Source organism: Aplidium turbinatum, chromosome 13, assembly GCF_918807975.1.
Source record: "Aplidium turbinatum chromosome 13, kaAplTurb1.1, whole genome shotgun sequence".
NCBI lineage: Eukaryota > Metazoa > Chordata > Ascidiacea > Aplousobranchia > Polyclinidae > Aplidium > Aplidium turbinatum.
The window spans coordinates 9,730,459-9,802,547 of NC_137484.1; the positions used below are offsets into that span (position 1 = coordinate 9,730,459).

The 72,089-nt window shown below is 37.2% G+C and overlaps 3 protein-coding genes across 4 annotated transcripts; 1 reads left to right on the forward strand and 2 right to left on the reverse strand.

Annotated features, from left to right (window-relative positions):
- Positions 1 to 1,770: 1,770 nt before the first annotated feature.
- On the reverse strand, positions 1,771 to 18,947 carry LOC145781969 (glucosidase 2 subunit beta-like). Its single transcript, XM_082593683.1, has 13 exons — positions 18,750 to 18,947; positions 17,457 to 17,618; positions 13,224 to 13,322; positions 12,720 to 12,847; positions 8,700 to 8,914; positions 8,178 to 8,259; positions 7,901 to 8,023; positions 6,245 to 6,427; positions 5,392 to 5,522; positions 5,086 to 5,175; positions 4,356 to 4,430; positions 3,746 to 3,845; positions 1,771 to 3,065 (listed from the first exon to the last, which is right to left on the reverse strand). The coding sequence occupies exons 1-13, from the start codon at positions 18,865 to 18,867 to the stop codon at positions 2,922 to 2,924; spliced, it is 1,650 nt and encodes a 549-aa protein (XP_082449809.1). The 5' UTR covers positions 18,868 to 18,947; the 3' UTR covers positions 1,771 to 2,921.
- A 4,980-nt stretch (positions 18,948 to 23,927) lies between these two features.
- Positions 23,928 to 50,035, reverse strand: LOC145782568 (NACHT, LRR and PYD domains-containing protein 3-like). Of its 2 annotated transcripts, none has more exons than XM_082594378.1 (8): positions 49,910 to 50,035; positions 47,570 to 47,708; positions 45,747 to 45,830; positions 37,202 to 37,243; positions 33,378 to 35,116; positions 30,888 to 31,049; positions 28,653 to 28,793; positions 23,928 to 25,664 (listed from the first exon to the last, which is right to left on the reverse strand). In XM_082594378.1, exons 1-8 carry the CDS (start codon positions 49,988 to 49,990, stop codon positions 25,629 to 25,631), a joined length of 2,424 nt encoding a protein of 807 aa, XP_082450504.1. In that variant the 5' UTR covers positions 49,991 to 50,035; the 3' UTR covers positions 23,928 to 25,628. The 2 variants fall into 2 exon arrangements, with proteins under 2 accessions (XP_082450504.1, XP_082450503.1); XM_082594377.1 differs by having other exon boundaries at positions 28,632 to 28,793.
- A 12,705-nt stretch (positions 50,036 to 62,740) lies between these two features.
- LOC145782540 (uncharacterized) lies at positions 62,741 to 64,541 on the forward strand. The gene is made up of 3 exons (XM_082594347.1): positions 62,741 to 62,752; positions 62,879 to 63,026; positions 63,336 to 64,541. The coding sequence occupies exons 2-3, from the start codon at positions 62,931 to 62,933 to the stop codon at positions 63,633 to 63,635; spliced, it is 396 nt and encodes a 131-aa protein (XP_082450473.1). The 5' UTR covers positions 62,741 to 62,752; positions 62,879 to 62,930; the 3' UTR covers positions 63,636 to 64,541.
- The last annotated feature ends 7,548 nt before the right edge of the window (positions 64,542 to 72,089 follow it).

Consider the following 72,089-nt stretch of genomic DNA (forward strand, 5'->3'; position numbering starts at 1 on the left):
TTCAAGCATTTTGCGTTTTTTGGAATTTTTTCAATTATTGCTGACTTTGCTGTAAACAGCCCGTAGAAAGCAAAATACAAAGTTTGGAATTTTTTATGGTATTTTCATTTGATTTAATTATTTTGCCTACTGCACGTAAGCGGCAGTGTGACTCAATTGATAAAAGCATCCAACTGGTATCTGAAGGTATAATTATAAGAACGGCGGTTACCTCAGTGGTTTGATTCCGGATCAAGAGGTTGAAGATTCGATACCTACTGGCGCTGTTGCGATTCTATTCATGCATAACTTACAAAAAGTTTTGTCCCTTTACAGTACATTATGTTCGATTTTTCGTCATGTTGATGAAAACAGTTCGTGCTGCATGGGATGGGGCAGCGCTAATCAAGAAAAAAAATTATCGTTATCGGACATTATCGGCGATAATTTGTCGCTTATCGTTATCGCTTAACTTTTTTTTGATTTATCGTTATCGCTTTAGGCATTTTTCGTTTATCGTTATCGCTTAACTGAAAAATGAGTTATCGCGCCCAACACTGTCTGTAGGTGGACACTTTCCTTTGTGAACCAGCAGGCTGCAGCATTGCGAGCCTTTTAGCACTTAGCCATGGAGGTGATTGCTACTTTGAGCTATGTTTAGACTTAGCCTACGGTACTGAAGGCTTAGTCTACTAAGTTTAATGAATTGACACTTACTAGAGTTTCAATGGTCAAATTCTCAAAAAGGTCGATTTTTGTAGCCTTCCAGATCGATCGTAACTCTGCATAAGCATATTGCAATATCATGCGACAATTTACGAAAAAATGTAATTTCTGCCTTTACGCAACCGCGCAGACATTGGCTTACAAGGATGGGATATTTGTTCACTCTGGTCATCGCGAGCTTTTTTTAAGCTCTGGAGAGATTCGCTTGACCAAGGTTCTGGCGCAAAATTTAGTTTGAGCTCAGGTCTTGGCATTTTGTGGGACTTTGGTGAAAAGGCAGTTTCAGTTTTCTGGAAAGATGGTAGGCTACTCTGTTTCAGTTAATAGCCTAGGTTAGTTGGTGTGTGTAGATAAAAATTAAAAGGTTAGGTTTAAAAAAGTCTTACATAAGCTTACTTAGCTGTTAGTTTGGTTAAGGTGGCACTTCACTAGGCTTTTGGTATGATTAAAGTTGGCCTTCCAGCTAGTATGGTGGTCCTACCTCTTAGACGGATTCAAACTATCTTTAGCTGTTGGTCAGGTAGCACTTCACCAGGCTTTTGGTTAAACTTGGGTTGGCCTACCTGCTAGTCTTGCATTGATTGCAGTGTTCAACTGTACAAGTTAAAGGATAGCTCTAGGTCTACAATACTATTCTAGATTATTTTCAGTTGACCTATTACACTGTGTCAGTACAGCGATGGATGCGTTTGATTGATAAGTATAAATCAATTGAAGGCGAATTTCCAGCCAGTTGACGTAACCAAGCAGAAAGTGAAGTTGTTAGCGCTTGAATGCACACGGTCGCAAGATCAAATTTGCCAGAGTACACAGTTTTTAGTCAGTCGAGGCTGGACAAGGCAGGCGTTTGCGCTTTTCGGACTTGTAGTGTAGACCAGGCTTTAAGTTTCTCTGCATGGCGTGTAAACTGGGCGTTCAACACGGAACGGTTTTCACCAACGAATTACGAGAACCCCAGTTTCCCTGGATCAAGCGTTGTTACAGGGCAGGCTATTTTTATTAGACTACGGCATGTCAGTGCACGAAGTGCCATCAATGCCCTACCGAAGTATTGAAAGCAGTTTTCATATTACAAAACAGACTAGTTTTTGTAAATTTGTACTTTCATTTGTTTCATGTTACAAGAAATATGTTACATCGCTCGTCTTTCTGGTGCAAAAAGTTCAAGAACATGAATGAATCTGTGATAAAATTAGAACAATCAGACCGTGCTGTTAAGACAAAGAATGAAATAGGCCACATGTGCTTGGTCTACTGTTGAATTGGAATAGAACAATGGTTTCTTGGAAAACAATTTTCAAAATGAAGTCAAAATTTCATTTATTCCGACATTTTAATAACCTTTACTGCGAATTACTTTTTGTGTTCTCTTCCAAATGCACAAACCTATCTAGTTATTGTAGTATCCAGCCAAAAATGTCGGTCGCGACAACAAAGGAAATTTAACAACAGAAGGCGACATGAAATTTTAAGCGGTTTACAAATCGTATTATAACAATGCGGTAGTAGAGTTCGTGCATTATTTATGCTCAACGCAATACATTCAAGTTCTGTAGGCCTATTCTTCAAGGAACAAAATTACAGTAATATCGTATTAGCGTTCAGCTCAATCTCTTTTTATAACCAAAAACATTTCACATTCTCTGCAATACATGACATGAAACAAGATTGTAGCGCTTTGTAAAAAAAACAAGACAGCTTACTACAGCGCTGTAGTGTATAAGCTTGTTGAAAGGTTCAATTTCTCCAAGCCGGCAGCAATAAATCAATGTGAAGTTTTTGCACATCTCCAATCGGGGCAATATGTTACATTGTGAAAGGACGCTTCAAATGTTTGTTACATTAATACAAACACTAATTTTGGTCATCGTGCTTTTCACATTAAGTACAAATACAGTATGACGATGTCTAGAGTAAGCAAAGTAGCCAATGGCCTGGGTTATGATACACAACTGGATGCAGCAAACGTCCTTTCTTGACAGACATTGCAAAAAAGTGCTTCATTAGTTAGAAACTGCAAAGCTTGGTAGTGAAACTACAGACTTTATAAATTGTCTGAACTAACTGGATACAGGGTTAAGCCTACGTTTTGTTTAACAAGCAAAACAACCTAAATTATCAAAAATAACGAGCAGCTTGAAATTGATCGCGTTTCTTCGACAACTCACAAAAAGCCGCTTCTCTACAACATTGAGGCTAATTTGAGCCCAATACAATCATAACTCGTCTTTAGGAGCCGAAGATAAATTTTCCTCCGATTGTATGCACGCACAGGGTGTAGCAAATTCAAACACATAAGTACATCGGGAAGGTTCATCTACAGATAGCAGCTTGTGTTCAACTCCACACCGTATCCTTACCTGAAACGATAGAAAACGTATAGCTAGGTGTAATATTATTCATTAAAATGTATTCTAAAATAATAGACTGAATAGTTGTATGTCAAACAAGTTTCTAATATGAAAGCATTGCCGAAATGTTGTAAAATAGAAAAAAACAAACACTGCAGTTTCATGGGTAAAACAACAAATAAGCGCTTTTGGGTTTTAATTTTTGTTTTTCATTTCTCCTTTTCTAACCACCCTCTGACGATCAAATTTTTCTTTGTTGTTAATTTGGTCAACGGGTGCAAATCGAAGCTAATGCTGGGTGAACTGAATCGATTTTCCAATTAGAAAAATCTTGTCGCAAAATTTGCAAATATGACTGAATAAAACTACTTTGCAAGTTTTCGGTTTATAAGATTTCGTGGAAAACTTCTAGTTCTCTAGAAGTTTCGGTTTATGAGGTTTCGTGTTTACTTCGGTTTATTGTTTTACTTCGGTTTCGTGTTTTACTTCGGTTTATTGTTTTACTTCGGTTTCGTGTTTTACTTCGGTTTATTGTTTTACTTCGGTTTCGTGTTTTACTTCGGTTTATTGTTTTACTTCGGTTTCGTGTTTTACTTCGGTTTCGTGTTTTACTTCGGTTTATAAGATTTCGTGGGAAACTTCTAGTAAACTATCAACTATTTGGGCAACATGTTTTAATGAAAGCAAACCTCGGTAGACCGGGCAGGTCCGTTCCAGCAAGTCAAACCATTCTCGTACTTCATCTTGGAATATTTAAATCCTTCTGGACCCGCCCACGAACCCCAACGTCTGAAACAGAATGAAATTCATAAGTGTTTGCATTTGTTTATTTATTAATTTATACAACAAAGATTACTAAAAAATTTTGTTCTTGGTTGGCTAACTTCAGAAATTTGATTTTCAGCTAATTGTTGTCAGAGTTTTCAACTTTTATGGCAAGCACAACCATGGGCAACTGATGATACGGCCTGATTTAACACATTTTGCAAATGCTTCCTAAAAGTCTGACAGAAAGTTTCAAAAATTATGAATTATATATTTTTCAATGCCCGAAAAGGTTAAGATACGTGATGTGACAGGAGGCAATTAGAGATGAAAACATGCGATTTAATCAAATTTTACTGCTAGCAACAGTTATTAAAACCTAAAGTCTACAAAACGTGACAAATCAGGCCATGTGTTCAAGTAGCCACGACCAAGCGTTCGTCGTTGAACCGCATTTCGATCGTTTTGACACAACTTTAATGCGACATTGCTGTTAAATAGCTGGATGCAGCGAGTTGAACGAAAGAATCTTACCCAAGATTGGTTTCTGAGCCACCATTTTTAGGACTTTGCGAGGTCTTGTCAAACGGACACAGCTTATACTTGTATCTAAAACAATTACAGTGTAACATTTGAGAAAGTTTTAAGTTCTAACTGACGACTGCAGTCACTCGCTGATTTAGCTTGAAATAAAGAACCCGGGTGAACTTCATTAATGTACACTTTCTTGCTACCAAAACAGGCATGGAGTTGTCTTAATCGGTTATAGATTTAATCATAACCGACTCCATGCAGAAAAACTCAATCCAATCATAATTGAATTGTCACAGTCACAGTAAGTAGCAGCTACTGTACTTAACAAATCATTTCCACCAGTTGTTTTCAACAAACAAGTTGCTTGCTTAATGCTTTTGCTTTAAGTGCAGAGATAGAATGATCACGAATACGATCATTCATGTACCGAAAAAGCCAGCAACCTGTTTGTTGGAAACACTGACGATAGATTGTTATCATCGACGCAGTAAGAAATCTCTTCTTAGTTGGTTTATCATCAGTTCTTAATCAAATAGAATTTCTATACAGCCTTTGATTGCGCAAGTGCAGCAACTTAACCTACACGGAAAATTGACCGGTAGTCATAAAACTTCCTTTTCAACTGATAAGCAATAACCACGCCCAGCAGTTAACAAAGCATGATGGCTTGCAATCTATATGTTCAAGTTATTTCTCGAGCCTTCGAGATCACTCATACGTTGGGACTTACTCCATTGTGATTAGTTCATAACATTGGAACTGCATTGCTTGGAAGGCCTCATCTGGTCCGAAGTCCAACTCAAGAACTTTATTCAGCTCTCTAGAAAAGTCATACACATGTTAGCTTACACAATCCTGGTATGATCTCATACAATCCTACTGTGATCTGCAGGTCAAATAAATATTTTATCGTGATTATTTGTTCACAGGCGACATTTTTTCTCGGCTAAACATAGAAACACATGAAAAGTCAAGCCATTCGCTAAAACAAATGCCAACTGTCAAAAAATGTACTTGCAGCTCAAAAAATTCTTACTGTATTTCTTGCTCGATTTTCTTCTTTTCCTTCTGATTTTCTTCAAGTTTTTTTCTTGCTTCGTTCGCTTCTTGTATCAAAGCTCGGGTGACGTCGTCGTAATAAAGTTCTTCTCCAGCAGGAGCCGCGTCCTAGCAACAACAGCAAGCTAAAGCTATGACTTACTGGGAAGCACAACACAAAAGAGGAGACATCATTAACCAAGGTAGAAATATGCTTGCTCTGACTTGGCAGAAGCCATCATCCTTAAGCATCGGTAGCTGGCTTCACCTTACGGGAAAAGCAGAATCAATCATCATCCGACCCGGAAGAATCTGTTAACATTTACATGTCTCGCCCTCCTGATAGACTACCACTCCCACTAAGTCCAGATGGCTCTTTACGAACTCCGCCGAGATCTATTCTCAGGCGCCTGTGCTGATGCACCAAAAACATCTGCAGTTTGGGTGAAAACTGAAAATGCTGTGGTTTCTCCAAGAGGTTGAGCAATGGAAAACTATGGCAGGATGCAAAACGAAGAGTTTTTCAAATCGCCACCTAAGTTTACATTACAAAGCTTACGTAGTCTTTTGAAAGCTTATCAACTACAGTAAGCAGTAGAAGTCGATGCAATGTTGGAGCACTTGTTGTAATGCTCTTTACGATACACATTAACTGTTTCAAACACATCATGTCATAAAGAAAACAGTAAAAAAGCAACAAACAACGTTGTAGCAGCTTCACTGCTAAATTTATCAAACGACAAGAAAAAGATGAAGTGAAAAAATTGCTGATTGTACTTTACGATGCATATCACTGCCATATTGTATCAGCAGGTATTGGCACCAAACAAGCAAAGTTTTACTCCAGCAACCTCTTTAATGTCATCTGTTTCTTCTTCTTCGTAAGTATCCCCAGCATCATCGTCATCTTCATAGTAGTCATCCTCATCTCCTTCATCATCGTCGTCGTCATCATCATCATGTTCCGCTGCTTGCTTCTCGATTTCTTCCTCTCTAAAAGCGGCCTCTTCCGAGTCGGGGATTTCCCCCACAATCTGAGCGAATACAACAAACTTGTTGTTCTGTCTGCTATCCTGTTTTGCATCGTAACTGAGACTGCAATAGTCTTAGAAACGGAAGATGAATGCACAAGCGGATTCACGATTGGCGGTCACGTGCTATCCAACTTAAGCTATGTAGACGACACGGTCATAATGAACAACTCGAAACAGAAAATACAAGAATTCCTTGATGATCTGTCAAAAACCGCTGCTAAATTCGGTCTTCAAATGAATGTGTCCAAAACCAAATGTTTGACAACTGATACAATTGACAACTCACTCAATCTCGATGTATACGGAAAGCAAATAGAACAAGTATCAAAATTGGCATATTTTGACCACAAACTATCCTCGACCAACGATAGAAAAACTGCAATACAGCACCGAATCGGTCTAGGCTGGGCAGCATTTCAAAAGAATAAAAAGATCTCAACCTCCAATAGATTCCCAATTAAACTAAAATAAAAAAATGTTTCAACATTTACGTTTTACCAGTCGTGCTATACAGTCTAGACTCTAGAATGTGTAAATTGGACCACCGCAAAAACGAAAAATCTCAACACTTTCCAAAAACACATCATGAGAAGCATGACTAACAAAAGGCTACTTGACCACATAAAAATGGTGTCCGACGTTTTCTTCGTAAACAGTTCTTCGTAAAGCAATTCTTCGTAAGCAATTTTTCGTAAAACAATTCTTCGTAAAGTTAATTCTTTGTAAAACAATTCTTCCCAAAGCATTTATTCGTGCATGCAATGGAGATTTGATGTATACGAAGAAATGCTTTACGAAAAATTCTTTTACGGATTTCATTTCACCAAGAACTGTTTACGAACAATTGTTTTACGAAGAATTGCTTACGAAGAATTGCTTTACGAAGAATTGTTTACGAAGAATTCGCCTATAACCCATAAAAATAGAAGACCTACTGACTATATAACGAATCAATAAAATCAAAAAGTTTAAAACTTTTCGGCCATACTAAAAGATCAAAATAAGGAGTTAACAAAATCTGCATGGAAGGTGAAGTTAACGAAAAGAGAAAAAGAGGTACAACACCAAGGCGATGGCATGACAACATCCAGGCAGGGACCGAACTCAATTTGACGACACTGGGTGAGCTAGCTAAGAACCGTGACTCATGAAACAGATAATAATTCATGTATTGTTGATGCGCAACCTGCTGCAAGCGGACATGGCTATTAAGTATATCAAATATGGACCATTTTGGAAACTGGACCCTTAATGTTTTGGCTAACTGCACTATCAGGAAACGTAAGTTTGGCTGAAATTAAAAAACATGTTCGGCAAACTTGTTGACGAATGACAGCACTTTTAGTCTGAATCAATGTCAAAATGACGGATTTTGTTGTCTGGGATGTCAGGTGCTCACATGCCTGTGCCTACAAGTCATAGACCCGCAACAGAAAACACAGGAAAATCATATTCAAGATGAATCGAGTTTACCTCAATTGGTTCTTCTGGGGTCTCAACAGGAGGGGGTACACTAGTTTGAAAAGTTCCATTTATTTGAGACCACACAGATTCCATGAACTGACTGAGATCAACTGCTGCAGTGGACAGTATGCCCTGTGAAAAAAGAAAATTTGTATATTTTATACCTAATTTATCTTAGGTAGCATGAGATAATGAGGTACAATGACAGTGACACCGTAGTTCATTTTGTGTCTTGGGATTTGGAGCTATTTGCAACAAAACGAACGTTACCAGAGAAAAAATCTACCTCAGCTTCGGTTTCAGTGAAATCTCCGTCTGCAGTGTCAGGATCGAGCTCGGTGTGGGTTTGAAGTTCATCGATGGTCACACTAAAACCAATCAAAAATTACTGGGTGTTCATTCTAATGCAAGGCAGCATGGGAGACGACATATTAAGGGGGGCGACAAAGACTTACACTAGAACAGGGTTGGCCGACAATTTCTATAAACAGAGCTTGCGGTTTGATGACATCGGAATGATTAGGAGAAAGGGCTGAAATATTTAATCGATCCCTTTAACCGGCAAGAATGAAAATACAGCAACCGTGTTTGGATTCCTTATAATTTCCACCAAAACAACAGCGAAGAGGAAATAGCTGTGGACAACGATCAGCAGAGAAACCAAAATTCAAACTTCATTATATTTACCTACTTGCATGCGAATTTTGTTCTATCCCACCGCATGTTTTTTCGTATACCCGAGCAAACATCAATAAACAAGAAAAATTTTGAACTAAAAAACAAATACAGCAATTAATCAGTAGCTTACCGAGAATCTCCATCAGCGTCCATCTCCGCAAAAGCTTTGTTTCCTTTTTCAATGTTCATTTCTTGAGCTTTCCTTGCAAGCTCTTCCTCCATAATTTTTCGTCGTGCTTCTTTTGCCTCATTTTCTTTGGCTTCTATTTCATCCTTCACTTGTTGCAAAAGAGCTTCAGCCTCTTGGGTTCTGGTCAGTTTTTCTTGCTCTTCAACAAGAGCTGCCTGAACACAAGTTTATAGTTAGCTTTTCTGAAACCATAACTACAGACAAAACAAGGTTAACATGTCAAAGTATCTCGCAATGCCGTGTTGTACAAATCTCGATATAGTTGTTCATAAGCTAGGCTACTCACAGCATCTCACTACTTTGGAAATAGCTTTGTAAGAAATGATTAAAATTTAAAAGATTGATCCATCGGTAATGAACATTTGATGCAGCTGTTGTTAATTTAAGAAAACCTTTTGACTATAACGAAGCTACGCCCAATTGCAGCAACAATAAACTCCAAAATTCTAAAACCTTTCGGTCATACTAAAAAATCAAAACACGGAGTCAGCAAAATCTGCATGGAAAGTAAAGTTAACGGAAAGAGAAAAAAAGGCAGACCACCAAGGCGATGCACGACAACGTCCAGGCATGGACCGAACTCAATTTTACAACATTGGGCGAGCTAGCTAAAAACCGTGACTCATGGAAGCAGATAATCCATGTTGATGCGCCATCTTCTGCAAGCGGAGATGGCGATTGAATATATTATATCGTTAATTAGTCACATCTGTTCAGCAATTGATGGTGGAGTAAAAAAGGTCTGAAAGAAGACATAAAGGAGGATGTGGAAGCCATGAAGCTGCCGAAAATTTCGAATGCAACTTGCAAAAATACTAGACCTGATGCAAGAAAACGGACAACATTTTCGGATTCAACATCGAAAAGTACACCAGGAACCGTCAACAGTTTGGTAATTGTTATTTTTGTTATTTGCGCAGTGTTATTTTTGTTAACATCGAGGTCAAGAAAGACATTGATTTTGTTCTGATTTCAGAAATTATAACCAAGAAGTTTTCTGTGACTGAGGAAAAAAGTAAAAAATGAGTGATTGATATAGAAATTTCCAAATGTTTTACCTGCTTTAAGCCAAGTTTTTATTTGTTTATAAGCCAAGCGAGGCTGTATGATAAAAGCAAAACTAGGCTACTGTCGGTCCAGGCGAACTACCTACTGGCGTAGGCAATAGGCATACATAGGCCTACTGTGTACTGGCAGTAGCGTAGCATCAAAGAGGCGCGTGCCCTCCTAATCATTTTAAAGCTCAGTAAAAGTTTTCATTATTTGATAAAAAAAAAACTTTTCATAAGATTGGTTTGAAAAGTTTCTGAATTATGAAGTATCAAGGGTGTGGGGGAGAGGGGGGTCACCAGTTACTTAAATGCGCAATTCATGCACTTGAAACATTTTTGTTTTGAAACTCGAAGGCAAGACACGAAATAGCAACGACATTCCAAGAATAGGTCATTAATGAAGTTGGTGTTTTTAAACATTGTTGCCAACCAAGTATTATGACATCATAATCGTCTTTCGGATATATCAGAATTTTGGTCGTTTTTCATATTTTAGACATCAACTGAAGTTAGAAGATCAAAACCAGTCAAGTAAGGGTTTGCTGTTTTGCTACATACAGACTTCTTAACTAATTTTCAGGAAAAAAAGCATTTCTGTGCGTGCGTTTCTGGATTTCTAAAATCTTCATATTTGGTCGCAACGGTCAACCGCTTCCATTGAGGTCAACCGCTATGAAAAAAACAATTAGTTTTAGTGAGAAATAACCAAGGTTCATTTTTATTTTGTTAAGTGCATAAAACAATCTTAATATTTTTAGTAATAAAAGGTTTCTGCAGACTCTTAACCTCACTTCTGGCTTCTCGGTGAACTTATGGGAATTGCTAATCATTAATAATTGTAGGATCCATGTGAGAGGATTCAACCAAACGTATAATAATCAACAAAAAATCAACCAGGTTTGGTAACTACAAAAATTTATTGGTAGAGCTTTCGCCGCCGTAAAGGCGGCTTCATCAGTACTCTTATTCAAATAGAATCATTATTAAATTAGAATTTTGATTCTATTTGAATAAGAGTACTGATGAAGCCGCCTTTACGGCGGCGAAAGCTCTACCAATAAATTTTTGTAGTTACCAAACCTGGTTGATTTTTTATTGATTATTGCTTAATATTTTTGTTGGTATAAAAAATAAAATTGCTGCCATGACAAATGAAATTATTGTACCACCAAATTCAATTAATTTTAGTACGAAATAATCAAATCTCGCGTCATTCGGGCTTTGCGTCATTCGTGGCTTGCAGTCTAAAGATTGTGTCATTTGCTTTCACATTATGTGGCCCACCGTATAAAGTTGTAGACCGCCTTCAGAATCTTTTAGAAAAACCTTCTTTTCTCCTTCCTGAGTCCATGCCGTCTTACTGGACATTTGCAAGTTAGTTTATAGTCTCCCTCCGCACAATATTGCAGGCCAAACACAACTCCGATACTTGTTCTTTTTAACAAAAATTTTCTTTCATATTGCCCACATTCCCTGAACTTTGCCATCCCAACCTTGCTCTTCTTGTCACAGAGCCTGCCTCTCATCCACGGATTCACCAAATCACTTCAATCAAGAGAGTGATGAGAAACTCAATGCAATGCAAGGAATGTGGAAAGTGGGTACATGCAAGATGTGCTAATGTCAAGAGAGCCGCAACAAGATTGGCGAAGTGTTTTGTTTGTGGGAAATGCAATAAAGGAAGGAATGAAGTGGAAGGCCATGATGATGAGTTCTGCCATGGCATCGAAACAGTGACAGACTTCTGTTATCTGGGTGATCGGATAAATGGAAGTGGTGGATGTGAAGCAGCGATGACAACAAGGGCAAGATTGGGCTGGGCAAAGTTCAGGGAATGTGGGGAAATGTTGTATGGCAGAAAATTTTCACTAAGGATGAAAGGAAAAGTATATCGGAGCTGTGTGCGGCCTGCAATGCTACATGGTAGCGAGACATGGGTATTGAGAGAGAGTGAACTGGCAATCCTGAGAAGAACGGAAAGGTCAATGGTGAGAGCAATGTGTGGGGTGAAAACGAGAAGGGAAAAAAGGACTGAAGAATTATTGGATATGCTAGAGATGAGAGAGACCATAGACCAACTGGCAAGGGCAAATGGAGTAAGATGGTATGGACATGTGATAAGGAGGGAGGAAGGAAGTTTTCTTAGAAAGGCACTAGATCTAAAGGTGGATGGGAAGAGGAAACGCGGTCGTCCAAGAAGAACGTGGAAACAACAAGTGAAGGATGAGTTTAAAAAAGTCGGACTGAAGGAGGAAGATGCAAGGGACAGGGTGAAATGGAGAAAAGGGATTAAGACAATTGCTGCGCGGAAACAATCGGCCACCCCCACTAGTGGGGAACAAACCGACGATGGATTATGATGATGATTACATTATTACAAATTTTCACTTGCATCTAACAGCTCTATTGCCATAAACATAAAGCATATCCTAATCTGGTATAACTTTCAGACCCATTCATGTGGTCCAAATATTACAGTAATTTAGACTAGAGCTACTGCAACATGAGATGTAACAAAAAGATTGTGCATTAAGTATAAGACAAAACACAAAGTTTAATCGTTCGTAAGACAAGCATGGCAGACCTTTTGTTTTAATGTATTGCCATCTGGGTTTTTTTTTTCGGTCATTTATCGGTCATTGACCGATTTTTTAGCAAAATGTCCGAAAAAAATATAGTCAATTCGGTCAAAATGTCCGAAAAAATATATAGTCAATTGAACAAATATGACCAAAAATGACTAAAAATGACCGAAATAAATAAAAACGGACCGAATTTTTTCAAGTCATTTCGGACAAATGACCGAAAAGTCTCAGCGAAAAAAAAAACCCAGATTGCCATAGGCAATACTGTTTTATTGTGCATAAAAACTGTACTAGGCAATCTGAAACAAAAAGCAAAAACATACTTGCCGCTCAGCTTTCTTGGCAAGACCAGTCTCAGAGAAAACTTTCCTCTTCACATATCCCTGATTGGCTTCATCCATTTGTTTTCGCATCTCTTCCTTTTCGATTTTCCACAATTCAATACAAGTGTCTGGACAAACCGGTATAGATTTGATCATTGATCAATACCAACACTTCAAGTTCTTAATGTTTCTACATTGAAACATTCATCATCATTATCGTATATATATCATATAATCATCAAATTAAAGCAAAACATAGAGATGTCATTTACATTTGGACACGCCTTGGTTTATAATAATAATAATGTTTGTTTTATAGTGCTGCATCCATTGCAGAATGCATTGCTCCTCAGCGCTTTACAAAATTGATCAATAAAAAAAACTTACAAAAAAACTGTAAGCAGTGTAAAAAATCAAAAATTTACATGTATTGTACAGCCATATTACTGTTTGATGTAACAAAAATCACAAATGTAAGGTCACATAGAAGCTGAGTTTTTATACTTGGACATAGACTTTGATTTTTCCATTCATCACTTCCATCACAGCAATCACACAATCCGTCATTTACACGAGAGGAGGGAATATTCTTAGGCCGGTAACCTGAAATATGGTTTTAACAGTGACATGAGAAAACACCATGACAAACCATGAACGTTGTCCAATAATAAGGGAAACCAATATGATTAGAGCGGTTGACATGTGCCTTGGCCGACACTGCAGTATGCTAAAAACTGTTTGAATAAAAACCTCTTAATAATCTTCTTTACAAATTGTTAAAGTTTTACACTTTAGAAATTGAATGGATTTTAAATGCACAGTAGACCTCCCCAATCCCCGGACTTTTTTTTGTTTTTATCTATATTGTGACTTTTCTGCATGGGTTTTCAATGCTGATTTCAAAAATATGCATAAAATTTTTTTTCGATTAACGTCTGGGAAGTTATTTGCTGTTGCTTAGCAACAACTTTTCATAAAAATTACAAAAATCTCCTTTAAAACCCCTTTACTTTTAACCTGGTATCCTGATATCTAGATTATCTGAAAGCATTTCTTCTGCTGAAGAATCAAAAAAAAAATTATTAAAATTGGACAATCGATACCAGAGTTATGACCGTTTAAGTACCCAGATTATGCAGTCACGCATGACTGATTTTTGTTAATTTATTGCCAAATGATACTAGAAAAATGGTGAAAGTTGCTGTCAAGGGGTTTTTGGGGGTAAGGAGTTCAAAAAATATATTAAAAAGTGTCTCAGATCAACAGAAAAAAAGTTATTAAAAAATTGATACGAACAGTCATGCATGAATGATTTTGTCGCAGTCGCTTCATTCCTACAACGAGATGTATTCCTTAGGCACCACAAACGTTAAATGCCTGGAGTCATATACAGTATAACGTGGAACTGATCATCTCAATGTAGCTAACATCTGGGTACCCATTGCACTTGATGTTAGAATACACGCTTCATTGCTCGGAAAGAGCTCTGATCAAGTGCAAGATGGTCACAGTCCGCCACAATTTCAATAGCATCTCTAACCCAGCGAAATGAAGTCAATGTATCTAAATCATGTGGCAAAAAATGGATTAAGTCAGCTGAACTTAACGATAACCTTCTGTAATGCATTTCAGGTTTCACTATTGATCAGCTAGCATTTTCTACTTGTGTCTTGTATGATTATATAACGTATTGTATACACTTCTACTGTCTGATATTCCGTGTGTATTCATGTATCCATCATGGAGCTGAGGAAGAGTAAAATAAACAATGGTGGTTTGCTTGGTAATTTGCAGCCTTTAAAACATTTTAAGGAAGGACAATTTAGACCAACTACTGGAGATGTTCTTCACAAATACATATATCATCTTCAATTAAATCCTTGTAACCACCAGAGTGGGAAGCTCGCAGCTTGGGATACAGCAGTATGTCCAGCAAAAGTATAGCAGCCTGCTTGCATTCCACTGATGACAAAACAAAATATCCAAAACAAAATTATTCGTTTGGTTGATGAATGCAAGAAATACAAACATGACAAAAAGGGATCTGCTGCCTTAATTAAATTTCGAGAAACTCTGACAACAAGATTTATGATATCTGCTAAGAAAAGGTAATAAAGTATGATGTATGTTTATTCCCAGTATACGGTACTAAACAACCCAATGATTTTTAAAGTACCTATTAATTTTTGATACGGATGCATAAACAAGACGTTTTTTACAGATAAATGCAGATTCTCAGCCATCTACCTCAGGACTTAATTTCCTCTCCTCATCATCTTCCCAATAAATTAAGTCGAATCTGCACTGAGAATCTGCATTTATCTGTAAAAAATGTCTTGTTTAAGCATCCGTATCAAAAAATTAATAGGTATGTTACTTTAAAAATCATTAGGCTGTTAAGCATACTCGGAATAAACATACATCATACTTTATTACCTTTATTCGATTCTTCAATGCATAATTCTTGAGCGTTTCAACCTCTTTCTATCAAGGGGTCCAAGAGATGCTGGTTGGTTTGTTTCAAGTAATTTAAGAAACTGTATACCTTCTGCCTTATCTTCTGGTAGCAATGTTTTGTTTTTGTTAATAAGATTTTCGGCATTCTTAGCAGATATCCTAAATCATGTTGTCAGTGTTTCTCGAAATTTAATTAAGGCAGCAGATTCCTTTTTGTAAACTTTCACCATTTTTCTAGTATCATTTGGCAATAAATTAACAAAAATCAGTCATGCGTGACTGCATAATCTGGGTACTTAAACGGTCATAACTCTGGTACCGATTGTCCAATTTTAATAATTTTTTTTTTAAATTCTTCAGCAGAAGAAATGCTTTCAGATAATCTAGATATCAGGATACTAGGTTAAAAGCAAAGGGGTTTTAAAGGAGATTTTTGTAATTTTTATGAAAAGTTGTTGCTAAGCAACAGCGAATAACTTTCCAGACGTTAATCGAAAAAAAATTTTATGCATATTTTTGAAATCAGCATTGAAAACCCATGCAGAAAAGTCACAATATAGATGAAAACAAAAAAAAGTCCGGGGATAGGGGAGGTCTAATGCACAGACATAATCTGCTACTATTCGGTGAGTCCGATTCGGTGAGTCCGTTTCGATGAGTTCCTAACCTCTAACCCAGTGGTTCCCAACCTGGGGGTAAATTACCCCCGAGGGGTAATTTGCCTATTTTTGGGGGGTAACGAGACCCGATTTGGAAACAGTGAAGCAAGTGAAGGTCGTGAACTTTATAAAAGCGAAGGAATTGAACAGCCGTCTTTTCAAGGAACTGTGCAAAGAGATGGAGAAAAATGCAAAGCATTACTATATCACACAGAAGTACGATGGCTGTCTCATAGCAAAGTAAGAACCCGCCTGGTAGAACTTCGTGAGGCTGTCCATGTTTTTCTGATGGAAAAGAAGTCCGATTTGGCTGAATACTTCTCTAACCAACAGTGGATTTCCCAGCTGTGCTACCTGGCTGATATCTTTGGTAAATTAAACAAAAACAATCTTTTAATTCAAGCCAAGAATGTAACTGTGATCGACACCAAAGTAACCGTAGCACTGTGGCAGCATTTATTGGGAAGGTTAAGTTGGAAGAGGCACACTTGGCGCAGTTTCAGACGCTCGACATATACCTCGAAAGCAATGGACTTGAGTTGAAAGTGGCGTTAAAGGAGGACATGGCTGACCACTTCGGCCAGCTAGCCAAGAAGATTGACAACTATACTTTCCGAATTTGAACATGGCTAGTCTCCAATGGCTAGGCCTTCACATGTGGTAGCCAGGTGGATGATGACGACTTTTCGGCAAAGAAGAATTTATCACTCTGCGATTAAACGAAGCATTGAAACTTGATTTCAAGGGAAAAGGCTTGGAACCCTTCTGGATTGGCAGACTCCAGGACGCACCAACATTAGCGACACGGGCATTAGATATCCTGACATCTTTTATAACAACGTATCGCTGTGAACAAGGATTTTCTACTGTCTTGGGAATGAAGACAAAGAAGCGCAATCGCCTAGATGTCGAAAGTGACACAAGAATCGCCCTTAGTACCACAAAGCCCAGGATCACAAAGCTGGCGGCTGAAGTCCAGGCCTACCCTTCGCATTGAATGTTTACCGCATATTGTTATCTTGTATTTTGATTGTCATAGTTAGCCCTTTGAAATACATAGCAATAAACACCTTTGTTTTTGAAAATTGGTCGTGGGGGTAATTGGCTCACTTCAGGGTGGAGATTAGGGTAACAGCCAAAAAAAGGTTGGGAACCACTGCTCTAACCCTAACCCCAAACACCTAACCCTAAAACGGCAATGATAATTAGGCTACGGTACCAATAATTTAAAAGAAAAAATTGAAAAAATCCCTCGTTAAGGGATCGAAACCGAAACGGAACGGGCCATTCCAGATGGGTCTGCTACTATTCGGTGAGTCCGATTCGGTGAGTCCGATTCGGTGAGTCTGATTCGGTGAGTTCCTAACCTCTAACCCCTAACCCTAACTCCTAACCCCTAACCCTAAAACGGCAATGATAATTAGGCCACGGTACCCGATAATTAAAAAAAAAAATTGAAAAAATCCCCCGTTTAAGGGATCGGACTCACCGAATCGGACTCACCGAATCGGGCCATTCCGTTCCAGATATACCGTATATATCTTATTTGTCTGTACAAGTTTCTAAGTACGATACAAAAAGCAGAAAAACACAAGAGGATACTTTATCAAACCATACATACCTGCATTAGTGCAATGAAAGATTCCATTTGGGCATGCTGATGTACCTGGTTCATCTGACCCATCAGGGCAGTCACAGTAGTCATCATTTACATATCGGAAGTTAATTGTTTTGCTTCCATCCAAGCATGTAAAATCTTTGGAATGGTCATACAAAACTTGTTCTGTATGAAAACACAAGTTTTACAGGAATGACAAAACATGAACCTTCAACCGGCAATATGTCATTTTTAAAAACCTCACAACCCAAGCTCAATAATGCACGAAAAAATCAATGCAACAAACTTATTAAACTATATTCAGTTAAATTGAATTGTATTAAACTCCAAAACTCTATTGACATGAAATATAATTTTTTTAACACTTTGGCTGCATTGGTATTTTCAGTGTTGCTTGTCAAGCAACATAAATGCAGATTTTTTCTATGAAAAAAACTTTGATACAAATTACAGGCCTTAAAACTCGTGTTTTTTTCTGGCAGCCATCGTGGCCTACCGAGAGCTCCTTCTCGGCCGCCAAATCTGCGTGCTTGGAGACCAAAAATACAATAACGATAGCACAAGTACATAGCATTAAACTTGCAACAATGTTAAAATGATCACTTAGCGTTGTTGAAGTCTGGGCGACGTCCTGCAATAGAATCGTTGTACCACGCATAAAATGCTATATCGGGATTGTAATCCGGTATTGCGGGACCATCTAACGACCCTAAATTGTTTTAACTGCTCGCAGCCCAGTAAATTGTTTCAACTGCATACTGCCTTTCATAAAACCTGACCATTTATTCCGTTATGATGTCAGCATTGAGGGTGTGAAGTCACTAACCCACAGCGTTCTCAACTATGAAGACACGTGTTTTACCAACGGATGTCAACTAACCTAGTTCTCCTTTTTAACAACGATTTAATATCCGACAACATTGAATCGATATAAAAACGACAATATCGCCAGCCGATGTAAATTAGCACTTTGGATTAACACTTCATTAAAATAAACATTGGGAATTACAAACAAGACTTACAGCGCTGGTGATCGCAGCTGGATATATTCAATACAACAGTAGTGACTATGATGCGCTGACCTAATTCTGCGTCACTCATTGATACTACATATTTTCGACATTTATAATAATCCACGATCATTCTATTGCAAAATTAAATAATTGGCTAGAAGAAACCGGCGGCCAAACTTGGCCGACGGAGGAGGTAGCACAGGCGGTCATTCAAGCACTTCTTAGCGGCCATGGCCGTGATGGCCGCCGGCTGCTTTAAGGCTTGCAAATTAGCATAACTTACTTGTTAATGCAACTCCTCTAGGTCTTTCAAATTGAATATCATTAGCTCTAATATAAATAGTGAAAAAAGACAGCAGATACAATGGTATAAAATTTTTACATTGGCCTGACAACATCATTGACAATTTATGCTACACTACATTCAACAAAATGACATCACAGTACAAAGCAACCAATTATTTGTTTTTTACTAGACTTATCAGCTGAAATTATAAATAAAGTTACTTTATTTTGATAGAAAAAATGCACAGAAACAAAGAAATGTTGGAGAATGACATACATTTGTGAATGACATACGTAGGCGTATGCTAGATTGTTATTGTTACATTATTATTGAGTGGCTGAAGTATTAACAGCAACAGAGATATAAACGAATTTGTATGGCTGTGGCTATATCTACACTATATAATGTAATAATAGCCTCAATAGTGTTGCCAGATAAGGAATTCTGCCCAAATTTGATAAAATTTTAAAGCTGTTAAAACAAAAACTTGTATTTTGGAATTTTTTTTAGTCCTGGGCAAAGATCCAAACCCTAATCTTATTCCTAACTCTAACCCTTACCTTAATCCTTCCTAACGCTAACTGTAATCCTAACTCTGGCAACAAATGATTGTAACCATGGCATTAAGCGTGGAAAAATAGTCACTTCCAATTTGTATGTACAGTAGACCAGCTACCGGTAAATTAATAATGCAGTAAAGATGTCTCTATTCAGTTTCATACTGGTAACTGACTGCCTTATCATGGTAAAAGGCTGGAACACAGGCTAAAATTGTGAAATGAGTTCAAATTTAAGTTTTGATTCCCTAGTACCATGTACAAATTTAATTCTACCAGAAAGAGATGCAGGCATGCAGCTAAGAGATGCTTCAGCTTACATAAGCTTTCTACAGTGTAGGACAGGTGCATACGTAGCTTAGTAAAATCTACTAGCCTATTCTTTATTTAGAGCTTTTCTAACTCTTTAGACATTGATTTGTGCATTGTTGTTGAACATCACAGTATCGACAACATAATTGGCATGTCAAAAAGTGAGTGTTCAATATAAGGAAGACCGGGGATAGTTCGGACGCGGGGGATACCTTGGATAAGGCATTTGACGCCACAGTAAAGTACTGTTAACCAAAACAAACTTTTTATTGATTGAGGTTGTAGTTAGAAAGCAATACTCAGATAAGCAAATGATGATTTTGACCACCAGTTAATCAGGTAGCCATATTTTCTTCATTCACCTGAAGTCACGTGGTTGGGGATACTTCGGACACAATGGCCGAAGTATCCGGTGGAAAAAATCAAACTTTTAAAAACAAATCTTATTTTCAGATCTTTTGAATAATTTATTGGATTTTAAAGACATGGTTCGAACATATACGGTAAAAGAAAAACAAATATTCTGTATTAACTGTCAAATCAACTCAAAACGTCTGCATAAAATTGCTGTCCGAGATGACCCCAGGCATGTCCGAAATTACCCTGGTACCGGGGTGACTTCGGACATTTGAAGACCGTAGAAACTACGGTATGCTTTTTATAAGCATTTCCAGTTTTCTGAATCAAACGATACTCCTAAACTTTTTTGGCAAATGCTTTACGATTTACAACAAAATAACATTTACGAACTTGAATATCTGTGTAATTTAAAACTGTGTAAAAGAACTGTGTAATTTAAAAAAAAATGAGCTGTTTTCAAAAAAATCGTCCGAACTATCCCAGGTCTCCCCTATTGGCACAGACCATTTCTTCTTTAGCAAAGTCAGGGATATCTATAACTACGGGATTGGAAACTCTGTGGAACTGAAAACCATTTTATACACCAGTAGGGTCATTTTTCTTTGTGCGCTGCTGTGATAAATAATCACATAAATTGACCTCAAAGGGTAGCAAGTAGTAGGCTAAACGAACAACCAAAAGTGTAATCATTAATTCACCTGTAAATTGTACGGTCTATGCTTGCCTGGTTTGTGTATTTGTTTGTATTCCATTAGTGCAGTTATGTTGTATTTTGTTTGCTGCTTAAAAAATTTCCAGAATGACTATTGGTTTTAGTTCTGATGACGTCGTAAACGGATTGGTTTCGCACTGGATTAATCAGTGAACAAGTTGATGATACAACAGCATATTTCACTGATTGCTGAACACTCCTCATTTACTTCTGATCCGATTTGCAGTACGCACAATGCTAAAGAACAACAGTAGGCTGTTTCTGGACTCGTTGCATTCATTCATTTTTTGGATTCATAGTTTTTTTTTTCTAGCAGCGTAAATGTACTTTTATACATCAATTAAGTTTATGTGAGTGTACATTTTGTATTATTATTGCAAAATCTAACTTTGTATATCTTTTAGTCGGTATTTTATTTTGTTAATCTTTCTGTAGTCCTAGTAATGTGATGACCCTACTGATGTATAGCACTGGATAGAGTTTCCAATCCCGTAGTTATAGATATCCCTGAGCAAAGTATTTCCATAAAATGCTCAATAAATCTTTAGAAGACGCTTGGGGCATACAAATATCTGTAATAAACCACAGTTCCTCTTCATCGTTAGTCTTCTGCATGGAATGCAGACCTGTATAGAACTGTAGATTGATTTCACCAACAAACACAACATTGGAAAAAAGCTGCCACACGGCTGATCGCCGTGAGTTCTGTGCGAAAATGCAAGCGTCATATTCACTTCCGCATAGAAAAGACTAATTCTCACTGATGCAAAAAACTTATTTAAAACAAATTCGAAGAAAGCTGGACAATTCGAACAACAAAATTAATTTCAGAAGGCTTCAAAAATACTTAAATTTTTTGACAATTCAACTAAAAAACAATAAAAGGTTTGGTGTAGAAAACAATAGCAAAAGAAAATTGTCAATTTATCATCGTAAAATTTGAGTTAAATTGATTGATTGGACTTTTTTCCTCAGACTGGGAAATCTTCTTGCAGATCTTAATCCTGGCAGTTTTTTTTTCTGTCGGTTACTTCGCATAGAGTTTGTATTAATACCGTGTGAAAGCAAGCATTTTTTCTATTGCTTGTTTAGTTTAGTGGTTTTTATCTTGTGCCTAATGTTCGTGAAAACGACGGCCATCGAAGTCAATTTTTTTTTTCTTTAAATTAATTTTGTGGTGCACAAGAGCTTTTCAAAAAAAGTAGCGTTGGGATTAAACTTATTCTTCATTATGATTGCAGAATTTCATTGGAAAGTACGGTAGTTATTTCGGAATCTGAATCAACTAATCTCTCAAAACACTTTCGGAAAATCTTACTTTCAATCAATCAATCAATCTTTTATTTGTCAGTAACAGGAACATAGGTAGGCCTACATGTTTGAAATATGCAATTAATATACACAATGCAAAAGTTACACAAGTTCCCATACCGACAGGGAGACAACGAGACGACCATACGGTCTACTAGTCAATTGCCACCATAATTTTTCGTTATCAGAAAGTGTTCATATAATATTGTAGGTCTACAACAAAAGTGAATTTAAACATTATAGAATAACGAAACAATAAGAGGTAACAAATTATCACACTTCAAAAGTAATCCAAATCGTCCTACAGGCTACTCTAATACTTTTCTATTTAAAGCAGCTTGAGTGAAAAAATACAAAATGACGTAGGCTATGGGTTAAAATGGTTCACTTGTTGAGAAGAAGAATATGTTTGGCATGATAGCCTATTGGATTACAATGGTAGCCTATAGCGGCAGTAGGCTACCGTTAGGCGAAGCTACACTCACCCGGCTAGGCATTAAATGTTTGTCCTCGGACTGACAAAGCCTTGATAGGTTATTCAGGGCCTCTGAGAGAAATTTTCATTAGGGGTACAAAGAGTCATTCCAGGCCCCCTTTGTCTTGGGCAAAACGCGTGATGTTTGCTTAAGCTATTGCATAAATGCACACCAAAGGACAACATTTTACAGCAGAATTGGGCATCTGTGAACAATAATAGTATCAGGCTGCAATAAACCTATTATTTAGTGTTTTGCATTTCATGTGATCTGTCCCTCGCTAATTTGTGTATCCTGCATTGAATTCGTGTGCCAGTTGTTGATGGTCCTGTTGAGAGGTGTCGCTTGTAGCCTACAGCTTTAATGTAAAATTTTCAAATTCATGTTTTTATTTCTTCAGTTGTTTTCTCTTAGATATAGCCTATAGTTATTCCTGATGAGGACACTATGTGGTGTCGGAAACGTTGAATTTAGTACTTTTTTGTGTGTTTAATGTTAAACCCTATGTATCTGGTACAAGCCAAGATTTCTACCAAGGCTCAAACATAACATCTTGTTAAAACATAATCAAGCTGATTACCTGACCAATAACCTTTCTTCATTAACTTTTGCATTCACCACATGCCTAGCACTTGCAGAGGTGAACAACAGGTCACTTTTTTATTGACTCCGGTCCTGCTCCGAAATTCATTTTGAAGTAAAATAAGCGTGAAACTATCTTTTCTAAACAGTTTTTAAAAAACACAAAAACACTCAGGCCCTTTGTCCGGGTTTTTCCCAAACCTGCTTTTGCTACACTATGCCTCTCCCTCTGGACAGGAGAACAACTAACTTTTATGATTTAATTTAGGGTGCTTTTAACAAAACATTTTTGCACGTAAAGCATTAAATTACCACTTTAAGCCCCTAATTTTCTCGCAAAGCACTCGATTACCTTTCTGGGTCCGTTTGTTAAATTACGCCCCCCCCCCCAGGACTTTATGCTTGAAATTAGTTGTTTAGGATAATTTTAACCAAACATTTTTGCGCATAAACTACTGTATAAAGTCACAATTTCGGCCCCCCAACAAACACAGGCCTGGGCCCTCAAGGATACGCCGTACCCCCCTCTCATAAGCCTTGAGGTTATTACATTCCTGGTAGTTTCGCATAGGCCCACTTGTGGAGGCTTTTGACGCAGCGCCGGTTACTGAGATTGACAGAGTGAAGTTTTCCGATTGTTGCCGAGGTTTTACTTCATCCATAACGGTGTTGCAGAATTGAGAGCAGTCCTTAGAAAGCGTTGCTCAATGCTCAAGCTTACTCCGAGAGTCGAACTAGCGTGGCTTGATGTTGAAGCTCCTTCGTTCACGAAGTCGCGCGCTAACCAACTGGGCTATCCTGGCTTTCTAGGCTACCACCTGCTCTGAAATTCGAACAATCCTTTCTTATACGAAAGAAATAAAACCTTAACATTGTTATTTTAGCCTTAGCATAACGAAGAAACAAAAGATCAGAAAAATAGCAAAATCGAAGTTGAAGCATAATAATTGACAACACAGTAGGCTAGACTAAGTTATAGCCTAATCGAAGTCTGACTTAAAAATATAAAAGTTGAAATTGCACACATAAAGTCCGGTCCAATCATAAACTCTAATGAGAAATGATCGCCTTGATATTGCAGGATTCAGCAGAAATACAGTAAAACAAATTTATCAAAAGCCAACAGTCCATCAATCAGCCCACAGACACTAATTTTGACTGAATTAGATGACGTTTAAATTATGAAGTTTCTTCTTTTTACTTAACCACGTTTTATTCTGCGCCCATTGCAACAACAACACAGCAGCGAGTAGCTACAGATGTAACTTAATACAACATAATACATCAAATGGACATGCTGTGGGGTAAAGCGGGGCAAAACAGACATCTGCTTTTAGAAAAAACTACAGATAAAAATAACACAATTTTTTCTTTTGAAACTAACTTACTTGAATAACTATACCACAAAAAAATCGACATCTAGGGGAGCCGATCGCCCTTAAAACACAGAAAAGGAATTTTATTCACGGTGTTTTTGCAAAGCTAGATTAACGTAAACCTACACTTCATTGTTTTTTTGCTGAAATCACTTCCTGTTGCTTCGGCATGGTGCAGAAGGGTTGCGCCCCTTTGTATAGCTACAACATTAGTGCAATACCACAACTCATATAGCCTACCAAAAACCACAAAAATTACTTTTGAAACAACCTGCTCCTTTCAAAAACAAGCAACAAGTAAATTTGAGAACAGAAAGGTTGGTTTTGAGTCTGCTCTTTTACGTAGTAAGCTGTGTAAAAGAGCTTACGTAGTAAGCTAAGCCTACTCATTTTAAGCAAGTTTCATAGTGAAATACGCAGAATAAATATTTAGGGTTTCACAATCATAGGATTACGCATTTGTTACATTGTCTTTTGCGTTTATTCAACCAACAAAAATAGCGTCAGCCAATAAACAACCCCTTTTATGAACCAAAGCCATACATGCATGGGTGGTACTCTAGGGGGGTACGCATGAGCAAAGCACTTAATGACAGCTCTCCACATAGCGACACCAAGTAGATAAAATGAGTTACAGGCAGCAACGTTTCAACAAGCGAAAGTTTTTGTCGAACTGAGCGATCGGGTCTTGGATCATAAGTTTTTTAGATTCAAGAATAAAGATTTCCGCAAAAAGTTAATCATAACCACAGCCTGGTCAGTCTAACATTTGTGCTTTGTTCTCAGCGAGTAAACGCTGTACAAGTTCAACGTTGCGGGTTAACGAAAGTGCGTACGGTGGATTTTTCATTTCCGTTCAAACTACGTTCAATGATGATAATGTAGGTACGATGCTTTCACGGATAAAGTGAATGAACATTTGAGAATATCACATTCTCAAGTCGGTGTATCTTTCTTTGCAATGGCGATATCAGCAAAACCGGCAAGTGAGTCGCCAATGGAAATTTCAGGTAGTGATCCATTTAGCGAACAATAACACACAATAAATTAAACTCCGTTCGCGATTTCATCTTCCAAGCTGGCTCGGTGAAGCTTTCGTTCATTAATAGGATTTTCATCACAGCATCATGATTGTGAAAAGCATCCTTGAAACTGACAATTCACGGATGTTAAATGTCATCGATCAGTGTTCACAGTTTGCCACAGTCACCATAAACTTTGGGTCTCTGAATAAAGATAAGTGCGTTAAGTAAAAACATAACCACGTTACTCTAGGTTGGGTGATTGGCCAATGGCCATGAAGTCGAATTCGTTTTTTTCCCAAACTACATCCTCACACACAACGTAAATGATTTACAATAATTCATAGGCTGCCTCAACAACTTGAATGAAATTGTGACGTTTTAAAAACTAAACTGTGTTCATTATCAGTGCTTTCAATAGAATAAATGATGCATGCCTCTGTTGCAAGTTAATCGCTAAAATATTGAAAAACCGTGGCTGTTCAATAGACACAGAAAGAAGCTTCGTATGGGAATCAACAAAAGTAGTGATTCTTATTGGAATTTCAGGGACTATTATGACTATGTCACCAAACAACTTCTTTTGTAATCTCAATACTGAACGGCACCTGGCATAATCTTAATACTTTCATCCGATTAGGGCTAAGGTTGTCTTTTATACGATTTCTTCAAAGCACAAAGTGTGCAGCAAATACCGAAACTTATGCTTTGTTAGTGTGAAGTCGAACGTTCTCGAAATTTCCTACAGTGAGGTATAGAACAAAGGCCATTTCTTTTAAGTTGTCGAATATGTTATCAACGCCACAACAGCAGCTATCTCGAAGTCAAACTTCTTTGCTTTGACCACTATGAATCCAAAACATCAACAAGACTTTAAGACGTTGCAGCTTTCTCACAGAAGCTTTTTATTATGTAAAGCCAGTATCTCAGGCCTGACAGCAATGTGTAAGAAAGTCATCTGCTGTGCTGCTGTGTAAAGTGGTTCGGTGACGTGATAATTGTATATCGGTGATGTAATAATATAAAATACAGCCTTATTGCTTGAAACTGTCTAATCTACAATGTTGGTAATCTCATTTAAAACTTGACATTTTAAGTGCTACACATCCACATCGTGTAGTCCAAGGTCCAATGTTACAGACTTAACCCTATTATGTCATCAACATAAGACCACCAGTGATAGAAATCGCAAGATCAGTAAGGATAGCTAAAAAAGCAAACCTTTCGTACTTTCTCGAAACAAGAATCTTCAATTCGACATAAAGCGAGTTCTAACTTATGACATTCTTTCGGGTCTGATATAGAGCTGTGAACCGTAGACTTTGAACAAAAAGCAACTTAAACGAAGACAGAATACAAATTATTTCCAACAAGCTGGATTAAAACATGACAAACTGGACATCTTCTGCAAAACTTCATAAGCAGAATGTAGAAGCAAATTGGTTGGAACGTCTGCTTGATCAACTAAAATTCTTTAAACTTATGAGGAAAAAAACGACTAAATTGTATTCTAGCAAAAATATACCAAAAACGTGCCCAAGGGTGCCAAGGCTTGAAACAAAAACTGAAAAGTGATGATTTTAGTCGGCCCCTTTTCTTTCCAAATTATGTGCTGTTGAAGCATGGCTAAAACCAAGGTCTAAAGTACATTCCATTGCGATTTCACATGCCATTTTTAGAAGAATTTTACTTGACCTGCCTCAACAGAACACAGTATGGAGCGAAGGATTTGTGTCATTATCTCAGAATGCCTGGTACAAGTCCGGAGGTAATCGACAGAACCTGTCACTTCTGTGTCACAAAATTACAATCAGAAAATCTTACTCAAAAGCAGCCTCGAACCAGTCATACACCAGTTGATCCCAGAGAAGAATGCGGATCTTCGAGCAGACATTGCGAGATGGATGGGCATTGGGCAGCAAATCATACTAATTGTACGTATATGAAAGGGTGGTTTTGAGATGGGTAATAGATGGGCAATTGATGGATGATACAGCAAAGCATCGTATTAGTCAATTTAGCTGCTGCTTACGACATATTATTATGGTACTTGGTACCAGGGCTGAAACTAGTGCTTACACTCATACCCAACAATTCTGGCAAACACATCTTTTGCCTCTTAGCAAACTACAAGTTGGTTAAGAAAGCCACCGACGAACAATCCCGTCTGAGAAACTGGCCAACATTGGCGGCATCTTTCAAACGATTTCCAAATAGTGTATCTGAGTAGAAAACTTGCTGATTGCTATGCTTACAACCTCCACAATAAAATAAATCTGTTTTTGAAGTGAAATTTTACATATTTTGACTGTTATTAAATGCTATTCTTAGGTCTTTCCACTGTTTTCTCAAATATTTAACAATTGATAAACCGTTGTCATAACATAACTTCAGCAATTATCGAAGTTGTTATCGAGAACCAATGACTTCATTTGGAAGTGTATTGTACAAGAGAAGTAACTAATAAAAATCACAAACGACTATCGAAATAGCCTAAAGAAGCGCCTCTCAACCTTTTTTTTGCAGAAACCCAAATGCTTAGAGTAACTTAAAAGTAAAGTTTTGGCCATTAAGATTGTTTCGAATTAAAAACGAAAATTGTAAGTTAAAACAATGAAAACGATTAATACTACAAAAAGTGCTCAATGCTAGGCAAAAAAGCAAAGCAGAGCGAATTAAATCAAATATAGTTATTACTATCTAATTCTAAACCATTGACAGCCTGTTTCACCTAAATGGATCATCAGAAGGTTCTTATTCAAATAGAATAAAAACCTTCTGATAATCCAAATGGATCATTCACCTAAATGGATCATCAGAAGGTTCTTATTCAAATAGAATAAGAACTTTCTGATAATCCATTTAGGTGAAACATGCTGTCAAGGGTTTAGATAGTAAAAATTGTAAGTTATATATTTAGCACCCATGACCAATTCTTTTTAAGCTTAGCTACACAACACAAGGAAAAGAAAGGAATAATGACGCAATGGTAGAGAGTAGAGACATGAATAAATGTAATAAATGTAAATGTAACGGCGACCCACATTTGGGTCGTGACCCATGGGTTGAGAAGCACTGGCCTAAAGTGAAATGAATTTAGTGACAGGTAAAAGTAAAGCAACAATCACAATTCTACAAAACTAAACAATTGAAAAACTGTTTCATATTTACAGGTAGTTTGAGACAAGCAACCTTGCGTGAAATCAAGGTGATCGCATCGCTACTGAGTTGACAGTCGTTCAAGTGCAGCTTTTTAATATTGGGAAGTGCTTCTGCAATTGATGCAGCGGTCTCGTAGTCAATGGCATTACCACTAAGCTGAAGCTCCTCCATCTAGAAACAAAACTGTTACGATTAATTGGCTTGACCTGTGCGGTTTTATTTGGTTTATACCTTTCTTTATGTCTTCTATCTTTTTTTGGGCCTCTGCTATGCTTGGCATGTGTTTTTTCACTGTGATGGTGAGAAATAAAAACAAAAGTGATTTTACCCTACAAGCTGGGTTTTTTTTTTAGGTCATTTGTCGGTCATTGACCGAATTTTTAGCAAAATGTCCGAAAAAAATATAGTCAATTCGGTCAAAATGTCCGAAAGAATATATAGTCAATTCGGCCGGGCATTGCAAGGTTGAGTTTCGCTGATGAACGTTGAAGAAACGTTTGTCTGTTCTAACTTTTCTCAGATAAAACACGACAACGTTTCTCAGCGAAACTTAATGTAGCCAGTCAAGAAGTGCAAACTTTGGTTTGTATCAGCCCAGGCCTCAAAATTCACGGCAGACATGTCCGCCGTCACAGCATGTGATGTCCGCGGGAAGTACCATCTAGATCGGTCATATTTGTCTGCCGAGAAATAACACAGGAACAAGCGATACAAATCGTCATCGTATAGCACGAACAATTGTTGCGAAAATTTAATTTCCTGCGCATTCTAGCGCGCATCTACAACATGTGAATAGCCTGCTGTATCGTATCCCTTTTAGCTTCCATTCAAGCAGGAAAACTTTCGATTTTTTACGTTGCTTCAACGATTGATGACATTGAATTAGCGTAACAAAGGTGAATTTTTCGCCAAGAATCGATGGGAGTATCGTACTTCTACACTAATCACGCGCAACCTAGTTCAGGTTTTACGTCACAATGTCTGGCTTTGATCTCCGAGTAATATTGATAAGGCAAGGTTGGTTACAAAATTAGATTATACGAGTAGGCTATTAGGCTACAGCAAGATGCAGCAAAATTTGTTAAGTTTTGGTATTACAGTAAGAAAAGGCTCAGGGAAAATTCACTTTCGCTCACATGACAAGCAAAAATAAACCTAGAAAAAGCCTAATGAAACTTTGCACAGTAGAAAATAGTAGCGTTAGTGTAGAAGTTTTCCGACTCGTGCCCAGAGCATTGTGACGCAAGAAGCCACACGACCTCGATTGGTGGAAGTTAATCACTTGATCAGTTATGCGGCGTATTAAGCAGCTACACGGCGCTTTGACTCTTCAAACACACGTCGTTGGTCTGATGAAAGCCTTTCAGAGTTACTTCGGTAAAATTAAAATAAGCCTTCTAAACCGTAGCTATAGTTCTCATATTGCGAAGAATTATCAAGATAAAGTGATTAAGCATGACGATCGACGTTAAAACTGGTGTGTCCGCCGTGAGACTTAATTTGTTCACCGAGATACCTACTCAGATCGGACACGTTTGTCCGCCGTCAGCAAAAACGAATTTCGAGGCCTGTCAGCTACTTGAAAGGTAATATTTACATCAGAAAAAATGACCGAAATAAACAAAAAATGACCGAATTTTTTCAAGTCATTTCTGACAAATGACCGAAAAGTCTCAGCGAAAAAAAAAACCCAGCCTACAAGCGTTTGGCATAAACTAAACCTTTGATGTAGAGATTTCGGTTAAATTCTAGCGGAAAATGGAATTCGTAGAAGTTACAAAAACATATTAAGTTGACCACAGTAGCATGCGTAAGATATGTTTAAAAAGAATATTGATAACCCGTGCAAGGCTGGTTTATGTACTGCATATGCCTAGTGTATTGGGAACAATGCAAAAAAGTTTGCTGCAAACTGTGAATAAACTAGAAGGATCAATATAAAAGTAAAAATATGGTTATCCCCTCTACATTTCCAAAAAGGTTTGTAACACAAATATTTAGGCTATCTTTACCATTTGTGCGATAAATGCTGAATAGTTCCGTGAATCTATCAGTGCAAAGGATTAGAGTACCGCGTTTTGTACAATTAACCTAACGTTGTTACAGTCCAAACTAAAGACGGGCCGCACATGGCCCACAGTACCCCATTCATGTGGCCCAAAAGTTTTCTTTGTTTATCAAAAATCGTCTGCAGACGTTGAACCAATGTAAAAATGACGGATTTTGCTGTCTGGTTAAGTTCAAAATGTCTATTATAACACATACCGGTTGTTGCAATAATGAAATTGTCCTTGAAAGCATATTCATAGAGAGTTGGCTCAAATTGCAACCTCGCAGATGCAGTTCTTCTGTGTTGGCAACGGCACCAGCTAGTTGAGCGATCGCATCTTCGTTGATGGGTATGTTATCGAGAACCAGAGCCTTCATCTAGAAATATATTATTTGAACAGTGAATGAAAACAATAAAAGGGTGCCAAGTGTATAAAATACTGCGTTCTGATTTAACAATCACTTCATTCAACTTGTTACGTCATCACAAAACATGGATATTTGTATATCAAGCAAGAGACGTAACAACGTTCCACATACATTTCACCACCATAACAAATAACAATGTGCAATCTCAAAATAAACAATTTGCACAAAGCCAAGTTGTGCAATTTAAAAGCTGCAAACGATGACAAAAGATTTTTATTTGAAAACACACAAGAATAAAGAATCACCAGTCCAAGAAAAAATGGAGTTGTTTAGACCATATATTACTCTGCCAACCTCCAAGCTTCATATTTGACTGGCTGATCTACTGCACTTGATAGCTCAGTCAAAATCTCTAGTACAGTACATGTTGCTTGACCGAGTAGTATGATAATAATTGGAATATTTGAGTATATTTTGACTTACATTTGTGCTTTTACCTTGTAATTATTAAACTAGATTCTGGTACTTGCAATAAAGATTCAAAGAGCCTCTAACAACACTGATAACAGAGAAAGTTTTGTCACTTTTCAAAGCGAAACTAGTTTTGAAATGATTTTAGGATTCAATGATTGCGCTTTGGCATTTTGGTTTCTCGTAACTGCCACTTGAAAGAGATATGACGTACAGATGTCCTAGAGTTGAAAATAGTTTCGCAAGTTGGTAAGGTCTGTTTTCTGTGTATATGGATTGCTACGGTTGATGTACTTGTAAACGTAGTTTCTGCAAAGGTTTGCAAATTGTAAAGGAAACATTGTCCCAATGTCCTCATTTCACAAGGTCATCAAAAGAGCATACAAAAAATGTAACTTCACCACAGAGTTAGCAACCTCATCCAAACGCCTAATAAAATCTGTTTCGCTGATTTCTCGGAGTTCAATATTGATTGAACGAATGACTTTCAACCGTTGATCTGTGAAAAACCACGAGGTTTCCAACATGTAGGCTATTGTACATGTAGGCGTTGTTTCAAAACAGAGCTAGATATCACGCTACAGAAAGCATAAAACCAAGAAGCTGTCATTTAGTAATTTATTTTGAGCTTTGTTTGTTTTTTCGCAAGTCTTAACCGGAAAAAAGTAGCTGTTTTGTAAATTAATTTTAACAATTTTTGATTCAAGTTAAAACTTGCTCAACAGAGTCTTAATACGACAAAACAAAGCTTAGTATAAATTTGACCACTAACAAAGCTCTGCAGAAATTTGGACTTTAACTTCGGTATTGTTTTAATGCGAAGGCTAGTGTTGTAAGTGGGACAACCAACTTTTGACCTTAGAAGCGCTTAAAAATATAAATGTGTAATTTATAAATTTCGGCCAATGACTTTCTGCGTTTGCAACTCAATTACCAAAAACATAACACAGTAAGTCACCTAATCTATTAATCAACTGATTCGACAAAATTATACAATGACATCGCCTGACAACACAAACTCAAAAGACAGCAGCCACAAGCCAAACAAAAGAACAGCATAAAACAACAACACACTGGACTCTAACACCATTCGTCATAGCACATGACTACTGACTAGGGAACTGTGTTCCGAAAGCTAGTGCAATTCACTATTACCACAGCAAACTTGCAACATCAGGCTGAAACAGGTCGTTAATACATTATACCTTGTGAAGTAAGCAACGATCATGCTGCTAAAAGGGAAAATCAATCTATTGCAAAATGCAGTATATATACCAAAAATCGAAACGTTAATGCCCGGCTTGAGTGTTCACCTAACCAAGACCACATTACAAGACCAGTCTTTCCAAGCTTAACGTGCTTAATATTCAATTTAATACGAAATAGCTTCAATGAAATATTGAAAAAACCACACTGAAACAATTTCGACACAATAATGATTTTTTCAGACATAATAATTTTGAAAGAATAAATATATATATACTCTCAAAGTCAAACGCTTTAACGTTGTAAGACTGAAAATGCTATTGAAAGCGAAATCGATTTCTAATATGAAGCTAGTTAACTGTTGCTGCGTGATTACCCATCCCATGCATCCTATATATACAAATAAAAAAGCGTTTATATAAAGTGTTTCTACTAATAAAAGTTTGAGTTATGCAATTTTACGTCCATCTTTTTTTCCGTTTAGCATTATGACAGGACATGTTTGTTGGTACCAATGCTTTAAAATAGGCGACTTATGTAGAGAATAACGATGTCTCAGCTCACAGAGAAAAAAGTTTTTGCGCAAGTCATTTTCGTGATCAGATTTTGGTACATAGAGTGTTATACATACGAACATATCATGGTGCACATATTACTCACTTTTATTGGTAATGTAGAGAATCCCTTCAATAATCTTTGCAGGCTATCTTTCGTGAAAGTAGCTTCCGAGGCGTTCACATAAATCGATTTTTTTATTCTTCGTAAAACGTAAATCAAATATGACACGTCAGATGGAAGAATTGTGACTGATAAATAAATTTCCTCTGGAAAGTGGCTGGTTACTTCTGTTGTTAACACTGAATCATGAGCTTCTTGTACCCAGGAGCAAATTTGTAAAAGTAGAAGTTGTTTTTGAGAATCAAAACATGTTTTCATTAAGGTTACAGCAACTTCAAAAAGCTTCTCTTTTTTGGCATCAAGATCTTTCACCACTCTCAAAGGAAATATCATTTTCACCTTTTTCACCATAGCAGGATAACAAAGTCCAAACATAAATTTGCTTACAACTTCCCATAAAGGATTAGTAAGCTCTGTAAGATACTGCTCAAATTCTTCAGCAGAGAGTAAAAACATCGCATTGATAGCTGCAAAAAATTCTTGCCAAACTAAATGTGTGAAGCTAAAGTTTTTTTCCCCTTCAAGAATACTAAATCTGATGTTTCCCTCCGTAGTTGTGGAAAGAAAAGACTCAACTGCTTTCGCATTTACAGCAATGTTATTAAAATCAATTGGAGTGAAAATGATTTTTCTATTTATAAACCCGTTCCATGCAAGAAATGCCAGTTTCCAAACTTCATGAATGCCTCCGCGCAAGTGTTCAGATCTACTAAAATAACAAAGTGCTTCAACAAATATATCCGTCAAAGATCGAATTGTAATGCTGTCATCACCATCCATTGACATCACAAGGATGCCATATATAATGATGCACTTGGCTGGAACATAACAAGATGCCATAACATCGGGATTGCCATGCAAGAATTCTTTTATTTTTTCAAATTTGTCTTGACAAATTTGCCTTCCCAATTGATCCTGCGATTCCTGATTTAAGCCAAGAATGTCAACAACAAAATGCGGCCTGCAGTCAGGATCAAGTTCGTAGAACTGTCTTGGACGAGAAGTAAATAACTTTTTCGCTGACGAAAATATTTGACCTGTAAAGATTTTTCTAAGAAACGTATCAGGCTTGCAAAGAACAGACTGGGTGTGAAGAGTGTTTTTTTGAGACAACCGATCAGTGTCTGCTTCATCTAAACCATCAAATATAAACATCACATTCGGATTATGATTAAGTTTATCAACCAACTGTGCATCAGTTTCTTGCACATGTTTCCAATTATCGCAGCCTGTCATCATGAAACGGAATAAAGTTGTTTCTGATTCAAAGTCAAGTTCTCTGAATGAAATGTAGAAAACATAGCTACTCTCAGTAAAAAAATTGCCATCTGAAACATGCTGAAGCATTTTTTTAGCAAGTGTTGTTTTCCCAATACCTGCTTGGCCCAGCAGCACCACAATATTTCCATAACGTTTGACGTATGCATTACGAGCTTCCGTATTGGTGGTACGATAGGTTGCTTCAACTTCGGCTTTTTTGCAGGCTTGATCAAAGATTTGATCCAGTTTAATATTTCCCACACAAGGCTGCATCAGAATCTTTTTAAAATCTGTTCTTCTGTTATAATGACCTTCGTTGTCAAGATGAGAAAATGACCTTTCCATATCATCTTTCAATTCTAGTTCTTCAAACTTGATGGCAAGGTTAAGTTCGATTGGAAGTGACAGAGTCCCAGAAATTTCCTTGGCACGTTTTTTAAGAACTTTGTTTAACTTTTGTTCTAAAAAATTGCAGCATAAGTTAAACATAGTAAATTACAGCATAAGCTCGAACAAAATCAAGTTAAAACACATTTTTCTGGTCAATCACACATAAAAGAACCACATCACCAATGTTCCTATACAAGCGTTGAATTAACTTAATAGTTCTTACAGAACATTGGTCTTGGCTACAAGAACATGATAATTTTTAAAAATACAACGAATATTGAAATTGAGAATAGCCTACGAAACATCAGTTACTTTCAAGTTATAGCTCATGCATGTGTCGGTTGCCCAATGCCCAATCCAGTGGCGAGAGCCCTGACACAACACTCAAAAGAGCGCTGGTTTGACACCACGCAAAAGGGTGCAACTGTGTCACGCAGGGTTGATCTCTAAGTGGTCAAAACCCAGTTTAAGCGGTTTAAACCTGGTTTTAACCGGTCAAAACTAGGTTTAAACCAGTCAAAACTGGTCAAAACCCTGTAATGAATTGCTTGATCGTGTTCGCCAGAAAATCACTGAAAATGTGAGGGAGATGGTAGAAAGTGAGGGAGGAGGAAGAAGGTGAGGGAGAAGGAAAAGATGAAATTGACTGGTGAATGAAGCATTTGAATATACTGGAGAGACTTGTTAATTCTAATTGTTCAATTGAGGTGTTCTAACTTGCATAAAGTAGATAGGCATCACAACTTGTTCCTTTTCCGATAATCCTTTCTTGGCTTGACGTGTACTTTGCTTCAAAGAACGAATCATAAACTATCCTGTCTTTAATTTTTAAAGCATCTTAGAATATGCATTCGCATTGTTTTATTTTAACTGGATAAAATTTGATGGCAAATGTTTTTCATAAAAAAAAATTGTTGGAATAAATTCTTGTACTTCAGTTGGCTGTGCAAATTGTTCATCGTTCTACCAAGCATTTTTTGGTTCATCAGAAACTTATTTTTAGAATTTGAATTTTCTCAATAATTAAAATAACCAACTGATTGAAATATCAAAAACAAACAGAGAAGTTGAATATTTTTTGTTCCAAATCCAGCATTTAGGTTATGTTGATCAAAACAAAATATAGTTGAACATCATTACTAATAACATGGAGGGTAATACTTTTAATTCAATTGAAAAGCAACTTGATTCATACACTAAAGGGGTTTTGACCCGTTTTGACCAGCAATAGGTGGTCAAAACTGCCCGGTTTAAACCGATCAACCCTGTTCACGGTACTTAAAAGCACGCCTGAAAGTGGACACAAATATTGGCTTCCTTGCCTCGGAAAGGCCTGTTTCGCTGACTCCGATATTCCAATTCAGAGATTTTGGACAAGAACAGAAAAATTCCAGGAAAAAAAGAAAAGAAACAGCTGTCAAACAGCCTTCATGATTGGTTCGCGCTGTCAATTAAAATACGACTGTTTATATGGAGAATGGAGATGGAAGTTCTCTAAAATCCCACAACAGCTGTTTATTCAAAGAAATTAGCTTGTATATAATAGAGATTAATTACAGCTAAGGTCTCAGCGAAAATACACCCAGCTATCAAGGTCAAGGCATTTCATGATCATAATCAACTAAGTTAAAATGTAGTGGCAATTTAGAATAAACCTGGGTTTCGGCGTTACATGACCTAGAACTCCTTGGATTAGATCCTTCGTTAAACTGTTAGTTGAGAAAATAAACCGTTTTGTTTTGGAAAGTTAAATACAAAAACTACCTAAATGACCCCTACAAATTCTCTACATTAACATTTTCGAGAAATCACCAAAATGGTCATCTCCGAATAGATTCTCCAAATAGTCCCGTACTGTTCTTGCCTTCCCATCTACTTAATGTAAATCTTCAATCACTTTGAATTAGCCTGGATATGATAACTTGTACATACCCTACAAACATTAGTTCAAAGCACCAAGTCCCTTTTCTGCTATTGGGGATGAATGTGACTTTCCATCACGTCTTATTATCATGTAGTCTTTAATATTTGTATATGCAACCTTGAAAAAACTATTTCTTAAAAACCTGTTGTAACAACAGTGACAATCATCCAATCCAAGCCCTGATGCTCAAAAGCACCCACACCAGGGTTGGTAAAATACATTTAAACTGTACCTGCAATGGCGTGGGAATCACCAGAAACGTATCCAAGACGACCTGGTAAGTTATTGAAAGTTTATATAAATATGCTCAATTGTTCAGCTACGTTTATAAAAAATAAACAAATAGTTGAATTGGGTGAAGCCACTGTAAGTCGTAAATCACACCTTCGCACTCAGATAATGTACTATTAAACTATGTCCTAAAAATACATGTTCAAAATTTCAAAAAATTTAAAAAAGTAAAATTCTTAATGGCACAGCACACAAAATGTTTTCTCGGTTGAAATTTAAGCAAATAAACTATTGAAAATTTCTGATCACCAACGAGCAGCACTGTAGTCAGTTTGCACATAGTCACATTGTTAAAACGCTCATAGCACCTACAACCAGTCAAGCTCTTCTGACAATTGAGACTTTAGCAGCATTTATCAAATGATAGTGAGAAGATCACTTAGTAACATGTTTTATGCAATACCATTAACAGTACGAGCAGCATATCATATTCTTTTCATTTTTTTAACGTTAGGGTAATTCCATTTATAATCAAACACCCCTTGTAACCACTAGTCACAGATTTTGCTTATTTTAACATATTTTTTACATACTAAAAAATGATGAAAATGGCAAAAAAAATTTTTTGAAATATCTTTATTGGGGGCCGAGATAGAGCACTTTGAATTTTCGGCCACTAGTAGGATTTTGGGGGCTGAGCACAGCCATTTTTTCATTTCGCGCCTTCATTTTTTGGCAATAACTCTTTACCTTGAACGATTTTCGTGATGAAAACATGCATTTTACCAATTTAAGACCCAAGGAATTCATTTTTGCACTTTAAATTATGCTAAGATGAACATTTCAAATGGTAATTTAGGTTTAAAGTTTTTCTTATTTTATTTTTGATACGCTAACTTTGGGGGAATATTTCGGAGCATTGGGAAAAAGGTGCAAAAAAATTTTTTTTTTCTTTGAACAAAGCAATTGAAGTATAATCATCATCATCATAATCCATCATCGGTTTGTTCCCCACTAGTGGGGGTTAGGGTGTTGCAGGCGCCCCGACCCTCTCGGATTTTGCTTACCTTTTTTGTGGTAGCCTACTGTGTTTAGATCAGTAGACCACAAATATGAAGTTTCATAAATTTTCATCGACGTTTACCTCCACCGCCAAAGCCATTTTGAGGCCTACTTTTTGAATTTTTGCATGTTTTTTGCCACTAGAGGGCAGTATATAAGTTTTGAAATATTGGGAGTATATTTAAAAGATGCTCTATGATGTTCTGAATTGTTAAAAAAAAAATTGTAGAAATGGGATAAGTATATTCAAAAATATTCAAGTTTTGTCACTAATTTTTTGCACAATACTGCCACTAGTGGTGAAAACAAAAATTAAAATATCTTAAAAACTACTCATTATATTGTTATGGAACTTGCATGCACCCCCCCATTTTTGTGGGTAAGGAATTTGATTTTAGCAATATTTTTGCATAATATTACCACTAGATGGCGGTAATTCTAATTTTGAACTATTTTTCTGTAAAAAGGCGATATTGTTGCATTTCTTGAGCTGTGCTATCTGAAGAATACAATTTCATGGCTTATGCACAACAAAATTTATTCTATTGTAAAGAAACTGCATGCATGCATGTACTATAATATATTAATAAATCCAAACAGGCAATGTGAGTCTTAGTTAACACAATTTCCGCAAAGGCAGTTTTGCATCTTCATTGTGTTGATAAACGACGTTTTCAAAGATTTGGTATCTTTCTTTGATCCTCCGCTACCACTTGAATATAGTTTTGCAGATTTTTTTCTTGTTTTGCTAGATGAAGAAAGTCGGATACCAGTTTTACCCTTCTCTCTGCTGAATCATTACAGACTCTGAATGCACTTATGATATATACCATTAGCAGAAGCATAGCCATCATCTATTTCCCACTCTTTCGGATGTTAGACAAGAAAAGTTGTTGAAATGTGCAAAAGTTCAAAAAGCATTTTGCTGCTGGCATTTGCATAGGAGCACAATAACAATGAGTTATCATTAACAATGTCTGGCAGCACTGGCTTACTGTACCCATTACCAAACCTGTTTGTAACCTGGCCATGGAAACTTGCATTTAAACGCAGCAGTGTTCCAGCCAAAGCTTCCTTTTCATCCATAGTGACTTGTTTGTCCCATAGAACTAAGGGGATCAGCTCCTCAGTGACATACCATGTGTGCCTACCTAAAGCTTTTAAAGCAGCAACACTGATAGTTTTGTCTACTGCAGCATAGCTTTTGATGTCACTTACCAGTTGCAAATCTTCTCAGGGTGCTGATGCAGCAATTGGACAGTTGAACCACCATCCATTAAATTAATACAAAAGTCAACAAATCGCTCTATTTTTTTGTATTTGTGACTTGGAAATGATTCCTTGTGGTAGAAAGTCTTGCAGCATTACTATCTTGTAGCAAAATAGCTGCTTTCCCATCCACCTTGCTCGATGGACTGCACCACATTCTCCAATATGTTCTCTGCATGCTACGCAGAGAAGTGGTTTGTCTAGCTTTAATTGAAAAGAAATGCATGCAGCAGAGAGATGGTCTAAAAAAAAAGAAAAATTTAAAACAACAACACCCAAAACTTTTTTCAAGCCATCTCTCTGCTGCATGTATATTTCTTCAAATAAAGCTAGACAAACCACTTTTCTGCCTAGCATGCAATAAACATATTGGAGAAGTTATACTTTCTCATGTGTGGGAAGCCCTGAAAGTCAAAACGTCAAGATCTCCAGGCATTGAACTATTCGAAAGATTCTGGAACAAAGGATTCGATGCAACCCCCCATGCTGCAGCTGTACTGCACACCAAAGATCCTCAAGAGTTGGGAGAATTTGTAACAACTCAAAGCAGAAAAGTTGAAGCACTTATAAAGTTTGAGAGAGATATTCAAAATTATCAGAGGGGTGATTACAAAGAACTTTTGGAATCAACAGTGAACAGTACAACTTCATGAAATGTGGTGCAGTCCATCGAGCAAGGTGGATGGGAAAGCAGCTCCATTGCTATAAGATAGTAATGCTGCAAGACTTTCTACCACAAGAAATCATTTCCAAGTCACAAATACAAAAATTAGAGCGATTTGTTGACTTTTGCACTTTTGTATTTAATGGATGGTGGTTCAACTGTCTAATTGCTGCATCAGCACCCTGAGAAGATTTGTAACTGGTAAGTAATATCAAAAGCTATAATGCAGTAGACAAAACTATCAGTGTTGCTGCTTCAAAAGCTTTAGGTTGGCACACATGGTATGTAACTGAGGAGCTGATCCCCTTAGTTCTATGGGACAAACAAGTCACTATGGATGAAAAGAAAGCTTTGGCTGGAACTCTGCTGCGTTTAAATGCAAGTTTTCATGGCCAGGTTACAAACAGGTTTGGTAAGCCAGAGCTGCAAGACATTGTTAATGATAACTCATTGTTATTGTATTCCTATGCAAATGCCAGCAGCAAAATGCTTTTTGAACTTTTGCACATTTCAACAACTTTTCTTGTCTAACGTCCGAAAGAGTGGGAAATAGATGATGGCTATGCTTCTGCTAATGGTATATATCATAAGTGCACTCAGAGTCTGCAATGATTCAGCAGAGAGAAGGGTAAAACTGGTATCCGACTTTCTTCATCTAGCAAAACAAGAAAAAAATCTGCAAAACTATATTCGAGCGATGAAAGAGGATCAAAGAAAGATACCAAATCTTTGAAAGCGTCGTTTATCAACACAATGAAGATGCACAACTGCCTTTGCGGAATTGTGTTAACTAAGACTCACATTGCCTGTTTGGATTTATTAATATAATACATGCATGCATGCAGTTTCTTTACGATTGAATAATTTTGTTGTGCATAAGCAATGAAATTGTATTCTTCAGATAGCACAGCTCAAGAAATGCAACAATATCGTCTTTTTACAGAAAAATAGTTCAAAATTAGAATTACCGCCCTCTAGTGGCAATATTATGCAAAAATATTGCTAAAATCAAATTCCTTACCCACGAAAATGGGGGTACATGCAAGTTCCATAACAATATGATGAGTAGTTTTTAAGATATTTTAATTTTTGTTTTCACCACTGGGGGCAGTAATGTGCAAAAAAATTAGTGACAAAACTTGAATATTTTTGAATATACTTATCCCATTTCTACAATTTTTTTTTTAACAATTCAGAACATCATAGAGCATCTTTTAAATATGCCCCCAATATTTCAAAACTTATATACTGCCCTCTAGTGGCGAAAACATGCAAAAATTCAAAAAGTAGGCCTCAAAATGGCCTTGGCGGTGGAGGTAAACGTCGATGAAAATTTATGAAACTTCATATTTGTGGTCTACTGATCTAAACACAGTACCACAAAAAAGGTAAGCATGATGAAACCAAGATTTAAATTTCATGGGGCGCCTGCAACACCCTAGTGGGGGTGGCCGATTGTTTCCACGCAGCAATTGTTTTAATCCCTTTTCTCCATTTCACCCTGTCCCTTGCATCTTCCTCCTTCAATCCGACTTTTTTAAATTGTTCTTCACTTTTTTAAATTGTCTTCACTTGTTGTTTCCACGTTCTTCTTGGACGACCGCGTTTCCTCTTCCCATCCACCTTTAGATCTAGTGCCTTTCTAAGAAAACTTCCTTCCTCCCTCCTTATCACATGTCCATACCATCTTACTCCATTTGCCCTTGCCATTTGGTCTATGGTCTCTCTCATCTCTAGCATATCCAACAATTCTTCAGTCCTTTTTTCCCTTCTCGTTTTCACCCCACACATTGCTCTCACCATTGACCTTTCCGTTCTTCTCAGGATTGCCAGTTCACTCTCTCTCAATATCCATGTCTCGCTACCATATAGCATTGCAGGCCGCACACAGCTCCGATATACTTTTCCTTTCATCCTTAGTGAAAATTTTCTGCCATACAACATTTCCCCACATTCCCTGAACTTTGCCCAGCCCAATCTTGCCCTTGTTGTCACCGCTGCTTCACATCCACCACTTCCATTTATCCGATCACCCAGATAACAGAAGTCTGTCACTGTTTCGATTCCATGGCAGAACTCATCATCATGGCCTTCCACTTCGTTCCTTCCTTTACTGCATTTCCCACAAACAAAACACTTCGCCAATCTTGTTGCGGCTCTCTTGACATTAGCACATCTTGCATGTACCCACTTTCCACATTCCTAATTCATACATTCCTAATCCATACATATAATACATTCACACATTCCTAATCCACTTTCCACATTCACAATACTTTTACCAAATTTGGTTAATGTAAGTTTTGCATAAACCAAAATAATCAACTTGGAAAACACCAGTAATTTAACTAAAATTGTTATGAAGAAATGGCTATAAAGTTAAAACATAGGACTTAGAGCACATCAAATGCTCTTTGAACATCTTTTGCAAGTGTATATATTTGAGGACAGTGTATCCCTATTGCCTTAGTTCTGCTCTATTTTATTCCTTTGTCTTAAACTACAACAGAATGACAAACTCAGTAAACCTATATATACCATAAACATTGTAAGAGATCTCAATACAAACAACACAAACAGAAATCACTTTGTTCATCAACTTTTAAGGTTGGATGCATCAATAGCAGTTTTTTAAGTGGTTGATTAAGCCAATTTTCTGATTGGGTAATTAAGAATCAGTTTTCACAGTACACAAGTATCTACATTCTACAAAAGGTCATTGAAAGTTTGTTCAATTTTCTTCAAGTCTTCTTTTTTGATTACATAGTTGCGTCCAGATATTGTTACAGGGCTAGGAGGTGAAACAACACACAGAATATGCTCAGAAGGAACACAGCAGAAATCATTCCTCGGCCAATAGAAATATTGAGATGGTCCATGAGGTGCCATGAGCTTGATGTTGACATCTCCTTCGTCCCTAAAAACTTCTTGCACCATGCCAAGCCACCAATATAAATCGTATGTGAATGCAACATAGCCAAAGAGAGGCAGTAGTTTCAAAGAATTTGTGTATTCCAGTAAATTCTTTATCATCACTAATCCTTTTACATGTAATACTGTGAGAAGATTTTGGTTTAAAATAATGAAAAGATTGTGTGCCATGCACAGTGGAGCCTTGAACATACCTTTCTATTGTGTCGAATTCTTTCAAGTTCATTGCTTTGAATGTCAAAAAACTGTATGCCTTATATGTACTCTTTACAGAATTCCATTAATGCATCAAAATCGAGAATTTGGTTTGTGTAAGGTCTTTGAAAACTTGCTCTAGTTGCCAATCATTTCACTGTGCCTTCTATTCCATCACAAGGAGACATGCCATGACTGGTGGCAAAAAAAGTCCAGGAGCAATCCATTCCAAAATCAGTTTTATGATACCGTAACAGAGGTTAAGCAGGTTTTTGTAGTTTTTGTACTGAGCTGCACATCCATCAGCAAAATATTCGATTTTCTTTATTTTTTCGTTTAGTTGAAGGCGTACAAAAGTTGTAATTTGTTGAAAAATTTTGTAGCCAAATCATGCTGTATCATGGCACAAATCATCTGAAATAAAACACATAGATTGTTGGATCCGGCCACCCTCGGTAATGGGGACATCACCGGATTAAAACTGGACTACTACTACTACTACTACTACTGTTGGACAAATGTATCTTTAGAATTCTTGTAATAAAATGCCACTGGATGTATTGAGCATTGACTTTCCAGTGGAATGATTGTACTTCATCTTGAACAACAAACTTGTAATTTTCTGCAATATCTAAAATTGATTGATTGTTATGGTTTGTTTTATGTCGCTTTACAACATCTAAGGTCTTTTAGCGAAAGTCATTTTTATAATAGCCATTTAGCAGTTAGAACACAACAGGGCATAGTAAAGAGTGCAATACGACACAACACAACATAATACGATAATACAGTAGTTTAAACACATCATTAGTGGAAACGAAAGTCTTGTGCGAGGTTAGACCTACAAAAGTCAGATAGGTACCGTACTTCTTTGGAATTGCACGTTTGGTGTAACAAAAGGAAACAAAATAAAGAAAGCCCAGCCAGCAAATCAATCACCTTCCACACCGAATCAATGTCTGTAGACGTTGAATCAATGCAAAAGGCGATCGATCTCTGGCTGGGAGCAGACAAGACACGGGTGCACTACAGTATAACATGGTTGATTACAGTGATTAGAATAATAACTTAAATGAGCTTATTGCAGGAGTTTATAAAAGTCAGCAGATGTTTAATAGTTGGACGATTTACAGCAAAATTTTTCAACGATATATTTATTCCATACGTGCTAAGATTTTATTCAAGACACTTATAGAATAGCAACACAGCTTTCAAAGTTTAGTGTTTGTTTGCGTTCTGACAGATACTTAGCTTGGCACTTAGCTATGAAAGAGTGTGCTGTAAGCTTGTCCACTGCTTGTGTTAGAATGTCTGTGAAAGATGATGAAGAAACTAAGGTTTTTAGAGTTGATCGATCAGTGGACTGCCATTGTGTATAAACAATGTCATCTTCAGATTAACCTGCTAGCTTTTCTGTTAAAAATTGGTGTAAAACTTCTCTTCCAGGACAACTTTCACATCTATGCACCATGCACATCATATTTTCTGTGTTACATACAATCATGGACATAAAATCTTTGTAATTTTGAGTCATATTAGTAGCATTACATAGTAAGATAGTGTTCTGGTGTTGTGTACACACACAGACTGAGTGTGTACAACTATGTGAGACGTTAATACACCATTTAGGGCACAAGTGTCACAAAATTTTGATCAGACTAGCTGTGTGATATCAGTTGAATAATAAAACATTGGTAATTTGACACATCAAAAATTCATAAAGAAACGCACGATAATATGGCGGAACCCTACAAATATTGTAACAAAGCATCAGTTATGTTTCAATAATATTCATTTTTTTGATCATATGGGTTGATCTTTTCTAAGTTGAATATTTTGGTTTATGCAAAACTTACATCAACCAAATTTAGTAAAAGTATTATACTTCAATTGCTTTGTTCAAAGAAAAAAAAAATTTTTTGTACCTTTTTCCCAACGCTCCAAAATATTCCCCCAAAGTTAGCGTATCAAAAATAAAATAAGAAAAACTTTAAACCTAAATTACCATTTGAAATGTTCATCTTAGCATAATTTAAAGTGCAAAAATGAATTTCTTGGGTCTTAAATTGGTAAAATGCATGTTTTCATTATGAAAATCGTTCAAGGAAAAGAGTTATTGCCAAAAAATAAAGTCACAAAATGAAAAAATGGCTTTGCTCAGCTCCCAAAGTCCTACTAGTGGCCGAAAATTCAAAGTGCTCTATCTCAGCCCCCAATAAAGATATTTCAAAATTTTTTTTTGCTATTTTTATCATTTTTAGTATGTATAAAATATGTCAAAATAAGCAAAATCTGTGACTAGTGGTTACAAAATTTGAAAAAATCTGATGATTATAAATGGAATGCCCCGTTACACAATATTTTACCTAAAAAAACTGCTCAATACTTGAAAACATGACTCAAGCAAAAATTCTTACGGTAATACCGTGAGGAAACTGTTGTTCTGCTCCTATGTAGTATGGGTTAAATGAAGATTGAAACGACGATGAACTGTTGGAATTGTGTGGATCTGAAAACCATTCAGTATACAATGATGTCAATGATTAGATCAACTCAATAATCTTACATTTAAAACATTTAAGTTATGATACAAGTAGGGGTGTTCAATTTCGATTATTTGAATATTCGAAATTCAATTTATTTTCGATTTCCGAATTTCGATTTCGAATATCACAACTATTCACCACACTGCAAAATGTGATTTTATTGAAAGAAACGACATGAAAATTTGCTAGAAAACGTGAAAAAAAGCGATAAAAATTTGCGAAAAAATAACACAAAATAACGTCTACAGCTCCAGGCCCATGTTGGTGTTTATGAACTCAAGCTGATCGACATGGTCACCCGTCAGTTGGGATCTCAGCTTCGTGACGGTCAGGCCAGCTTTTGAAAACGATCGCTCCGCTGGAGCCGACGTCGCTGGGTTCCCAAACACTTCAAGTTCATTTTTACAGCTAGTGATTCACTGCCACGACATTTCACTGCAGAGTGCAGAGGTTTCGACTCGAAAGCGACATCGAGTATGTTTGCAAGTGCATAAAGCTAAACGCACGCTCCGTCTACGTAGCAAATTATGTTGTTTTTGGGTGCATTCAACATCTGATGACATTGAATCGACACAAAATGGTAGATTTTTGCTATGTCCCAGGCAGCAAAATCAGTCATTTTTATATTGATTCAACGTCTGCAGACATTAAATCAATGTAAATATGACAGATTTTGTTGTCTGGTGTTGGATTATAGCATCGCTACTCGTTCTAGTGATTATCGCGAAGCTGTTGCGGTTTGCATTCAAAAAGTGTTTTCCTGCTGCCGATCGCTAGTTTATCTATTGTTTTATGTATCAATACAGCATAAAAAGTTGCCCCACACAGAAATATGTGTGGGGGCCGGGCCCTCACGCAGGCCCGTAGCCAGCTGGGGGACAGGGGGGCCTTGCCCCCTGAAAAAAAAATTCGCCCTCCCCTTGGCAAAATCTCAGCATTCTCGAGCAACAGCTACAATTATAATGATTTTGCCCATTTAAATTTTTTTGGCCCCTCCCCCCTAAAAAAAGTTGCCCCCCTTGTTCTGCGGTCTGGCTACGCCCTGCCCCCACGGCTTAGGCGCCTATGGATTCGGTAAAAAATGGATAAAACTGCGACAAAGCTCAGCCTACACTTTCTGCCATTGCACAACCTAGCTATCTTCATTCTTGAGAGAAATTTGTGAAATTTGGCATTAAAAATGCCAACCTGGCATCCCTGGCCGTTGGACCCGCGAGAGCGTGTGATAGTCACGTGATCGACGATGCGCATGCGTCAAAGTCTTTTTTCGCTTGCAAAATGCGACAAGACAGATTTCACGCCACTTGCGTTACTTTCAACGCGTTCAGCTGAAAGGGCGGCTATAATTTCGAATATGTCCCATACGAAAAACGAATTTCGAATATCACCTTAATCGAAATCGAATCGAAATTGAACACCCCTAGATACAAGTGCTGTCATGTTGACAGACACATTGTGTGCCCAATGCAGTTCTCGTGTATTGATAAGCTCTGTTACATTCTAACAACAGCTGTGACTTTAGCTTAGCAATTGCAACGAGATTATCATAAAACTCCGAAGTCAATGACAAATGACAATGATCATTGCAAAGGTTGAAGTTTGTGTTTACATTTCTGACCGCAGCATAACCAATGTAGTGTGCAATTGTTGGGTAATTCAACATCATAATAAGAGCATACATAAAATCAAAGACACATGATACCTGGTAAAACATTTCGAAAAATTGTAATTGAATTTTCCATGATACTTCCAACTCCTATGACAGAATGTTGAATTGGTGCAACTTGAACCGTTGGTCTTGGTGCATACGAACTACAGTTTGTCCCCGAAACTAGAGATTCCTAGAAAATTTGTGGAAAATGTATATGAAATCAACTTATTTATATGTACCCATAGGCGCCTAACTATTTTTTTTGCCGTGGGGGAGAAAGTGTGTTTCAACAGCAGCAATGTAAATTCAGCAAAATGTCACGCAGATGGATGACGTAATTATGTCGTCACACTAGGATGGCTTTTATTGCCACACTCGGAGTTATCGATACGTTCGACCTACCGTTAATTATTATAAACAAAACTTGACCAAAACACATGCCATGCGTCTGCGTTGGCTAGCGGTTGATGGACTGCAACTCTTTAAGCTAAGCACAACATAAAGTTTAGCAACGAACTAGATTTATTAGCATGAATCAAGAGACGAAAAGGTTTACTAAAAGGTATACTGTAAATGGAATGCAAATACTAACTTGATCATACGCTTGAATAATAAATATATACATATATATATCGGTTGAAAGCAAAATCATTCATGTTTACATCAATTCAACAGCACGTCACCTTGAATAAATTTAAAAGTTGCTGACATCCGTAAACAGCCCTTGAAAAATAGTTCCGGGGAGACGTTTGATTAAGTTTTCGACTTGACATTGCTCCCTTTTCTCTACAATATCGCAACTTATGCCTGCTTTCAATTTGCTGTAAAACGCCCGTTTTCGTGTTGTAGATGAAACAAAAGATGCGCATGTATTCCCGCCTTTGATCGGGTTTCTATGGCAACGGTCGTGTGTGCGCCATGCAGTTTACGCGAGTCCGTTGCTGCGTTGATTATGCCGCGTGTGCGCAACGCGGTTTGTACCAGCCCTTGTTGCGTTGGTTAGTCAGTGGTTACCTCTCGAGCCCAGACTTCAAGTTCATTTTCACAGCGAGCGATTCACTGCCGCGACATTTCACTGCAGAGGTTTCGACTTTCGAAAGCGACATCGAGTCTGTTTGCAAGCACATTAAGCTAAACGCACGCTGCGTCTACGTAGCAAATTATGTTGTTTTTGGGTGCATTCAACATCTGATGACATTGAATCGACGCAAAACTGTAGATTTTTGCTATGTCCCAGGAAGCAAAATCAGTCATTTTCACATTGATTCAACGTTTGCAGATGTTAAATCAATGTAAAAATGACCGATTTTTTTGTCTGGGGTGAGATTGTAGCATCCTACTCGTTCTAGTGATTATTTATCGCGAAGCTGTTGCGGCTTGCTTTTAAAATATGTTTTTCTGCTGCCGATCGCTAGTTCATCTATTGTTTTATGTATCAATACAGCATAAAAAGTTGTTCCCACGCAGAAATATGCGTGGGGGCCTGGCCCCCACGGCTTAGGCGCCTATGTATGTACCGGTATATACGTTACCCAAGTTTAACATAACATTTGTAAAAACCGCCCAAGTGCTAAGTGTTACCACTATGTATGTTAATTAATCACAGCTGAATTCAAAAGTGCTTGAAATATTTTAACCTGGTTAAAGCACTCAATTATTATATATATCTTGAAACCAGTAGGTTTATATGTATTATTGTGAAAACACACTACAGTGCCATCATACAAATTAGAGCAGTGCTGCAACGTTTTAAAAATCTCTTATTGAGATTATTTGAGATAATTGATCCAAATTCAGCTGTGAAAATTTTATAACAAAAATTTTATAGTTTATATAACAATTCTAACAAAAAATTTTTTTGAAAATAATAATAAGACTTGACCCTTAATTTTCAGTCAGTTTGGTGTACGACTGTACGTGTTACATTAAATTTAATGTAAAAGCAGCTCAGTTGTTTTTTAAGAACTAATAAACTGACAGTTGCTCTTTAGATCTGTTGTTTGTTTAAATTACAAAAGACACCTACGACGTCTAAACGCTCCCTTACTCTCAAAACGTTTTTCTGAAATTGACACAAAAGTCATGAAGCTGCTTATCAATCGTAGAATCTAGAGCTCAACTGGCAGCTGTTTGCTGGAGGAGCCTCCTTGGGGGTGGATTGAAAAATCTTGATATACTTAACTGCACTAAAGTCAGGCTATAATTGGGTAGACTATAATTCGCTGCAATAGACAAAAACCAGTATTTTGAATGGAATAAATGGAATCCATTTCATATTCTAGATTCTGTTTAACTGAAGTGGGTTATTCTAAAAAGAATTTGATAAAAACTACATATCTAGGCTACTAATATAGTCCACAATTCCCAAATGTGATATAAGCTTGTGTTTACCATGCGTTCCATCCTATCTGCAGATAATTCATCTGCAGCATTCTCAACTTTTGGCTGTTCTTTATCAGGTTGATCATCCATTGCAAACAAACAGATACTTTGCAATAGCAACACCAAGTTAAATAAACACCTAAAAAAGAGTTATCACAAAATGTTGGATTTTTGTTTGAGGAGTTTGATGTTTAGTTAATTAGCCATTGGGGTCAACAAACACAAAGATTTACAAATACATCAACGTTTACCATCCCATTCTGTAACACTTGAGCTTAACATTTTCAAAGAAACAATTCAAACTAACAGCCTTGGGTGATGGTGTACAAGTCTCTATCCTGGTCAAAAAAGCCCCCTTAGCTCAGTGAATACGCGCCTGGCTCAAGATCAGGCGGCGCTGGTTTGACTCCCGGGCGTGCGCTTGAGCAACTCATTTCAGCGGCACCTAGTGAATGGAATAATGTCTTGGCAACAACACTTCAACAATCGGAAAAACTTCACTCTGCCAATCTTTGTAACCGGCCTGCGTCAACAGCCTTTACAAGTATGCAAAACTACCAGGAATAACCTATTAAGGCTTTGTCAGTTCGAGGATAAAGATTTAAAACCAACCCAAAGTCATGACATCATAGATAAGAATCGATCAAAAAGATAGAATGAAGTAGCTGTTTTGTATTTTGACTACTTTACTTTTGGGAAGTGGCTATTTTTCCACACCTAATGCTAATGCCACGGTTACAATCAGGTGTTGCCAGAGTTAAAATTAAAGTTAGGAAGGGTTAAGGTAAGGGTTAGAGTTAGGAATAAGATTAGGGTTTTGATCTTTGCCCAGGACTAAAAAAATTTTCCGAACTACAAATTTTTGTTTTCAACAGCTTTAAACTTTTCTCAAATTTGGGCAAAATTCTTTATCTGGCAACACTATTGAGGCTATTATTATATACCGTAGTGTATATATAGCCACAGCCTTGCTTTAGCTTTACTATTTTCTAACCCCAAGCAAACCTCTCACGGGTCAAATCATTATAATTCAACAAGGGGTGTAACCCAATGTCTCAAAAACTCATGAATTTTTGATATAAAGTGCACTTGAATGAGCTAAACATGATAAAAGAAATTTCAGTGAAATCCATCGAGAAATGGCGGAGCTACACTGATTTGATTGTACCACTAGAGGCGCTGTGTGCGATAAAGTAAAAATACAAATATTGATAAAATTTGTAGTTCTAATGCTAGGAATGTGGCAAAAACTGGTAATGTACCATTTTTGGGGGTGTAGAATTCAAAAATGAGGTCAAATTAAGCAAAAAAGACTTGCAAATGGGTCAAAACTGGGATTTTATTTTCAAAAGTGACCCATTTCAAGCGCGTGCCCTCCGAAAAGGGGATGATGTTTTGAAAAAATAAAAATAGAAAAATGACCTTCGGGAATCAAGAAATCATGTCCAATATTCAAAATAGGTGCCCCAATGCATTGAAAAAAACTTGTAAAAACTGTTTGAAAAATTGTAAAAACTTTTTATGTTTGAATTTGATCACTAAATTACAGTATTTTGTGCTATTTCAGAGTTTTTTTTCATTGCAATTTTAAAATTTGAAATTTGTCTATAAAACGCATTGGGGCACCTATTTTGAATATTGGACATGATACCTTGATTCCCGAAGGTCATTTTCCTATTATTATTTTTTCGAAACATCGTCCCCTTTTCGGAGGGCACGCGCTTGAAATGGGTCACTTTTGAAAATAAAATCCCAGTTTTGACCCATTTGCAAGTCTTTTTTGCTTAATTTGACCTCATTTTTGAATTCTACACCCCCAAAAATGGTACATTACCAGTTTTCGCCACATTCCTAGCATTAGAACTACAAATTTTATCAATATTTGTATTTTTACTTTATCGCGCACAGCGCCTCTAGTGGTACAATCAAATTAGTGTAGCTCCGCCATTTCTCGATGGATTTCACTGAAATTTCTTTTATCATATTTAGCTCATTCAAGTGCACCTTATATCAAAAATTCATGAGTTTTTGAGACATTGGGTTACAAATTGCAATTTTCTTGTTGAAATATAATGATTTGACCCTCACCTAACCTTGATGGTTAGTGATCTGGAGGCTCGTTTGCCTTAAGTGCTGCGGCAAAATTGTTCTCACGTCCCAGAATAATTTGTTGTGTGGTCGCACTTTGCTTAAATTTTGCTTGCGCCTTTACCTGCAAGAAAGGCAACACTTTTTAGTTTTCTTCAGTTCAATGCAATGTTGTCATCTGAATGGTTGCGACTGTGTGTTCAATAATTTGGTGATAAAAATTTAACAGTTTGTTTATCAATAATGCTATCATAACATGTGTAACTTTTTTTTATGCCAACAATATGATTTGGTTTTTTATTTTCAAATTAAACACCATTTTTTTTACAAAAAAATTGCATCCTGACTTTTGAAAGCAATGATACCGGTACTTTCAAAGGACCCTGCTCATTTGACTGAAGATGGTATATTTATTCAAGCTTTATACAAAATGAAGGAACTTTCAGCAATCTATGACAGAGCAGAGAGAGGAGTTGCACTAATCCAGGATTTTAACAAATTCTTAACTAAAGATGAGGACCAGCTTATTTAAGTTGTTACTGAACACAGGAAACTTTTCCACTCAAGGTAGATGCATTCAATGTTCAGAAAGCAGATAGGAAACCATGGTTTCTGCATCTGTTAGACACAAAAACCTTATCTCTAGCTTAAGTGGGTTTTGAGATACGTAGATCTGGTATTTCGACAGAGGGCACAGAACTTTAGGAGGGCCACTGCTAAATTAACTTCCAAATTTTAAAAAAAAATTGCAGGAGTTATTTTTTCTGAAAACCTCACCATTTGAAAGAGTGTCCCAAGTAAAAATCAAAAACTCAATTTTAAGAGCCACCCTACTGTTTAAGCTAACAAATTATATGATTTTCAGAGGTCCTTAATAAGGCGATGTGAAATTTGAATGGACAAAATCGAATTATCACACAGGGTGACTACTGTTGTGTAGAGTATTTTTGTGAAGTTTTATGCAATAAAATCCAGTATCCGTAAACATGTAAGCGTTTTAAGGTTAGTATTTTCTAATTCTTGCAAGGTGATTCCACAAAAAATACTATCACAACGCATCAATCCACGTGATCCAGATGGCGCGCTCTGAATGGCTAGTTAGGGAAAACGCGTTGTGTGCGCACACACGCGCGCGCGAGCGATTGCTGTCTGCTGCTGAGAGATTTATAACTTGAGATGCTGAATTGCTGATTATATATTATTGAAGATAAGGCTGCAAAATTCAGATAAGAAGTTGTGTTCAGCCGAAATGTTTGCTATGATTTTATGCTTGGTTGTTAAATCATTCAGGCTTCGGTTCAAAGTCAGTTTAGGCTAGGTTTTCCAAATTGTGTAAAGTAGGCCTAAGAGGCAGTGTCTGTAATTATCAGGTCTTCTGGAATAAGAACTGCTTATTCAGGTGAAGTTGCTGTTTGTGGTTCTGCATTTTTTATATGTAGCTTTGAGAATGACACTAATAAAGTTCATAGTATTACGGAAGGCTCAGACAACTAAGTTTTCAGCACTTAAATTCTTAGTTCTGTGTACTGTAAGTAGGCTATGTTTTTTTTCAAAAAATACAATAATCTCTTCACATATTATCTTTAGTTCATAAAGCTAACCTTGTTGTGAGTAGCATTGTTAACTGTTAAATCATGCCTAAAAGTTCTAAAAAGAGAGTAAGAAGCTTGGAAAGCTCTTCTGTCATTGGACCCTCCAAGGAGCTTCCCACTGCTGATTTACCAACAGTCCAACACTACGATATGTTCTTGCATTCTGCAGCCTACTTTGTTAAAGGTGATACTCAAGTACTTTATTACTGCAACTTTTTCTCTGACAGGTTTTAACTAAGCTTGGTAGTGACATAAAACATAGACCAACTCGTATATCTTTGTATGGATGAAGGGTAGTTGTTAAAAATACTAACATATACCGTAGCTTGCATGAATGAACAGTACACGTAGGCTACAATAACCAACTAGCAGACACTTTTCAAAACTTTAATGTGTTGAAATAATAAATTGCACGTTTACAGAGACAGAGCACTCACAAGGAATTAATTTTTCAGGAATCTGGAAAAAAAGCTAACTATTCTCTTTTCAAATGAAGATCGCATTCCTAAAACAATTAAGGTTTCTCCTCTCCCAACGTTATCGTGGAGTAGAAGCACCGTTATACCAAATTGGGCTTCTTGACAAAAGGACAACGAAAACGCTTCAAAAGAGAGTTAACAAAAAGGTAAGTTCTTACATACGGTATCTTTACAAACTTTTTTGGCTGGTAATTTTCTATGAAATGTAGGCTAAGGCTTTATAAGTATATTCTTTGATAACAGGGTCATGCATAGACATGTCCCATGTTGTGTACTGGGGTTGGTCAGTTGTTGTCATTGACATGGCTCTTCTAACAACATTTGTTGAATGGAGCCATATGAGAAGGAGAATGGGTTACTGCCAATTCTACAACCCCACTTCACCATTGCAGATGTAGTGCAACCAACTCTAGATAGTAGGTGGTTTAAGGATTTTTCATTTTCCTAAAGCATTTCCTCGTGGGAAAGTGATTCAGATGTTCTGATTTCTATGTCTGTAAAGGCAGGCTTGTGCTTTCACTAAAGCTAGTCGTGCTATGGCGAGAAGATTTTTCTTGACTACCGTATCACTGTTTTTTACTGCCATTTGTCCGAAAGAGTATTATTTGTTATGTTTGGCATATATTGTTTTTCGTTGTGACAGTCAGAAATAAAAACAAACTGAACTGATTTACATGGATTATTTTGTGTTCTTTACATTTATCATTCACACAAAAAACTTGTTTTTCAAGAGCCTCAAACAACAGCGAGGAAATGATTTCGCTGCAGCAAAGAAGTCACAAGTGATAGAGGAAAAGAACTGGAGAAAAACAGCAGTTTTCTGCAGCAATTTATGAAGAAATTGACTCTCCTTTCGAACCAGCTGCACTTGGTACATCTGAATGTGACAATATGCCCCGGTATCCAGTGATGATCCTGCTCTGCGATCTTTTTCTGTGAACATGTTAGAAAATATTCGCAAAGGCAGTAACTCTTGTGATGTTTCTGTCCGCATTTTTACCCAACCAAAATTAAATTTGGATGCCAACTCACTGTGCTCTTTGATTGGGACCATGCCACCCTTACTGAGTCTAGCCTTGCTTCACACTCGACCATAGATGAACTAAAGGGTTTGATAAACACAAAATTTGAATGCCCTCATTTTCCTGCCCATACTCAGGCTGTGCAGCGTCTCATTTGGGAAGTCACTAACGACTGTGGAAGTGTTGCTGGCCTTCAACGACAGGATGGTTTCATTCGGGCGAGAATTGCTTCGCATAGGGTCTTGCCGAAAGCAGACACGAAATCTGACTTTCTTTCATTGGCTGCAGTATAATGTTTTGATATTCACCATTGTTTCTTGTTCATTGGCTGTATTCTTCATTCGTTTGTGCACGTTTTACAAGCACATATAAAGCTGGTTGGTTGATGTGTAAGCTACCATTGGAGAGTTGCAGTTACTATATCTGTCAAAAAACAAATGTAAATCGGCGAAAACAATCGAATATTAATGCAGTGCGTTGTGTGATTATGTAATACATATTACTACAACAAAACCAAAGTGTCATCTTATGCACAGTGCATTCCTACTCTTGCCATAGAAGTGAAAAAGGCTTTAATATCATCGGTTTTTGCTGACCAAGCAAAAATAGGGTTGCCAGGTGATTGTTTAATATCTTACCGTACACCGCCAGCCTTTACCTAAAAGGGCAACTAGCAGTCGCATCATATGTAATTGTTGTTGTGGTTGTTAAAGTTGGAAATTTTTACAATTTAAAAAAAATAAACAAAGTTTTTTCTTCAAAAAATTTGTACCTGGCAACTCTGTGCTGGCAACAAATGCCAAGGACAAAATCGACTACATGTTTAAGGTTACTGAATATTTTTGCGTGAAATTTTACAGAAATACTCTACATAGCAATAGTCACCCTGTGTGATAATTCGATTTTTGATTTTTCAAAATTTTTTGATTTTCACATCGCCTTAGTCCTTAAAGTAAAAAAATAGTTGCAAATACGCGCATAGACTATAGTTACCATATGTGGCTAGGCATTGACATTGCACAATCTGTGCCACTATATTTTCACAACAAATGAAATAAAAGTTTCTCCCTAGAGCTCTCAACTCTCACAGTTCCATGGCATGAACAGTTTCTTTTTGATCCAGAATCCAGATTCCAGATGATGCAAACTCCTGCAATCTTGAAACAAAAACAAACTGAAAGAGTGTTGCCAGATGTCACAGGGTAATTTCTGTAATGCCGCTAAGCAAATTTTGCAAACGCAACTTCACTTCATCAACACCTTTCTATTTCTGCCAAGCTAAATGAGTTCTTGGAAAAACGTAAGAAGTGCAATTTTTGTGTTACCTATGATTGTTTTTGTTGCTGAAAGTCTCACCCATTCTGAAAGCAGATTATCCGACAAGTCTCCTTGCCCTCCCAGGCCCGTTTTACTCCGGAATCGACAATTTTTACCATTACCAGTGCACTTTTTAAATTATCTAGTTGTTACAAATAAAACACAATTAGTCTGAGCGTAAAATGCGAAAATATAGGGCCGCCTGGAATAAATTGCGACCTTAACAAATTTGGTATCGTTGGAAAGCTTAATTCCTCTAGTTTAGGATTATCACTCTCCTCCAACCAGGGACCCTTGGCAAAAAAAGTTGTGGCCGGTTTTTAAGCAACACCTTGCGCCGCTAGTGGCGCAGCTAATCTAGCTATGTTTTCAGCAGAAACAGCAAGCCGTGTAAAATTCTGGCAGTCGAAGTTGCTCCAGTGACCACTGACCAGCTTATTAGCCATGTAGTGGTATCCATCTTGAACTCTGAGCGTTGCGCAAAAAGAAAAAAAAAATAGCCATGAGGTTTGTAAGTAACTAGGCAGTACTGAGTAGGTTTGGGACAGCAAAGATTCTTCATCTAATACTCTGCACTGGCTGCAGTACTAGCCTAAATATCACAGAACTGAGTACCGTACCAGGCAAGTCTACCGTAGTTTAATTTGTTTTGGGAACTGTTTGCAAGAACATCATTATCGGTACCGTAAGTTATGTCAGGTTATTCATTTAATTTGGTTTGCAACAGAAGTCAAAACGTTAGATAGGGTACCGGGCAGCAGGCGATACACATTACACAGGTGCACTAGGCCTATAGCCTACCGTAACAGTGTACAGTACGGTATGCTGATTGCTGAGCTATGATGAAAGTTAAAGGAAACAGGTCTAAATGTTTTTTACATGCAGCATGTCTTATCATCTCTAGCTTATGTTAAATTTTTGAATTTACTGTTGTTCTTTTAGTTGAGTTCTCTTTCATTTAAGGCAGTGGCTATTTGACCGGCGCCGGTCTTTGAATCTGAAACACTATTTGACCGGTCATGACGTCACTATGCAGTCACTTTTTTCTTTTTCTCTTTCAAAGCAAAAGACGAGAAGCGTATATAACTTCTAAATCCAGCCATCTCATTCAACTCGTTACGTGGCGCATGCGATATGTCGCCGCCTCCGACTATAGAGGGACTAAGTTCGATACTACCAGGAAGCGTCCTTCTTTTTTATTTATTTTTTTTTAACTAAATTTTGACACGAAGTGCATTTTTGTAGTCAGTTTTTAATTATTTTTTATGTCTTTTCAAATGTGAGTAATAAAGTTAGAGTTTTTATAATTTGCTGGAATTTGAGAATTTCTCTGGGTAATTTTCCGATTGTGGCCGTGCTAACTACTGATACGGTATATAGCCTACATAATTTTTCAATTCAGGCACGTTTTAAACTTTTCAAGGTTTTGCCACCTTTTCCCGTTCATTAACGTGCTGGTAGGTCTATATCGATTTTTGTAGTTAGTATCTTTTTCGTCCCAGACGCGTTAATGACGAAAAATAAAATGATTGATTGATGTGACCGTGTTTGCCGAACGAAGCAATAGGCTACATTTTTGCTCTCAACAAGTTAGTTATATACAATGCTTCTTTTAAAAAAATGGAAATGGTATGTAAATGTAATGCAACTCAAATTAAAAATTGACTACAAAAATGCACTTTGGGTCAAAATTTAGTTAAAAAAAAGAACGCTTCTGGGTAGTATCGAACTCAGTCCCTCTGGAATAGGAAGCGGCGACGTACCACACGCACCACGTAACCAGTTGAATAAAATGGTTGGATTCAGAACTTATATGCGCGCTTCTCATCATTTGCTTTGAAAGAGAAAAAGAAAAAAAGTGACTGGACAATGACGTAATGACGGTCAAATAGTGTTTCAGATTCAAAGACCGGCGCCGGTCAAATAGCCACTGCCTTCATTTAACATCTTGGATTTTAAATGGCATTGCATGCAGGTGTGAAGTATTTGTACCAATGAATGCAGTATGGTAGTAGTAGTAGGCCACTGTTACCAGTGCACTGGTGCACAAACTGACAAAGGAAGGGTGTTTATTGAGACCTGGTAGCTTCTAGTGATATCCATGCAACAATACGTTTTCTGGTAATTGCACACACTATCAGTTAAATAAGGAGGCCAGCCTACCAGTAGGAGCTATGGTTCTTGTTACTTCTGAGACCACCTGTAAAGGCTATAACATATTCAGATTAGGGTGGTCTAAAAAAAACTTTTTTTGTAAATGTTAATGTCTCACCCTAAAATATTGTTACCATTGATGAGAAAATGACATATGTGAATTTTCATAAAGATTGGTTGATATTTAGAGGTTGCTACCGGGGTTCAAAGTTTTGTCGTTTGCCCCCATTTTAACGTTTCGAGAGGATATGATATGATACGGTACAGTAAAAAATACAGTACAGTGCCATGGTATATTGCAAGAAAAATACAGTTTAATAATTACTCTATAGTCTGTTTATAAACTCATGTGTCTGTATTACGAATTATATACTGGTGTACATGTACGAAATGTGCGACTTTGTATAAGGTAAAGGTGAGTCCCATACTTGAATACAAGCATCGAGGGATGAGGTTCTCATTATACTAAGCCTTCGGCACTAACGAGAGTAGGGTGGCCAGTTCCTTTCTCTCGGCCGCCTTTACTTCAGCAACTACGCCCACCCAATATATTACACCCTGGGTAGAGGTGGGCGTGGGCGGTGTTTGTCAACAACCAGTATAAGCCGGGAGTCGAACCAGGATTGCATAATTGGAAAGCGAGCGCGTCACCGCTGCGACTTTGTATACTTGTGTTTAAAATTCAGAGACTAAATTGGACATTCATTAACAACTTTAGAATACAACAAATAAACTACATGTACAAATGTACATGATGTAAACTAATATACGTAGTACATACATACAGGAATTATTGCGCGAGGGTCTTTCTACTACAGTCTGGATATCGCTGACGGAGTGACGGTGATCGGCGACGACACGCAAAAGATACTGTTTTTGTTCTTCGTCACATGTGTGTAATGTGTTGTATTCCATGATCAATGCCACTCCACGCTCGGCAATGTCATTTACAACCTTCATTTCACTCACAATTGCTCTCGCTCTTTGATACGCGTCATTGGTTTCCCAGTTATCTGGATCTATCTCCAAAAATGATGAAGACAAATTCAGAGCCTTAAAAAATCTGTTTGTATTTGATGTAACAAAATCAATGAATGACCATTTTATTTGAAAACCAAAGACTTGTTGTATTTGGCCTGCCGTCATCATATTCACGAGATAGTTCTCGAGGCAATATTTTTATGTGTGATGGGTCGTTCGACTGGTCCGGACATTCTACTCTTCAAGCGTTTTCAAATGAAATGGTCATTCATTGCTAAAGATGATGTACAATGTGCGTGAACTGACGACGAGGCTTTAAAGCATGTGACAGACGTAGCAGATGCCATAAGAACCTTCGCTAATGAAAATTGTTAATACAGCAACATTGTGACGACTACAGAGCTCCTTGAGTTGACCATCATATTCTTGGGTAGAGTTCCTCTTCGTGGCATCAAAATCATGGCTCCTGGTGCCCTTCATCGTGCCAGGTGGATGGCGAAAGCCATCTATGCACTCAAAGTTGGGATGTACCGAAAACAGTACACGTTGACTAAAAGGGAGGATGTCGCTTTGCGCAATATCTGTGTGTTTGTTGTGAGAGTGTACGTGAAAGCTTGGTTTCTCGCCCCATTGCCGATTCTTGCACTATCTCAGGATCTCGCATTTCTCAACAACTCGATCAGTACAAGGATATTCATTCAAAGATGGCAAAGGCCGCAGTGAACAAGATGTTGCGTCATTTGTGGTACCTGGGAGAGGAGCTTATCGCGTTGGCATTCTTTGATAATTCTTTATCATCAGACACTAAACGGAAGATGATGACTCCAATAAAGACATGTGACGAAGGAGTACAGCCTAGTAAAAAAGCTGTAATTGGCCACAAAGAAATTGCAGACAAAAGTTTGAAAGTTTTTGCTACATCAAATACAAACCGATTTTAAGGCTCTGAATTTGTCTTCATCATTTTTGGAGATAGACCCAGAAAACTGGAAGACCAATGACGCGTATCAAAGAGCGAGAGCAATTGTGAGTGAAATGAAGGTTGTAAATGACATTGCCGAGCGTGGAGTGGCGTTGATCACGGAATACAACACATTACACACATGTGACGAAGAACAAAAACAGTATCTTTTGCGCGTCGTCGCTGATTACCGATATCCAGACTGTAGTAGAAAGACCCTCGCGCAATAATTCCTATATGTATGTACTAAACAATAAAAACTATTAATACTGCAAAAAATGCTCAATGCCAAGCAAAAAGCCAAGCAGAGCGAAATAAATCAAATATATATAGTTATTACTCTCTAAACCCTTGACAGCCTGTTTTAACCTAAAAGGAGGACCTTCTGATGATTACCCTTTTAGGGTGAAACAGGCTGTCAAGGGTTTAGTTTAGACAGTGGTTCTCAACCTTTTCTGAGTCATGGCCCCCCAGACTGTGGCTCTAAAAGACCATGGCCCCCTTGAGTGAAATAAAAATGTATTTGTTTAAAGAACAACGAAACGAAATCAATAAAAACAGTTAACGAGTGATTAAATGATTTAATGCTTTCTTTTTCGTAATAGACTACGCCAGTAAATCAAGCGTATCCTTAATTGTTACGTTACAATCACAAAAGATGATGCAACATGCAGTGAGATAGAACATACGATGAAAAAACATGCTTTTAGCTAGCTTTACGTTACTAACACCTACATGAGTGTTTTTTGTGTCACAATTCTACGTTTCTGTCAATACATGTTATAATTCATTAATGAAGCCTTTTATCGTGGCTCCCCTGAGAACGCTTTGTGGCCCCCTTGGGTGGCCGAGGGCCACGGTTGAGAACCCCTGGTTTAGAGGTTAATAACTATGTATGTACTATGTATATTAGTTTACATCATGTACATGTAGTTTATTTACTGTCTTCTAAAGTTGTTATTGATTGTCAAATTTAGTCTCTGAATTTTAAACACAAGTATGCAAAGTTGCACATTTTGTATATATGTAGACCAGTTAGTATAATTCGTAATACAGACGTACATGAGTTTATAAACAGACTATAGAGTAATTATTAAACTGTATTTTTCTTGCAATATACCATGGCACTGTACCATATTTTTTTACTGTACCGTATCATATCATATCTGTATCACATCCTCTCAAAACGTTAAAATGGGGGTAAACGACAAAACTTTGAACCCCGGTAGCAACCTCTAAATATCAACCAATCTTTATGAAAATTCACATATATCATTTTCTCATCAATGGTAACAATATTTTAGGGTGAGACATTAACATTTACAAAAAAAGTTTTTTTTGGACCACCCTAATTCAGATATAGATTAAGTTTGAAAGAGCAAATGTTCTGTGTGGCTATTTTTTTCCTAGGTCTGATGTTAGTTTTCTCTCTTTACAGCTTTAAAGATTTTAATGAAATATATACCGGTAATGATTTCTAAGTTGTATAGCTTAGTTTATTAAACAGTTAGAATTGATAGACTAGTTTTCAGATGTTATGGAGATAATTGAATAATGGAAAATCAGAATCAAGCTTTTTATAATGAAAGTTTATGCATCAAATGCCAATCTCATAATTTATCAAAGCTACAAGAAGTGAAACGAGGTGGACTGAAGACATTAATCAGCTATGCACAAAACATTGGTGACAGTCATCTTTATCAATATCTAAAAGAAAAAGAAGAGAGCGAAAGTAGTTGTAAGGTGCATGAGGTGTGTCAAAAATTACTTGCTGTTTGCTCATGCTTGGAGTGGATGTGATACAACTTCTGCAATATATCAACAAGGTACCAATATAATTAAGCAGCTTTGGTAGCAGTACATTTTAATCTTGCTTTCAGTGTTTTATCTATAGTGTTTGTTACAGTGTTTTATATATTTCTGAACTGCTTACCATGCTTGTCTGAAAGTACATTTTTACCATTTTCTGATCAGCTTTTAAAAGATATGCAAGAATTCAGATGGCAGTCATTACCAAATCCACTCAATATTATTCTAATATTGTAATACTTTTATTTGGAATGCCAATGTATGGAGTGTATGCACACATTATTTGGTGACAATGATTAATTATGTCATCTGTCTTGTTGCTTAGGAAAGCTAAAGATGTTCAATTACCTGAAGAAGGAAGAATTTCAACAATCTGCTGATGTATTTGGGAGATTAGATTCTACACGTGAGCAAATAGCTGATGCTGGAAAAGATTTGTTATTGAAAAGGTTAGTTACTGGGACTGTATTGGTGCACAGTTAATTAAATAAGAAGAAATGAAAATGTTGCTGAGTAGCCTACCAGTCTGAATTAGATTCACCGATAGTAATGCTATATTTTGTTGATCCATCAAGCTTTAGTGCAAAACCTGCCGATTCACTTGGCCAACTACGGTACGTCAAGTACATGCAGATGGTTGCAACAGCTTCCACTGTTCATCCTGAAAGATTGCCACCCACCGAAGCTGCAATTCGTTTTCATTCCTTCAGAGTACATTTGCAGGTGAAATAATAGTGCGTAGCCTAATGGTATTGTAACACAATACCCGTAATCATTTAATATAAAAGCGTCTTTGCTCTATAGATTATACCACTTGAAGATATTTTTCAAGAATTGTTTATTGTCAGTAACTTCAAAATATTACAGCAAATTGCGCTATTAAACTGCGGTAAGGAAAAGATGCAAGTTATAGCAAAACAAGTTGCGTTATAATATGACTAGCATAAACATGTGGTGTAGGCTACTACAAATCAAAAATTTTATGGCAGCAAGACTTGATTTATCTAAGTTGATATAAAACTGTTGCTTCAGGTATATCAGTGGAAGCATCTTGACACTGAAATCTTGGATCTCGCACAATGGGGATGGAAAGCTGACGCAGCAGGTGCAGTTATGCCAATAAAGGCCAATTTAGATCCGGCACCAGAATGGCTATTGAACGTTGTACGATGCAAATGCAAAGAAGGAACAAAAAATCAATGTGGTACAATGTCTTGCAGCTGCAGAAAACATGGCTTAAAGTGCGTACAGCATGTGGAGAGTGTCGTGGGGAAACTTGTTGCAATCTCAGTTGTGTACAAGAAGACTGCCCTGAGGATTGCGACGGTTTGATCATGTTTCAATAAATAATCTGTTCTGCCAACACATTAAAATCAAAATTTTACAAGTGCTCCAGTGATATTAAAAACGTTCTATTCCGTTCATATTGTACTCCAATGTATGCATGTCATCTGTGGGAAAATTATCATCAACGTGACATTAATCGCCTGCGTGTTGCCTTCAATAATGCATTTAGAATTATATATACACAATTTGCCTAAACATTATAGCGTACGTGAACATCAAGTCTTGTGCAACATTATAACATTTGATGCATTACTTCGGAAATATGTTTTTTCTTTTGTTGGAAGATGCGAAGTATCCGAGTGGTTAGCGCGTTGGGCTCGCATTCGAGAGCCTGCATGTTCGACTCCAGCCACCCGCACTTGCTATTGTTTCTCTGGGCAAGAAATTTTACGATCATTGCCTCTACCCAGTGATCGACTTCGAGTAATGGGTAGTACCAAATTTAAGTCATAAGTAGAGTAGACAACCGGAAACAAACATTGCCGTCGGCTGCAGCGTGGGTCAGGTGTATGTCGGAAGGCGTACACCGATGCATAGCGCTCAAGTCCGCTTTCCTGCAATGCAGGATAAAGATAAACAAACAAACAAACTCTATTGTTGCCTCCCTGATGAGGTCCGATTGCCATCGTATATCAAATTATCGTCTTCATTATAATAATTCTATGTATGCTGATATCTAGTTTTGATGGCTGCCATGTCATCTGATTGTTTTTATCGTTCTGAATACTTTCAGTTCTTCTAACTTGCAACACTACCGTACCATTGTCTGTAAACTTGTAACATTAGATAGCCTATTTAGTGAGATTTTGTGCATTTGCAGTTTGTGTATTATTTCGTTGTTGTTGTTCGTTATTTGTGCATTTGCGGTTTGTGTATTATTTCTTTGTTTTGTTATTGACAGCTTTGTCTGATGCAAATAAATATTATTATTTGTGTAGCCTATTGCCCAAATTTGAGCTACCCGAAAGATTCCACTGGATAGGTGAGCCGTACTCCTCAGACATGGCATATCCACTAGCAGTGTGAGTCGAATTTTCACCGTCGACAAGAACAATAGTTACACGCCTTGGGCACTGACAGCAGTGACCGAGTGGTTACCGCGTTGGGCTCGCAGTCGAGAGCCTGCATGTTCGACTCCAGCCACCCGCACTTGCTGTTGTTTCTCTGGGCAAGAAACTACGATAATTGCCTCTACCCAGTGATCGATTTCGAGTAATGGGTAGTACCAAATTTAAGTCATAAGTAGAGTAGACAATCGGAAACAGACCTTGCAGTCGGCTGCAGCGTGGGTCAGGTGTACGTCGGAAGGCGTACACCGATGCATAGCGCTCAAGTCCGCTTTCCCGCAATGCAGGATAAAGATAATAAAACAAAAACACTCCACGGCATAATTATTGAAGTAAAGTTTTAAAAATTTTCGCATTTTTTGTATAATGCCCATAATATAGGCTACTCTAGCCACTTGTAGCGTTTAGTTTCGTCATTAAACCGGACCTGGGGTCAAAATGCCCCCTTGAATCATTATATGAAGCTCCGTTATGTCTAAAAACGATTTTTTAGAACAAATGTATTGGATCTGCAATTATCAATGGGCTGAGAGTAATAGGTAAGCAATTTTAATTTGATGACGTCAGAGTGACGTCATTTAAATATAAATAATATTTTATCAAATGTGAGTTGTCTCTTTCTTATACACATAGGGGAAAAAGTTAAAAATGAGCCTAAAAATTTGTGCAAAAGGAAAAATACAGTTTCGCCACTAGCGGCGCAAGGTGCTGCTTCAAAAACGGCCATAACTTTTTTTGCCAAGGGTCTCTGATTGGAGGAGAGTGAAAATCTTAATCTAGAGGAGTTAAGATTTCCAACGATACCTAATTTGTTAAGGTCGCAATTTATTCCAGGTCAATACGTTTTACGCTTAGACTAAATATCTTTTTAGTGTTTACTGTTTAAAATCCGATTGGGAACTAACCCTGGAACTAACTCGTGTTTGCTCCCTTTTTTCTATTTAGCATACGTTGAGGGAAGGTTAGGGAGAAAATTGCAAAATTATTCGAAAATAATAACTATTTCATTCGCATCCATAAAAGTTCATAAAAAAGTGATGTAGCATATTATTCTTGATGTGTAAGTTTGTTGTTTGTCATGGCGACGTTTATACACAAGCAATGACCAAGTGGAGCTTATAATTTAACTGAAGGCCGACCTGTCACTGTCAGTAACCAAAATTGCTTGTTTAAGCTGATAGTTTGAAAAGTAGGCTAATCAATATAGTCTTTGTGTATATTTTCTGTAATTTTGAGTTGTTTTTGTGCTATTGTTATCTTTAATTAACAAACTAAGTTTTCGCACTTGTCCCATAAGAAAAGAATCTGGCAACACTAATAATTGGATTTTTTTTTTACGTAAAATTAGAACTTAAAAATTTTTAATGATTTTTAGATTCAGATCATTCAGTAGGCTAATCAGTGGCGGATTTAGCAAAAAATTTTAGGGGGCGCCAAACTATTGGTAACTTTATCATTGCTGTTGTTTTCCGACAAAGAAAAATAAATTGAATTGAACATCTAAATCAGGAAGGCTACCAGTCATTCCAGTGACGATCGGTGAGGGAAAGCAAGGAAATCAGTGCTTACCTGAGCGAAAACTATGCAAAATGTAATGACTGAATTCTAGGTTTAACTTCTTATTATTTTTATCACGTCTATTTTAACTTGAAAATTACTGTATTTGTGACTAGAATTACTCGTAACGCTTGTGAGTAGTCTAAGTCCTCACCAAACCGCATGTCTTTGCCTATAAATGCCAATTAACGCAAACGCTCCTGTCAGAAACAACCACTGAGGCTCCAGGGAAGCAACTATCAAAGTTGCTTTCCCAAGGCTCAAAAATGTCAAAAAACGCCTTCGTTTTATCCAATCCTTACTCGTTTTGCAAAACGTCACCAGCTGCTTAGCCAATCAGATGTGTTATGGTGAGACCAGGTGAGTCTTGCTTTCCCAGTGACGTCAATGCGTACATTCGCTAGACTAACTCGTCAGAATGGTCTCTCGTCAGTCGTCACGGTACATAGCACAGCATCACAATGCCGAAAAGATGGTTGCTGTTTTTTGATGTCTCCTCGCCATGTACTTCAGCCTAGTAGCTTTCATAGTCAATTAGTCATGCCTTTGCCCTTTTTACAGCGTTGATATAACGTTACTTCGCCAATGAACGTTCAGGTGCGGATGCAAAAATTTAGTTGGTTAAGCTTCTATACGCAGGAGGCAAACTTATCCAGCTTTTTGTACAAATTGCTTGCGGTTGTAATGTTTAGGCCTAAGTGTTAGTTTTTGTAGTGTAGGCCTAACTGAATATCTGAGAATGAACATTCATGACGAATTAAATATTTAGACAATTATTATTCCATGTCTAACACTGGACTTTGGTCCTGCAACGTCAAAACTAAGATTGTTCATGACTTCTAAACATTAAATGGATGTATGATCACGACATAGGCGAAGCACAATTTGACAGATTTTTATTTTTGATTTGTTTTGGAAATGCTCTCAGAGCGCACCAAATTGGAAGTGTTTTTCAAAAACTTCTGGGGGAGGCCCCCAGACCCCCCGCTGGAAGTGTTGCCTTCGGCAACACGCTTTAGGGCTTCGCCCGACGGTTACGCCCTTCGTGCCTCACTACCTTGCTGCAGCATATTTCCAAGTTGCTTTCCCAACGGTTTAAGCCACCGAACGTCACTGATCGAGTCATTCCCAGATCACAAATCAACACCACAAATGACAATCAGTTGTAAAGTTGAGGCAATGCCATAATGCCGCTCGTGGCAATTAAAAGCAATAACGAACGTGAAATGATAATTTAGGTATTTTCCACTAAAACTTTAGGCTATACGACAGTGATTGCTCCAAGTGAATGAAAAGGGGTAACTACCAAAACCCATTTCAATAAATCACCAACCTATAGCGTGCCTGAAGCTCACTGGTGCATAGCCCAAAAAAATGCATTATAAAAAACATTCAAACGGTGAGGCCTCGGTATGCCTCGGTGCACTTAATACAAGTGAGTGGTGCTCAGTTAAGATATTGCAAATAAAAAAAAACAATTCAAATATGAACAAAGCGCTTGCAGCAATAAGAGTCTAGCCTACTATTTCTATTTTGTAGAATAAGCGAAATCGGGCCTATGCCCTATCAGCAAAACAAAATATTGTGAACTGACAATGATGCAATTGAGCAAAAGAACAATACGATTAAATTACTCATGCTGATAATGTTGCCAAAACATCTCAATACGTAATTGTAATTTGTAACAACGTATAAAAATGACATTAGATTTCCTCAAACAAGTAATTCGATCACAAATATGTTTTGAATAAAATACGTACCGTAATAAACTCCTTATCATCTTTGGCACCCCAGTTTATTGTTTTCCCAAGATATCGAAAACTTTTTACTTGTTTTATAGTTGTTCCATTCATTTTAATTTGACAGATTGGAATTTCACTTTCTTTTTTCTTTGTGATTACCATCGTTTCCGTTTTCTTTTCATTCATTTCCATTCCAAATTCTTTACTTCTTTCATTTACTTTGTTCAACAAGTTTTGTAGTTTTGCTTCCGAATCAGCCACCAAGACAGTGTCATCCAGTAGTGCACCCAGAAAAACATTTAGGGGGGGGGGGGGTAATTCAGAAATGTCGGCCGAGTGATTTGCGACAATAGTGACAGTGACAATAGGCCAATACCCATCCTTTTGATTATTTAAAGACACTCACGGCCCACAACCCACCGGTTGCCGAATGGCGATACATCAGGATTTGTTCTCTCAGATTACAAGTTGGCCTAGTGAACCCCATGCTACTAGCACCTTCAGCATCCTCATTCCTACGTCTACTCTCGCAATCTTCTATAGATCTCGACTTTTTCCTCATGTAGGCTATGACAAAATAGAATTGACAAAATAGAATTGACAAAATAGAATTGACAAAATAGCTTTCCGTTTGCCAACACAAACAAGTGCGAAAAAAGCTAGCACGAAATCAGTTTGAAGCAAAACATTAATTTTGTAAAAAGTAAATTTGATGTGGACGTTTTTCCTACTTAAAATTGCCATCAAAGACCATATCATGGAGTGTTCTTTTTGTGCATGGATCGAAAATTCTCTGCTGACCCATTTAAAATTTTACGCAAAGACAAGTCCCAATTTGACACTAAAATTCAGGAAGCAGTGTTAATCAAATGCTACAACCCAAATTTAAACAAACAATTAACTTATTTGCTGGAGACGCGTCTATTTTTCTCAACATTTACTTGATGTAGGTGTCACGTTCCCTGTGGTGCAAATTTTTTTGTAGTTATTCATGTAGTTGCCTTTTCCTAATGTAATTTTACTTTTAAGAAGTTGAAATTTATTGCATTTTTATAAATATTTTCAGTTTCCTGATGAGGGCTTAAGTTAAGCCGAAAACGTTCGACTGTTAAAACTATTTGTAAATATGTAAAATATATATTTTTGTAATGCTTAGGCCTGTTGCATTGTTGTAGCCTATCTTATTCATATCTAACCTGTAAGAAAAAGGTATAAATGGGGAACCATGGCCAACAAGAAATGTGGCCTGATTTGTCACATTTTGCAGATTTTGATTTCAGCTACTGCTAGTGTTTCACTGACATTTTCTGAAATGTTTTTACGTTTTGTTGTCTCCTAATGATATAAAAGCTTTTTGCTGCCTTGGGGAAGCAATAGCAAATGAGAAAAAGCAAATTGAAAAACGCTTAAGACTGTTATTGAAAAATTAACAGTCTGACTAAAATCTTCGAAATCAAATTTTCTTTGTTTTTCAACATGTGAAGATGTTAAAACTTATTGTGTCATCTGGGGAAAACAGTAAACAAAGCGTAAAAATATAATTTTTAGAAAATTTATTTTAACATTTGCCCAAAGTTAGCAAAATCTGGAAATTTCTGCAAAATGTGACAAATCAGGCCGTATTTTTAGGTAGCCATGAGGGAACATACAAAAACTTCATTTTTGGTGGCCGGTTTGGGGGGGGCTTGAGCCCCCTTAGCCCCATGCTGGGTGCGCTACAGGTGTCATCAGCATACCTCAGGTTATTAAAGTTAGTTCCCCCAACATTTACGCCAGCTTCATCATCAAGACTTTGGAGGATAATCTCACTGTATAATGAAAAAAGGCTTGGAGAGAGCACGCATCCCTGGCTAACGCCTCTCTTGATTGATATCCAATCGCTGATGTTGTGATTGATCTTTATTGCTGCAATTTGGTCAAAGTAAAGGTTTTGAATAATACGTAGATCCTTATCGTCAATTCCAATATTATCTAGCATCTCCAGTAATTTGGTATGTTTTACTCGGTCGAAAGCTTTCTTATAATCAATGAAAGCGATGTAGGCCTAGCTTACAGATCTTTCTTTATTTCAATTGATCTTTAAGCGATATTTTTTAATACAAATACAGCATTTCTTGTGCCGCGATCTGGCATGAATCCGTACTGTTCTTCAGCAATTTCATCATTGATTTTGTTCTTGATTCGGTTCATGATAATGCGTAGTAAAATTTTTGTAATATGTGATGTCAAGCTGATTGTTCGGTGGTTTTCACATTCCTTTGCTCCAGGTTTTTTAGGTAATGCTATAAAAATTGATTTATTCATGTCGGTAGGCATCTCTCCTGAATCATATATGTTATTGAAGAGTTCATGCAATGCATCCACACCCAGTGATGGGCATTATCGGCGATAATCTATCGGCGATAATTATCGGCGATAAATTTTTATCGCTTATCGTTATCGCTTAATTATTTTTTCAGTTATCGTTTATCGTTATCGCCAAAGGCAATATTTGATTATCGCCGATAATTAATCGCCGATAAATTTTATTTCGGATCAACACACAAGTAGAAAGAACATGAAAAGTAATATTTTTATTAGCCACCTAGTTCATGAAACTAAAATTAAAACCAGTTCTTCTTCAGTGCCTGAAGTGTGTGTGCACAGGTCGTTGTCATGGGAGGGGCACGCCCCCTGCAGCGACGGCCCTAACAACACAATAATTTTTAGAGTTGCAAATTGCAATGAAATGCATGCAACAAGTCTCTTGTTGTTTTGCTGCAATCGGCAATCGCGAGTGAATTTTACAATTAAAATGTAAGCGCACAGGCGGTACAGATTCCTTTGAAGCAAAGCGAAAAAAATTGGCAAGTGGTTTATGAAAGTGTCGCAATACGAGGCAGCTTTTACATGGGAAACATGGTCTTTCGCGCCACCATCACTGAAACAAGTCATTGCAGAATATGATATTGCTTGAAGCATTTGACATGCAGACCGACATCACACTTTTTGCATCTTGTAGTAGTTTTTGCATGACAATAGGCGCATCGAGTTGCGTGGTAAAATTATGCTAAATACAGCATAACCTTTCTCATTTACCTGTGCTGCATAGCCGAGTGGTGAGAGCGCTGGAACGGCAATCGAAAGGGCAGGACACTTAAAGGCATGCCTGAAGGTGGACATGACGATTGGCTTCCTTGCCTTCCCGTCCACTTAATCTAAATCTTCAACTACCGGGCGTAAGCCTGGATACGACGACGATTTACCTATGCGACATAGCCAACGCTCAATTAAATATTTTTATTCCCACTAATAATACAGTGCCTATATTGTAATTCTTATCTCAACAACTCAGCGTTCTGCCATTGCTTTAATGATGGTGTTCACAAAGAAAACAGAAAAATTTATCTGAAATTATCAGTAAATTACGATAATTATGTTATTGTTCTTAAACAAACACGACTAATTTGACAAGCTTGATGGATTTCACAGTATGCACATTTTTACTATCAATAACGCTTAAGATTACTGATAAATTTTCAAGCATTTTGCGTTTTTTGGAATTTTTTTAATTATTGCTGACTTTGCTGTAAACAGCCCGTAGAAAGCAAAATACAAAGTTTGGAATTTTTTATGATATTTTCATTTGATTTAATTATTTTGCCTACTGCACGTAAGCGGCAGTGTAACTCAATTGATAAAAGCATCCAACTGGTATCTGAAGGTATAATTATAAGCACGGCGGTTACCTCAGTGGTTTGATTCTGGATCAAGAGGTTGAAGATTCGATACCTACTGCCGCTGTTGCGATTCTATTCATGCATAACTTACAAAAAGTTTTGTCCCTTTACAGTACATTACAGTATGTTCGATTTTTCGTCATGTTAATGAAAACAGTTCGTGCTGCATGGGGTGGGGCAGCGCTAATCAAGAAAAAAAAAGTTATCGTTATCGGACATTATCGGCGATAATTTATCGTTTATCGTTATCGCTTAACTTTTTTTTGATTTATCGTTTATCGTTATCGCTTTAGGCATTTTTCGTTTATCGATTATCGTTATCGCTTAACTGAAAAATGAGTTATCGCGCCCAAC

Excerpts from the sequence above, each read along its gene's own strand:
- LOC145781969 (XM_082593683.1), bottom strand. The coding sequence starts at position 18,867 with ATGATGTTGTCAGGCCAATGTAAAAATTTTATACCATTGTATCTGCTG. Across the intron at positions 6,428-7,900 it reads CCCCAGAAGAACCAATTGAG|ATTGTGGGGGAAATCCCCGA; the intron begins GTAAACTCGATT and ends GTATTCGCTCAG. Across the intron at positions 3,846-4,355 it reads GGCTCAGAAACCAATCTTGG|ACGTTGGGGTTCGTGGGCGG; the intron begins GTAAGATTCTTT and ends ATTCTGTTTCAG.
- LOC145782568 (XM_082594377.1), bottom strand. The coding sequence starts at position 49,990 with ATGGATGATCAACCTGATAAAGAACAGCCAAAAGTTGAGAATGCTGCA. Across the intron at positions 45,831-47,569 it reads TTTTCGAAATGTTTTACCAG|ATCCACACAATTCCAACAGT; the intron begins GTATCATGTGTC and ends AATGGTTTTCAG. Across the intron at positions 28,794-30,887 it reads TTTCATTATTGCAACAACCG|ATGGAGGAGCTTCAGCTTAG; the intron begins GTATGTGTTATA and ends TTTTGTTTCTAG.
- LOC145782540 (XM_082594347.1), top strand. The coding sequence starts at position 62,931 with ATGCAGATGGTTGCAACAGCTTCCACTGTTCATCCTGAAAGATTGCCA. Across the intron at positions 63,027-63,335 it reads CCTTCAGAGTACATTTGCAG|GTATATCAGTGGAAGCATCT; the intron begins GTGAAATAATAG and ends CTGTTGCTTCAG.